General features: G+C 34.4%; 1 long non-coding RNA gene across 1 annotated transcript; it reads left to right on the top strand.

Moving 5' to 3' along the window:
• Positions 1 to 28,929: 28,929 nt before the first annotated feature.
• On the top strand, positions 28,930 to 60,525 carry LOC106673288. The gene is made up of 3 exons (XR_001341384.2): positions 28,930 to 29,123; positions 59,511 to 59,844; positions 59,905 to 60,525. It is a non-coding gene; the product is annotated as an uncharacterized LOC106673288 (long non-coding RNA).
• Positions 60,526 to 60,948: the final 423 nt, after the last annotated feature.

Raw genomic sequence — 60,948 nt, forward strand, 5'->3', positions numbered from 1 at the left:
GTTATAAAATACTATTTTTAAAATGGAATTAGTTGTTATGTTATGAAGGTTAAGATTGTGAATTTATTAACAACGTAAAATCTGCTTCATTGAAACATAAATTGTGAAATTGGTCAGATAAAATTAGTCATATGTTGATTTAATTTGGCTCGCCTTAGCATTACTCTCGGTGCAGGTTTCAATACTGTCGTCAAATTAAGATGATCTGGAGGATCGATCCAACGGGTCTCGCTAATTTTTCGCAAAAGCTAAACATTTATAGCATATTGTTGCTATAAATAGATAACTGACCTTTTGATATTTTTAACCCACTGGCTTTGATGCCAATAGAACGCTGCGATCAATGTAATCAGAAAAATTTGTGAACAATTTTTAACGTCCAGAAGAAAATAAAGCGAGACTTATTAATATAAAGTGTTAATCAACAATTACAACACTCGACAACATTCAGTCGGTTGGAAACATATTTTGATGCAAAAGTGAAATCATAATAACGATAATAATAATATATATTAATCATATATACCGAGAAATAAACCAAGACCAACTCATACTTAGAATACTTACTCATCATAGAATCCATACGAACATAATATATAGGTATGTCAAAAACGTACCAAATTTGAACCACCATGAATCCCCTTAGCATAAGGTAATTGGAACTGAATCTAGAAAAATCAATATCAGCCAACGAAAAATCTGGTAAAATTAACGCAACGCAGATGTCAATAATTAAAGCAAGTAGTGTCAATGTACTCATCTTAAAGGCAATATATGTCCTCCAACCGAGATAGTACACATGCAGGCCGAGTTGGGCTCAAAACTGTTAAGAACAGGATCCAACATATTTGCCACGTACAATTTATATGGCAAAAGTAGAAAAATTCAGAGTCAATATATTTGTAAACAGAAAAGGGAATGTAAAGGCAAATAGGCTTAACGTGTACATTTACAATGCACAGGATGACACATTCAGGTACCAAATGGCTATGTCAACCATCGATTAAATTGGTTCCAAATATTTTGGCAACAAATAAAGAAATGTTGATTTTTTCGACCAATTAGAAAAAATTTCATGTCGAGGAAGTTGGAACGCACATATGCCAACAGAAGAAGGCTTGTCAAATTCAACATTTGTGTCAAATAGGGAATAAATATGAACCCAACATATTTACCTACACAAAGGTTTATTCAAATCCTATATGTTGACAGTGCAAGACTAAATAGTAAAAGTGGTTCGAATCTACATGCATATATATATATATATATATATATGTATATATATACACACGAAAAAAGAATAAAATCCAACATCTATAACCTGACGAAATATTCTTCATCGCTGCAAATGTCTTGTAGAAAAGGTAAATCAAAAATCATGAAATATATGAAAACAACAAAATCACATCGTAACCAACAGATATATGAAAAATGGCATAAAACCCAACATAGTTAAGAATTAAAAGAGCTTTCTGGAATCAACTAAAGTCTGTTACAACTTATTTGACAACGGTCGATGATTTCGACATGCATTATCAAGGCAAAATTGTGTAAGATACAATACATGAAAAATGGGACCAAAACAGACTCGACATATACGTCAACTACGTCAACAAAACGAAGCATATCGGATCCAATTTTTTTCAAGTAATGACTTAAACGACTAATTGGTCAACAGTCGATTAAGTAAAAAAATTGCATATAATTTCCTCCTATTAATTCAAAGCATGTTAAATTCTACGTTTTCGCCACGTAATGGATCAAGACGGACTCAACATATTTGTAAATCAAGCAGAGCGAGAAGACATAACGTATAAATTAAATTAATACATATATGTTTAGTGGTCCAATTAATCTATATATATTAATTATTTCAATTAAATATTGAAAAATGGCAAAAGTGGGAAAATTCGAAAGGTTTCAGGTTTAGATGATAGCTCAAGTGGTTAGAGCAGCGGCGCATTGAGCCGAACGTCGTTGGTTCGAATCATGCCCGTGACACAATTTTTCATCTCGACCAAGATCTTAGATAAAAATAATAATTAACTGATATAAATTACATAAGTCAAACTCAATGTCAAGCAGTAAGGATAATAAGGTTCTATATTNATATATATATATATTAAAGCAAATAAGGTAATCAAATCACGATATATGGTAAACAAGCAAAGCAAATGTGGCTCAAACTGTCACCCGTATTCCAGTGAAGTCTGGGACAACTTATGTGGCAACAGTCAACAGTCGAAGAAGTCCGCCTGTTATTACAGTACAACTGTGCTTTGTATTTTTATTTATTTGAATGTACGAGAGAGAAAAAAAAGTCATTCTTCTTTGAACATTCTTCAATTACCACAGTTATTCCTTTTTTCCCGATCTCTAAGCAATGCCATTGTAGTCAAAAATATGTATTCTAATTGAAAAATTGTAGCGCCGATATTACAGCAATCATCATTGAAATGGAATTGACGGTCATCAGAAATTCCATGTGATGTGAAACAAATATATGTAGATACGTCGATTGTCCCTTCGCGGGTATGAATATTATTACGGCTAATCCGGAAGCATCTACCTGTTGAATATCGGTTGAACAGGACGGGGTGGGGGCTTTGAAAGGTATGCACTTGGTTTTAATAGCAGAATGTGAGGGAGCTTAAGTGAATTTCACCAACAAGAGGAGCACGGTCGACCCTACTTCGTTAGCCTCCTTTCAACCGCAACGAGATTAATTTAATATAATTAAAACGCTCTCAAATAAAACAAGGAGATTGACACTTTCGTTGTTTTATGGTTTTAACCTATCAAAAAATATGACTGACTAATCTTGTCATATGCTTTTGCAATGCATGTCATCCTGCTTTTATTAAATATCTGCCCAAAATACAAGTTATGATTTTTTCCTAAAAAATAAGTGTAAATTTAGTGCACTACTTCATGAAAATGACGACTTGGTAATACTCTAATTGATTCAAACGAATTGACAAAAGTGTTTACAATGAGTCTGTTTTAAATACATAAGTAGAATCCCTATATAATTGATTTCTGTGGGAATTAGTTCGGCTTGAACGCTGAAGACGAAATATGATGTCAAACCAACAAGCCCTACCTTACGACTTTAATTTCTTCATAGGTACAATGTAACAAAATAATTGTCTTTACATCCAAACTAGCAAAGAAATACATAATTATCATAAAACGTGTTCGTTTTGTCGTTAATATGGCAAGGTTTCAATAACTAAGAGTTTAATAATACTGCATAATTGTTTGCAAAATTAAATCATGCGTCAAAGAAGGCGCTATGAAATACTGTCAAAAATCAAAGAGTCATCATAACAAATTAACGAATTAAAATAGAATGAGCGAGTAGATCGAAGTCACGATAGCTCAAGTGGTTAGAGCAACGGCGTATTGAGCCGAAGGTCGTGGGTTCGAATCTCGCTCGTGACACTAACTTTTTAATCTCGACCAAAACCTCATATTAAAAAAATAATTGATTGAAATAATTAATACGGTCCATTAGGCCACTGAACATAAATGGATTAATATAATAAGTAAAAGAAGTAATCACTTCACTAACAGCTCGCCATGGCCATTTTCATACGTCGCTGAGAATCGAATGCTGATTACACGAAATTTCAAAAATGGCAAAAGAGGTAAAATGCGAAAGGTTGTGAGTTGAGATGGGTAGTTGGTGTCCGAGTAGTTCGAAGACACTATAGCTCAATTGGTTAGAGCAGCGGTCGTACAAATTGTGTCTTGATACGTTTCCTGACTTTCTCGTCTTTACATCAGAATTTATTTTGAATGCCAAATATTCCCAGAGCCGAACCACAAGGGGTTGTTTGTTCCGGCTTTGCCCAAAAGTTGTCCACCCTCGCTATTTCGGGCTGATAAGTTTCCTATATAAAATAAAGGTTTAATTGGTAGGGTTAAGCAATTTCTCGGTCGGTAGCAGGTGTTTCCATTGCCCAGGAGCCACCTGAATCTGATAGGCACTGTCTCGACTATCATTCCTCATAAGCCGCCAACCGGGTCTCGCCCAATTATCATGGTACGATTTCAAAAAGAAAAAGCAGAAAATCTGTCGTGAGTGGTTGAAATTTATCCATTTTTATGGCCAACGAGGTCTCGCTTTCAAGCAGAAACCCTGCCATCAAAATGTATGAGTTAAATTATTAATATTAATTGTGACAGATTTTGTGACTACTGAACATGTCTAAACAACTCATAAGAACCAAACTAGTGAACATAGATATAGGAGGATGAACTGAAACAAACACACTACAAATAATAATAATGAAATAAATATGCGTGCATTTTTAGTTCCTGCTTATATATTTATATAATGTTTATATACAATTATTATGATTATTATACATATTTCTAAACAAGAACTAAAAATATATATATATATATTTACAATGTTCTCCAACGATAGAAGGATTTAATTCCATGTTGTATATACTTTTAATTATACATTTCATGATGTGCTCAAAATTGTAAAATAAAGTATTTCTATCTATCTATCAGTAGTATTAGGTAGTTAGCATTAGTAATTTGACAACACATTACTGTTCAGTAAAATTACTTTTCTTTAATAATAAATATTAATAAATGAGCCATTAAATTCCAATATATGTCGTCCAATCAGGCTATTATAGTCAAATATTCATGAAAACTCATGAGTTAGATGTAGAGAAAGAAAGAAGGAAAGAGTGTGAATGAGCGGAGTTAGAGTGGGAAAAGTTTTGCATGAGTGATACGCATATCTCATAAATATACGATTATAGCAATTCAAAAAAATGCATATTTAAGTCCGGTTTAATATTGATGTTGGTTTGAAGAAAGGCTCGTGGTTATTATTCAATGTTATATAAGTCATTATTTAATAACAGTCCGAAATGTTAATTAATTATTTCTGGCCCAACTATTGTCCAAAGGTATAACAAGTTGAAAGTGGGGTGCTATGGCTGTAAGCACGTTGCCCGAGTTTAGCTGTTAATTTTCAGTTATTGCTATGACGTTATTCGAATTAATTTCAACTTGGCAAAAATGTGGAAAAAAATGAACAGATTATTTCCGAGAGGATTATTATTAAAAGCAGGGTTCATCGACTCGATAAACGTCGCGGCAAGTTCGGAAAACAAGGACCCTTCATCCCGGCAATAACTAATTTCTTGACAGTTCCCCTTATAAATAGAAGGGCGGAGAAGTTAGTAGGTCCTGAAATAAACCAAATATATATATTGCGCCTATTTACGGATGGAACTGTCTGTTTAAGCAGAGGTTTCCACCGGGACGCCCGTGGGACACATGTTTCCCAAGGACATGCAACCCAGGCGGTGCACGTGTTTTCCGACACCCTTGTCGCGGGGGTGTGGAACAAACGGGGCTCAGGATCTTTTTTTTTTACAGGCGAAAAATGTTTTACGCGGCGGAAAACAGGCAAAACAGTCTGGCCGACAAGATGGTGATACAACGTCTCTTTGATTCATGGCTTTTCTGGAACCTCTACTAAATAAACACAATGTAGAACTTATATTTATTAGGTTTCGTGGTCCGCTTGACCAAACAAATTCTTTTCAATTAATTAATCTTTAATTAATGTTTTGGTTGAGATAAAAAAGTCAGCGTCACAAGCGGGATTCAACCCGGCTAAATACGCCGCTGCTCTACCACTTGAGCTATCGTGACTTCGATCCACTTGGACACATTTGTCGCCGAGAATCAAATAGATTACACGACGATTTGCTTAGTACATCCCTTTTTACAGTACCTAACCTCTCTTGGTAGAGAGAGAGAGAGAGAGAGAGAGAGAGAGAGAGAGAGAGAGAGANGTGAGAGATAGAAAGTGAGTGAGAGAGAGAGAGAGAAAGAGAGAGAGAGAGAGAGAGAGAGAGAGAGAGAGAGAGAGTGGTGTGTGATTTATCATTAATAATTATAAAATTAATATTACTACAATTAACATGATAGCATAATTGGCATTATTATTAGCATATCAGATGCTACATCGTATACATAAAAGTTGGTGACAAGAATTTTTTGTATATTTATTTCTTCCTGTATCATTTTTATATTTTTCAGTTTAAACCATGAAAGAAACTTTCGAAAATCAAACGTGGACCATTCACAAAGAGAAGGGACTTAAATCTACAGAATCCTCTTTGAAAAAATAAAAATATAACTTACTCCAGAGAGATGAAGTGTCTGGCTTTAACGCAAGTCATAAACTCATCTGGAATAGACATATAGACAAAACAATACAATTTAAAAAAGAAAGCCACGAGGGCAAAAGATTTTGTAACGTGGGGTATAAATTCAAAAATAGCCTAATGGTTGTAACAACGGCCAAACGGCCACATTTGTAGCGCTAGTATGGTGAACAACCGAGAAAGAAATGACCAACACGCTGGATGTATTAACCAGGTGCAAAACAATCAAATCATCTCACCCAAGAAAACAAAAACCTATCTCTCACTCCCTCTCTCTCCCCCTCCACTCTCTCTCCCTCCACTCTCTCTCCCTCCACTCTCTCTCCCTCCACTCTCTCTCCTCTCTCCCTTTCTTTCGCTTTTTCTTTCTTTCTCAACAAGCACGAGTTTAGGAAAATCGTAAGTCTATATGCTGACCTTTGCCCATTCAATTGCCTCTTAAGAAAAATGGGAAAACCGCTCGACAACCTTAAAGATAGCGTACTTTCCGGGGTCTGAAAATAAATATGGGTCAATTCCATAATAATAATATTTTAGGTCGCAGAGAAAGAAAATGAGAGTAAAACACCAGAACAAAATGAAACGTGGACTTCCATAGACAGCATAGCGGCGTTTCAAATCGCTTTCCACCTATGCAAAATTCATAGAGGTTTATATTTAAATTAACGTTTTAGGAATTTTCTAAAATTTGTCACAATCACTAATGCTCTCACTTTCATTGTGTTAAATATATAAAAAACAGTTTTTGTGATTTCAAAATTGCTACTAGATATACCCATAAAATGTCCTGGGACGCTTAAAGTTAGTTAGTACCCTATCTTTACGGCAAGGTATGATTTACTTTCAGGGTAAAGTCATTTGTATCAAATCTTTATTACATGCCACACGATTTTCTTTTACAACTTGATCATTATTCCACTTTAAGTTCACGAAACCAACTAACAGAAAGGACTAATTTTGACGGTGTTAACTTTGAATGGAAAAAGCCTTCCTCATTGAAAGCTTTAATTTAACCGTGTATCGATCCAACAGGCCATTTGGAAAAACACATTTGTAAGTGGTCGCTGGATTCGAACCCGGAACCTTTGGCTTACAGTAACTATGAGCGCCAAACCGTTGCGGTCACCGACACCCGTGACAGTTTTATTGCATAATTCTTAACGGTAGAATAACATATCCATCAAACTGGCCATTTTCACAGCATACCTGCAGGTTCTTTCAAAGGATCATAAATCGCACCGAGGATCGAGCATTATCAGATTGTTGGCACGATCGCTTGGATGTGGTCCCGCTCAACATTTCAACAGTGCAATACGATTTCCCTGCTTTCACAGTTAACGCCTCTCGGAGAAAGTCGGATTATCATTAATTTAACCAAGTTTTTCATTTGTGCAGTTTTCTTCATGAAATTCCCTTTCATGCTCGTTACATTTTATCTAGATTTTCTATTTGAAAAAAGGCCATTTTGTTAATACAGCCGATTTATAAATTACCGATAGATATTATATGCTTTTTAAATGAAGGAACCTTCCACTCTTTCCAAGAATTGTGCTTTTCATCTTCAAGACTGTTACAAAATTGGGTGTTTACTTATCCTCAGTTTATCTAAATTTGTATCCCATTATAGCTTTATTTTTAACCCTCGACCTCTCCCTGTTTCTCCGCGTTTCTGAAATCGTATTCGACCTCTAATAAATATAAGCGCTCACGAGATTAAAAAAATAAGCTATATATGTTTATTGAGAAGAATATTCCCAGGATTCAGAGTAACTTCAGTGGAAGGTGACGGTCTATTAAAATAAGGGATTTTTTAAATTTTCTATTCAAGAATGGCTTACGGCGGCCGAGGACGGACTCGGTGAATTCTTGAATTTGAGCCAGAATGAAAATAAGTATTAGGAGGAAAAACATGTAGGTCCAGTGACCTTTTTGCGTTTGTCATGGGACGAAATTACTGTTCCGTTCGTAAGTTGTTGCGTGATTGGCGGGACGGTTCACAAAAATTAACCGGACATGTTCGAGTTTGTAAAAGATCTTCTGAAGAAGACGTTAAACATTTGCACTTCATTGCCTCTTGTTAATTCACGCCTTTTTTGTACCTGGGAGAACGAAAGGAAAAGTAATTAATTAAATATACCGCACGGGACCCGCTAGCTGTAAAGTAAATCCCTTGTGCTATTGTTCGAAAGCATTATTTTCCAGCCTGAAACCAAAACAGACTTTCATTTTAGAATAACTGTATACAATCAGAAAATATCTGTACTCATTATGATTAATAAAATCGTATAATTTGATAATTAATTGATATACCGTTACAACTATTTGGCTTTATACTGTTATTCCAGTCAGATAGAAAGTGCGTGTAGTGATGTTTCATTTTTTTGTTATACATAATTGTACGATGTAATTTTGTTATCGACAAACATCTTGATACCCTCTGGATTTGAGAATTTATAGTCCAGATCACATACCCAATAAATTCTCAAATCCAAAGTAACAAACCTTCGACGGAGTACAACACACGAGCTGTCGTGGACGCTCAAGTGTATCTTATCAGCTACCTATTTATTACTTTATCCCAATATCATTCCTCGGGATCACGTCCAATTATCCTACAAAGCCTCAATATATTCTATCTCTCAAATTCTACCAGGTCCATAAATGTGTTTACTTTCTTTATACGTCTAACCTACACGCACTCACACACCATAAGACTTTCCTTTACCAATAATACTGCAATCCTTCCCTCCGATGAAGATCCCTTCAGAGCATTCCCATTCAACAGATTCACCTGCATACCCTCGAATTCTGATTCCGACATTGGCGAATCAAAATCAACAAAACAAATCCACAAAAATATTAGTCACACCAAATAATAAAACGCCACCACCCGTACACTTTAACAATGCTCCAAACTATGTGGCTATGTACGATACTACCCTGAATCTACCTGGACAAACGACTGAAGTGGGACCTATAGATAATACTTAATCATACATGCGATTTATAAAAAAAAACGAGGGCTCGGTAGATCTAGTTGTTGCTAATGTTTACATGCAACACTTTTATATTCTCTTTTTTATTTATTCAATCAAATGAATGCAGACGATAGAAAAAAGAAAAATGCATCATCCTTACCATTTACTCATCAAATATTTTTCGCATTGTACAGAAACTTTGATTAAACCTAAAATCTCTACTTTGTGTAAATCATTGAATCATTGCATAATTCGTTTTTAGAACTTACATGTATTTGTATAATGTAATCAATGTTTGTAAATCCCAGGCCCTGAAAATGGTCTAATTAAAGATCGAAATATTGGCACAATAAAAAACTTTTTTCTAAACCTACATCACACAATACCGCATCTCAAGATCTCCAAATAATTATTTAGTATCTTTCGTTCGTAATCTTCAGATGGGCATAATTTCATATAGAGACGCTCAGGAGAAAGGTACGCCAACGCTGTATGATTCCAGGTGGTAATCCATTGTGGGTCATTGATGTTTTGGGGCGGCTTTTCCTTGGGCGGCCGTTCTGAGTATTTGTTCGCATAAGATCTTTAACTTCACACAGGTAATTACATTTATAATTGAAGAACATATAGTGTCGTTTGCCCCGCACATCGGTTATTAATGCAGGATAATGCCAGGAGCATGTATCATGGATATCTACCTGAATGAGGTTGGAATTGAGTAATTGGTGTGGCCAGTTCAATGTCCAGATTTGAACCCAATAGAACACATTTGGAGAGTTGAGAACGGTTTTTCCCATGGATGGAAAAAGATTTTCAGGATTTTATCAGACATCTTTTCCAAGGAGTGCAACGGAAATACTCGGTATTAAAGGGGGCGAAAAAGTTTTTTTTTTTTTTTTTTTTTTTTTTTTTTTTTTTAATCAAAATTGATTTGTTTTTTTAAAATTCAGTAATAAAAATTTTCTTTTTAAGTGTTACCAACGCCCGCGATTTTCCACCCAAATGCGCACTCTGTGATGGTCCAATGTCAAAGGAGAGAGCGAGAATTAGCTAGAGGGGTAAAATTTATTCCTCTGGCTCAACGACACCTTCCACCATCTCCTGTCTACCCACCTCTTCATGAGAAAAACTCCAATCATAGAATCCAGCCGATCAGCCCTCCCACAGCCTCCGCCACAGGATTAAACTCCATCTTCCGAAGGAGTAAAGGCCGTTATACTCCAGCATCAATCACTACACCATCAGACGCTATCCTACGCCGAGGTGACGAGACCAATTGCTCTTCAACTCGACATCACTTCCCTCCTAAATTCCTTTTTTCATAAAATGGAATTCATGTTTACTCCTCTCGTTAACCTTCTGAATAACTTCGTTTTTGAACTTCTTCCCCGTTTATCTCGATAAATTCCTCTCCTTTATGGATACTCCTCTGGAACGCTGATGGGTTGAACTCCCACCGAGACGCATTTGACATGCTATTACATGACAAACGCATCGATATTGCACAAGTGACGAAACACACTTTACAACCTGATCACCCTGTCACATAATTGACTACAGAACGTACACATCCGGTCACCCAGACGACACTACCCATGGTGGACTGGCTATCCTAAACCGTAACTCCCTTAAACATCACCTTCTTTCAACAATGTCTACATATTACATCCAAGCTACAGCTATTTACCTAAGTACCCATCCATTTTCCTTCAGTCTAACAGCGGTATACTTTCCTTCAAACAAGCCAATTTCTTCAAACAAATTCGTTTCGTTTTTACATTCCTTCATTCCTTTGGTCCTGCATTCTTATACGATGGTGACCATAACTCGCAGCATCAACAGTGGGGTTGTCGTGCAACCTACCCCTTTGAACAAAGCTAGGAACGACTTTCATTCCTCAAAGTACAACTACATTTCCACCAATCGACCTACCTACTTGCCACCCTCTCTTTCCAAACTTCCGGACATCCTTGATATTTTCAACTCCTCACATATGGCACATCTCTACTATGGAAACCTTAACCTTATAAACATTTCATCAGATCATACCCCTGTCCTATTGATGTTAGATACAATTCCTTTCCTATCACTTCCAATAGTTACCCTAAATAAAGGCCCAGTTGATTGGAAATCATTTGAGCATTCCCTTAAACAAAACCCTGACTTACTAACGCCACTAAAAACAGCTATTGACATAGATAATACTACTCTAATAATACATAAAGATAGATTATAGATAATACTAATACAATGATTAGAACATTTAACGGTGGTGCGTTTATTTTGTCCATTTGTGAGCATTTGGAACTACATTAACATTTTATCGAAAATAACTTTTGTTAGAGACGGTTTTTCCTTAAAATAATGTTTTTATATAATAATTTCTCGTACTATTATTGATCTTTTCACGCCTGTTTAACTTTTGGACGGCTATATAAATTTTTCTATATAATTTGTACCGTAAATGTAATGTAGTATCCAAATTTAATGTAATAAATATTGTAAACTCTTTTGTACTTAAGATTTATTTTAAAAAATAATTATATCCCCTTTGTTATACATTTAAGCAAAAGAAAATTCTTTCTTTCTTAATTTTAAGCTATGTTATATTTTTACGTTACAGACTATACCATTTCTATGTTAAACTTTTATCTTCAATTATGCTTTATTTAACAAAAACAAAAAAAAAAATCTGCTCAACAGAGAAAAAAACTAAAGCAGTAGTTTGTGGTTTGTTGGAAAAAGTTAACTCCACTTGTTAGCCCTGCCCGTTAATGTGCACCGTGGGATTTGTACAGGGGACAGGTTGAAAAGTTTCCGCTTGATTTTCTTTCTTTCGAACCACTTTGTTGAATCTAGACGTTTCCTCCGAGGTTAACTAAATGTTTGCTTCCAAGTCGTCCAACTAACGAGTTCGGTTCATTGAAATTAGACTCCAAGGAAAAGGTTACGGACATCAATTAGATGCAGACTGATCCTTGCCAGCAGCGACAAACGATGCCCATCAACCTCTAAACATAGCATTCATTACATTTCCTTGAGGTTGTGCTGTAATTAAAATGCTACCAGCCGTCGTATGTTAGCGTTAAAATGAAACATATAACCCCAATGATTTATTTATTAATTGTAGTGACTTCTGAAATTTTGTATGATACGGACGCAAGATGGAAATGATACTAGCAAAAATTACTCAAGAATAGAATTACTCTTAGATTCTTATTTTAATTAATATTTTCGTATCAAATATAACTTAGCTGGAGAAACCATCAAGCAAATATTTTAACATAGTCTAGAAAAAATGCTAGAAACACCCCTTCTACGAAGATTATTGCCCCATAATTAAAAATTCTAATTTTATTCTCGACAAGCAGTTTTGATTCCGCTCATTTCACTCAACTCAACACAACAATTGCATATCGCCTCTTCCTTTGAACAAAAACAGCATTGCTTGGGTGTCTTTCTTGATTTAGAACAGGCCTTCCATCAAGTCTGACACTCGGACTTGCTTTAGAAATTTAAGAATATTCTCCTCGTGCATACTGTCTCGTACTGAGATCATATCTGACGGACCGATTTTGCCGAGTCCGTCAGAGAACTGAAGTTTCACCTTATGTCCACATTAAGGCGGTTTCTATTTTCAACATACAGTGTACATATTACTACACATGTTAACATTTCAACACATGTATATCCGCTGTACAGTAATTCAGACCCGTCAATTAACATTCAACACCTACAATACCTGAGTAAATTAACAGTATGGTCCACAAAGATAAATTTCTGCTTAAAAGTTTCTGTCACCTAGTATGTATAAATTGCCTACCACTGACCTAGTGCGTTAACTTGTAATTTTCCTGGATAAACGACTGACTTGGTATCTCAATGTAAGACTGAAAAATCAGGGAATAAACCGAGGTTATAAATTATTAACAATACAATTTGACTCACAATCAAAATTAGATATTTAAGACAAACTTTTAATTGAGGAGCAAATAATGAGACTTAGACGTGCGGTTGTGAAGTGTGGGTTCAACTAAGGCTCCCATTCTCAACGCCTCCGATCAATTCGGTATAAAATTATTGTCAAATTATAAATGCTCCTTTTATGTTTCAAATCGTACTATCTACATCCCATTTATACATGACCTCATCAAACCCCGCTCTTTCATTAATTTTGTCATTTTTATCAAGTCACGAATTATGCACAGTAATCTACTGGCGACAGTTATCGCTTCCAACCTTTCCAGAAAAATCCTCCAAGACGATTGAAGGAAAAGTGACCGCGAGATCTTCTCAATGAGTGAAGAATGACGAGGTGATGAGAGTTATCACTGGGCAACTTCTACTACAAGTGGCTAAAACGACAAATTCATCATATATAGAAAATATTTAATACAAACAATATTTGCAGTTGTAAATATGAAATAAATTTACAACATATATATTTATATATGCTATGCTTTAATACCTTATGCCAATTTTTTTTTGCTGTCACCACATCTAGCCACGGGAATATGTCAAATTAAATATGTGCTTTAGTTATTCCATAAATCAGTGTTACTACAATAAAAATTATGGATGTTTATACATTTTTTGTATATGTTGATCCAATGTATGGAAATGCATACTATATGTATATGTATCTATTGTTTTGCATGTTCGATATTTACTATTTCGTACTAAATATTATTATTCAGAAATCGCCAAACATAAAACAGCAATATCTCACTGGCACTCTCAACACGACACGCAAGAATGGCACAATTACACAGAAGACAAACACTCTGAGTGAGTAGAAATACTTCGATTGAATATTAAATATATATATATATATATTGCATTGTATAAATTCACTTTTTTCCACATCCTACATATATTTGTTAAATTTAAACAATGTTTGTAAATCCCAGTCCCTGAAGATGATCTCAATAAAGATGGAAACGTTGGCACGATAAAGAAAATGTTTTTCTGAAACCTACATCACACCAGACCGCATCTCACGATTTCTGAATAATTATCGACTAACGGTCACTAATCACCACACATTAAATATTGTATTCGTACCAGGAATCATACATTGAGGTTTATTTATTGAGTAATGTATGTGCCTTAAACGTAAAATTGTGTATGAACTTAGTTTTTATATTTTATGTTATAACTGTTTAACATTGGCCTTTTATATTTCCTTTTGGGGATCTTATAATCTGTTATAATAATCTTTGAATTTTACAACTATTTTTAATGTAATAATATTATATTTTCTCATTGTTAATTATGTTTATTGATTATTTAATTGTATAATAATATATTTAATTTTATTTACTTACTTACATACTTACTGTGGTTATCGTCGTAAATTTTGTTTTTTACATTTCACTTGTAAGTTATATATGTATTGTATCATGATTGATTATAACCACGAAGGTCATTGCGATATTAATTACTCCTCCACAGACATTTCCAAAATCAACACCAATATGTACAAACAATGTCCAAAACAACATTTAATTATGTAAAGAATTTGCGGAAAAAGTATCGGATGTGTGAGTTAGCTGCCTGACTTCTGAAACATATGGAGGAGTAGTACAATACTTAAAAGACAACAAGTGCTGATTTTCACTCCATGCCATACTCGCCGAGAATCGAATCCTGTTTGGCCAAAAAAGGGAAAAATTCCAAAGGTTGTATGTTGAGATGAGTAGTTGGTGTCCGTCTGGATCGATGTCACGATAGCTCAAGGGGTTAGAGCAACGCTGTATTAGACGGAGGTCGTGGGTTCGAATCCCGCCCGTGATCATTACTTTTTCGTCTCAACCAGGACTATAAGTTAAAAGTAAAAATAATTAAATAAATAATAAGGTCAATTATGACTAGTAAATGAATATGTGGAATAATATAAATCATTTGTTTGTTGCATCTCTTGATGCAAGTACAAATTTCGTGCAAATGAAAAATGAAATCGAAAAATATTAGTTACACATGAACTTTATAAACAATATTTTTATAAAACTATTGTTCTTAATTGTTAAAAGAGTAAGAAAATTGTCTGTTCACAGAAATTTGATTAAAACTTTTGGTCTGTTGATGATGCGTTAACCTGAACGCTTCCGACTTTAGACAATTCGATCAAACTGTCAACGATATTCATAACAACCGCATGTTAGCTCGCCGTCAGATTGTAATTTCCTTTTTTATACGAGACAACCGTGAGAAACCACTAATGGATGATTAAAGGGAGGAACAATTAAAGCCAAGAACGTTCGGAATGTATTTCTTATTGCAAATAGCAGTGGGGCACCGTGTGAGATAAATGTTTTCAAACAGGTTTCACTTTAATTGGTGGTGCAGCGAAGCGTTTCGCACCCATACATCCTCCATTTCACTTTGGTCAATTTGTGATAGATTAATTGTCACGATCTGCAGGTACCGGTGAACAATTTTTACCATTCCACAACTTGCAGTTCAATGGCAATTAACATTTAAAAAACTAAGTTATGCGTCTTTCTGACACTTGACAAGATAAAACTGTCCTTTACGGCATACTCATTCATATATTCATATTCAAATATATACGGTCTTGACGCTGTAATAAAATTCTTTATTGTATTGTAAAATTTGTAAAGTAAACACATTTATTAAACACGAATCAGTAAATGTTAACAAGAAGAAACAACATAAACAAATAAAACAGTTAGAATAAAAGTCGTAGTTAAAATAATTTTGTAAAAAAGAGTTACCAATTAACCTACAAAAACAAAGGGTACACATATACAAAAAAATGAAGTACATAGACAAAAATAGATAATTTATCAAGTGAAAAACTGAACAGTAAGAAAGTAGGAAGAACAAGTACTTTAATTATTGCATATTTTACAGTAATAAATGCATATTTTACTAGGAAATATTACAACACAGGGTTTTATTCAATTTTTGCGTTTAATTAAAAAGCCAAAACAAATAAAGTAACATTATAAGAATATTCTTATAAAAATTCACATAGCAAATTTTTCTTTACAGCAAACAAAATTTGTCATATTATTAGAGACTTGGGAGTAGAAAAATTATTTTACTAATGATATACAAAAGAAACGCAGTACCAATATCTTTTCATTTTTTCTAAGTGCTAAACGAATGTTATACAGTTCAACCATAAATAAATAATAATAGAATAAACAATTAAATTATAAACATCTAATTTAGAAGCAACCGATTAAGAATACGCAATACGAGGTTGACACGCCACTTGGACACTTACTTTTAGGCCAAAGCTCGCGTATATGTCCACGGCAAGCAGAGAAATGTTTCACGATGTGTCCCAGTAAAATTAAGGGTGCAACTCCTCGATTCCATTGATCGTAGGAATGCCACCCGATTTGTGAATTATTCTTGAGTATCTGAGCCCCTATTCCGATTCTTAGAAGAAGCAGGATTTTTTATATTGTGTAGTGTAATAAGAGTTTAGTGTCCGTAGCATGTGTTGAAAGTGAATACTTTATTGGTGTGAATGTACAGTATGAGACGACCGATGGCTGAATATTGATCAATTCTTAATTAGATTAAATAATAAGTGTAGAGGGTATTGGAAGAGTGACAAGTGCTCCATTATCCTGCCTGCGTGAATGGTATATAAGTGGGTAAGAATGTATTTTAAGGGTGAGTGAGAGTGGAATGGATTTAGGCCGAATGACTTACATTAGCTGTTGATAGTTCCTGAAGCCCAACTTCGGTGGCTAGACATATAAAACCGAAGTCTGACTGTCAATACACGCGGAGGGTGTTTCTCGAGACCTGCCTGTAATTTATTGTAAATTACAAAAGCCGATACACGCGTATGCGGATTTGAGCTTATATAAATCAGTAATATTTTAGAACCTTTAGTTAGAATGTTAATAAAATTATAATAAAAGGAACAACAAAGTAAAACTTTGAAGCATCATCATGGTCATTGCGTTTGGCATAATACCCGACTATTCCGTCACTACTAGCTTTCTCTGCAATTCAGCATAAAATTCTGCCTTCTAAGACGTCCAGATGTTCGATCCATGATGAAGCCGTTTAATTAAAATTAAATTATTAAAACGTTATGTTTCCGTTTCTTTAGGGTACTTTCCTAATAAGTGGCGTCCATTAATTTAGCAGACGATGAACGAATTATAAAATCAGAAAAATAGAATTTTAAAAACAAGATAATGCTGATTAAATCAAACAAAGTGATACCAATTAAGCCTAAAATTAATTCTGCACAATTATTCAAGTGGTGACATGATTGTCAAAAGGATGAGAATTGGAGATAAAGTACAAGAAGTAAAAATGGCATCCGAATTGTATTAAGGAAGAAAACAACATGTACGATTAAGATAACTGTAGACAAGCCAAAGCATATAAGTAATTGGTACGTAAATGATGTTCACAAAAGCCAATATAGCCTAGCAGGTAATAATAAATAAGAAACACAATTGTAAAAATTATCGCAGGTTAAAGAGAAAGAAAAAACAAACAAAAAGAGTAAGCACACAAAGAGTTTTGTAAGTTATTAAATAGAAAGAGAAAAAAAAGAGCATGCAAAGAGTTTTGAAAGTTATATAATTTACACAATATCGCAAATAAGTACAAAGATATAAAGGAAGAGGAGTAGCACTTTAGAAAAATATATAATTTTGTCGTTATCGATGGTCCTCGCTGTATAGGCCTGTCAGACGCATTTCACCATTTCGCCATGTTCAGTGATGGGCCTGTGTGATTTCTGTGAAGTAAAATTTCTTTAATACGGTATTATTTTTGATTTGTGTCTTTGGAGAATTAAGTCTGTTTTTTTATTGTGCTAGTAGTTCTTTTTGATCGTCGGCCCTTTTTAGTGCATTAAATGGTGTGTGGTGTTTAATGTGTGTGACCATTAATTAATGATTATTTGGAGATAGTGACACCAGTCCGCAGCATTGAATAGTGGTAATTTTGTGTATGAATTGTTGCAGATTGGTATGTTTGTTAATGCCATCACGCGGTAGCTGAGTGGTTAAGGCGTCAGACTCTCGGGTATTAGATTCCTGCGGTTGTGGGTTCGATTCCCACCGTCGCCTCTGGACTGTTTTTCTGTTCTGACGGATAAGGGGCTGCAATTGAAAAAATTGACACGGCATCTTCAATGGGAGGTCTGGGGCGGGATCGTATCTTAGCGACTCTGAGTATGGCCCCAACCCCATTCAAAAACGAGTTTCTTTGATCGAAGAACACTTCAATTCACGGCGTGTTGCGAACTTCCAAAAATGGAGCCAGCAAGGAAGTACAATAAAGCTGAGTAATACAGCTGCAGTGCTCAGGGGGAACTCCTCCAGTTTTTGGTATCCTTTAAAAAAATGTTAATTTGTTAAATAAATTTGTTAGTTTGACGTGAATATATTCCTTTTATACATATACCAGGTTGTATGTTATTTGGTCTGCATTGAATTTTACAAAGGATTTGTGCAAATTTATTATTTGGTAAGGGAGTGACTTGAGTGAAAGATAGGGTAGAGCGAGCATGTTCTTCTTTAAGTGGTCAACGTAATCCTTGAGGAACCCTTCGTCATTGCATCTCCAGGATAATACCTTATTGGCTAATCAACCCCACGTAAAAAGGAACATTGACTATTACTTAATAAAAGAACGCGGGACCTTGACTGTGTTTTTTTTATTCTAAAGGGCTATTAACGTTTAATGACATTCGTCCGGGTAATCATGAACGTTACGCAATCGATTCGATTAAATAATGTTTTGCAAATGTTATTAAAAACTTAATGAAACATTGGGCTGTGATGCTAATCCTAAAGGGCAAAATATAGTTGTAACAAAAAAAAAGGTAATTTAATAATTGCATTTTTTTATAATAAGTGTCACTTATTTGCCTTTTTTATTTAAACACAAATAAATAAGAAAGTTTACGAGATAATCTTTAAGGAAAGTTTCCTGTGGTTTTTGGAAATCTGGGTTGTATGAATCAGCACTAACGTGAGATTAAGCGCACTTCTTTAAATTTCATCAATATTAACCGATTTTTTAATTCAAAAAGACTTATTATCGATTGGATATCGTTTGGAAAATATATTCACCGCTGGTCCGCCTAGTCTCGCTACCACTAGTCTGCTTTGGACAAACTGTAATTAGTATAAAAAATGCTTCGTATCAAATTCATCACTGATTCATTTGATGATTAATTACTATTATTCGAGATACTAAAAAATTGATACTATATACCAAAATGGCCACAAGTGGACATTAATTCTTTATTATCCCACATTCTGAGATACATCCCGATATATGTTTTGAAAATTACAAATGTAGTTGTTCTAGTGAGAAGAACAAAATTAAGAATCTAATTATTATTCGTTTCAACATTTGTCTTTTGTTATTTCCAAGTCAAATTAATCAAAACGAAACTGACCGTCAATCTTCACTGTTTACACACTAAAAAAGCAGTCATAGACTTGGTCGCCTGTTGTTAAACTGTGGTGAGGACAATTTTTTACCTAAGAGGCCTGACCGCATTGTGAATTATGAAGCACCCCTTCAAAAAATGAACCCTCTTCCGTGAAAAGACACGTGAAAGCAAAAAGGAAGTTATTAGTAAGGTGCTTTCACACGGTCTGCCCACCGCCTGTGGCCCGTCTTACCAATTAGTGATCTATGTCTCGCTGTATTAATAATTTGAACATTTTCTTCATTCTCTTTTTGCTTTTCTTTTGAATCCAATGTTTAAACCATTTTGTAAGTACAGTGATGAATTTTAATATTTATTATGAGGCCGAAACATCATCAATATGGGTTAGTTACGTATGCAAAATCTTACTACCAGTCTGTCAGTTAGATAGATAGACAGAGATAGTAGGAGCATAGATAGAGAGATAGAAAAACAGCAGTGAGAATGATAGAATAAGATAGAAAGATAGATAGTTAGACCGATAGATAGATAAAGAGAGAGAGCGAGAGAGAGTGAGAGAGAGAGAGAGGGTGAGAGAGAGAGGGGGGAGAAAGATTTGAAACTACTGCTTGCTTAAAACAATTTTACCAAACTATTTCTCTGGAAATATTTAAATGCCATGACAGTTTTCTGCCACACTACATGGTGAAGCGACCCATAGATTTCACTCCTTTTTTATAAGACCACAATTCATCATGGATTTAGGGTTGGTACATTATGGTTGAGCGTCGAAAACAAAATTAAATTCATTATCAATAATTCAAAACAAATGCATAGAATGGCACTTGGTTTTCTGACAGATATATCAATAGATAATATTTTAGCTAAAGCTAAAGAACTCCCATTAGAATTTAGAGGCCAATTTTTAAGTAACAAATACATACTAAAAAATATGTCCAAGGACAGGAACTTTCTTGTAAAAATAAACATTCTCGCAGAAAAGGTTTTGCTAAACGGCTTTTGGCAAAAAACTAGAATCCCATTGTTAATGAATAGTTTTACAAATCTGGCTCATTTTGCATCTAAAATCAAAGAAACCCCCAAATGTGGTATCAGCGAAATCAATTATAAAATGTACACCCAAAAGATACCTGTAGATGTAGATTAAGACAAAAACATCCTGTTTACATAAATCTTGAATTTAGAGCTTTTCTAACTGAAAATTGCAATGATTTTTATCTCTTATTCACTGATGGTTCAAAAATAAATAAAGCAGTGGGAACAGCACTATATCATTACAACAAAAATAGCAACTTACAAATAAAACTTACAAACAAATTAACGGTACTCTGTGGAAAGCTTAGCTATAATAGAGGCCCTAAAATATGCTAGGAATTTAGATAAAAACCAAATATTAATTTTTACCGACTGCCAAATACATTGAAAAAAAGTTACAATACAGTAATTTTGACAGTAACACTTCTTATTTGTAAAAAGAAATAATTAAGGAATATTTCGATTTAACACATAGCTTAAACAAACAAATCGTAATAGTATGGCTAAAAGGGCATTGTGGCATTCGACAAAATGAGACTCTAGATCAATACGCCAAACAAGCTACAAAAGATGGTACGCCATATCTCAACGTAGTACACGAACTAAGGATTCAACAATTTAAAGAATGGCAAAATCAATATTCAAAATCTAATAAAGAAAATTTTTTCAAAATTATTGTACCTGTGGTAGGGAAAAAGCCATGGTTTACATATACTCCTCGATAAATATATGGCCAATCAGCTCAGGAATGAAAGCCAAAAAAAATGCTATGGAAACAACAAAGAAAATATTCATTTCAGTACGGAGTATTTCTTCCTGTTGGGTTGACCACCGCTTGCATCGAGGCAGCGATATGATGAGAATGTGAATCTATTTCTGTGGAATATTTTCACACTCCTCCAACAGCGTCATTCTTATTCCTGCACATTCTCTGGCATCATTAGGCAACTTTTTACCCTCTTTGACAATTCAAAGAGTTCAATATGGTTTTAGTCGAGACTACATACTGGCCACTCCATAGATTGAAATGAATCCTGTTTCAAGTAGCCACCAACGTTCCTAGCTGTCATGCAAAAAAAACCGTCCCGAACTAGTGGCATATAAGGAACAATTTCTTCTGATAACACATCTTCAATGCATCGCGCAACTGTTAGGGAACCCGCGATGATAATCAAGTTTGTGCGACCTTCCATAGAAATGCGGCCCCAAATCATAACACCACCTCCTCCTTAGCTTCTCCGTAGTGAAAACGTTGCGGGGATACATCGCTCTCCTGTTCTTCTCCAAACTCTCTCTCTGCTGTTAGAAGGCCTCAAACCAAACCTCGACTCATACGATAACAAGATTTTATTTCAATCTAGCTCAGACAAACTGATGTAATTTCTTACGAAACTTAACCGAGCGATTCTGCGCCTTGTCAGGCGTGTTGGACCAGTGGCAGACCTTCTTGCAGTAATACAGCTTCTGAAGGTGGTTCTCTTACAGTGCGTAAACTGACATTAACATTTCTAACTTGGTGAAGTCGTTGTTTGATCTGAACAGCAGAATAATGTCGATTACGGAGTACATTCGAAATAATAAAACAATCATCTCTCCGAGATGTGACACGTCGGCCACCTGGTCGATGCCTTCTTGAGTAACCTCCAGTATCTCGGAAGCAATGGAAGATCCTTCTGTCATTTGTTCTGAGAATGTTAAGCGCCTTGGACCAATATTCTTTAACTTCTTCCGTCATTCAACAATGCTATGTTTCTAGCCCAATCTGAATCAATTAATACACCAGTCAAACAAATTTGAAACGTAAAAATGGTACAACTTAAAAAATCAAACCACCGAAAGTTAGAGCAGAGCTTTACAGAAAAACAGACAAGAAAAAATTGACTGTTCAAAGATTTATTTACAAAGTACAGATACAACGAGCAGATTTTTATCTTTGTTTTATTTATTTTAAAACGGATAAATTGTAAGATAATCAATTGAGGATTATCTAAGAGAAAATTATTGTTAAATAAAATTTTTTTCACATAGTTGTATTCCTTAGTAATGTTGTAAATTAGTTTGCATTAAGTTTAATAGTACAACAATTACCAAATATAAGTACAACTTATGAGGAGAGTGGACTAAAGGTGGACTGAATCAGGTAAGAGGAATGCTACTAACCAGACTAAGAATAAGCAATACTAGGTTTTCATACGGACTTGTTTGCCTAAAATCGTGTATTGTCCGGAATGTAGAGAACGTTTGTTGGATGTGGCTGGAATGGAAGAGTACAATTCCTTGATTCCATAAAGAGGGCCCGTTCGAATACAAGTCCATATATTAATTATGCTTGAACAGCTGCAGCGATTCAAAATCAAAATCTTTCGATGAATTGCATGTTGTGCTGTTTTCCTCTGTTCCATCTGATTGAACTTCATCAACAGGTAAAGGTACTGATATAAGGGAATAGTGGACAAAAAAATACCCCTGAACGACAATCCTTATTGGTACACTGACGGCTCAAAAGCGGATAGTCATGGATGCTGGGATCCTCAGGGTGAATCTGAAGACTTAAACTTATGTAGATACTCTACAATTTTCCAGTTTCAGCCATTGAATGCTTCGCCAGAATAACAAAATGACTAAGAACACATTCCCAGAAGATAATCTCTAACAGATAGGTGGCACATAAAGTCACCTTCGTGCGAGGTAAAGACCAAAAGCGTATAGAATTATATGATATCCCTGGCAGAAGTCAGTAATACCAATGACCTGAGCCTAGCATGGGACCCTGGGCGTCGGGTCGTAGTGACAATGAGGAAGTGTACATGTTAAAAAAAAGGAATGGAAAGGTAACCGCCACAGAGCCCGGATTCCGGTTAAACACCATACAGAACACTGCCGCCAAAGACATGCACCGGATAGGAGTATTGACATAAGAAATGCTGTGCTGATACTGCCAGAAAGAAGAGGAGACCACAGGACACGTTTTATGTTTTTGTGAGCGTCTATGTAAGAGCAGATTCTTACGACTAGAAAAGGAAAAACCACAAGTAAGATCCTAGAATGTGGAGTCGCTGGCAAGTGAGTTTTTAAACAAATAGAAGAACACAACAGATCTACTCAACTCGAGGTGCGGAAGGCCTAGTGACCGCCTCATTTCTGTTTTAACTGTACTTTGTGTGTAAAGCATTTTCCCAAAAACTATAATACTTAAAAAATTTATTTTTGGAGAAATGTGAATAACATTCTACATTATTTTTTCGAATAGTACGTTAATAGTTCCTATTTATAATTAATTTTATCTTTATTTATTATGTATATGTTTATTCTTTTAGTTCCCATTGAGGGTTTGTGGAACACAAGGAGCCACAAGGTTTGTGGTCTCGTGTGTCCTCGGTGACCATCCTTGCTGGACAAACCTTGTACAAGACTTGTACAATTTATATCAAGATTTCCATAATATTTTAGTTTGTGAAACAAAATATATTACTTTTCGTTTAATTCTTTTTACAGTACAATATTGTTTTATCGAAAAATTAAGGCAATGTATTATTACCAAAAAATATTTGTTATATGGTAATATATGAATTGATTTGGCTGTTAAATAGACTCGATGCTGCACCGATGAAAACATTATAACTTCTATGAAGATTTGATTTGGATTTGGATTTTTATAAGCACAAATCGGCACATATATGTACAGGGTTGAGCCTATCAGTTCTCGCAGTCCATGTACCATTCCAGCTTTTGTAATTTACAATAAATTACCGGCAAGCCTCGAGACTCACCAAACTCGGTGTTGGCAGTCCGAGGCTTATCATCCAGCCACCAAGGTAGGGGCTATAGGGTGCTGTCAACAGCTAGGTCAATTCAGCACGCAACGAATGCAGTTCCAAGATAGATTCACTTTCACTCATTCTTAATACATTCTTTCGTTTTTAATTTATTTACATACCATACTCACAGGGTAATGGGGTTTGAAGTATTTGGTGATGTCGAATGTAGAAAAAAAGTTCTTTAAAAAAAATCCTATATTCTTCTAATACAAATGAAGTTCATTTATTAGTAGCAAAATTGGTAAATTGTTTTAATGTGTTTTTCATCAATTTACTGTTTTCCACCAAAAAAAATAATGTTTGACTACTTACTTTTGCTCAAAGTTTGTGATTCACTATTGTTTTGACTATTTTGTATATATGTACATAGTAGTCATAATTAACCTATTAATTATACGCCGTTGTTCTAACTACTTGAGCTATCGGGACTTCGATCCAATCGGATGCGGCGTATTGAGCCGAAGGTCCTGGGTTCGAATCCTGCTCGTGAAACTAATTTTTTCATCTTAACCAACACCTTACATAAAAGGTATAATTAATTTAAATATCAATAATATAGAAATAGAAGAACTTTATGCTTCATTAATAAGAAACGACATGATACTACAATTTATTTTCTTAGTTGATATATTCTTTGCTTTTTCTCTTCTATGTATATATGAGTACATGACTACAAAATTAATTTTGTTCAGCTTCGACGTTTAAACTTCGCTAGAGGATATCAGATGCAAATACCCGATGTGCAATTTTCCTAAATCTTGTAAAAGTTTCCCTGGCCCGAGTAATATGCCCTTTCCGTCGACGCCTCAGTTAAATATAACAGATTATTGGACTGAGTCCACGGGACATTACCATAGTATTGGCAACGCAAATTGAAGTTATTTAAGTTTGATTCGTTGGTCTCTCTCTATATTTGTAGAACGACCCTCACTCCAGAAACCTCCTCCAGAGACAAACTGGCTTGAAAACATTCTCGCCGCTTAATTACTATTTATAAAACCGAGGCTAAACTGCCCTGAATTGCCTTACCGACACTAAATATCTCGGTTTTGTGGACGGTTTATTTATTCGGGCCGATTCCCCTCAGATCCTAAAACCGACTCACGTACATTTTCAGAGCCGGTGTCGCGGCTTTTCAAGAGTTTGAAGACGAACTTGTTGAATATATTTGTTTATAAGTATCATTCATACATGTAAAGTTTGAATCGTTAGGAATGAACTTATAAAATTATTTGTATATTTAGTTTGAAAAGCCCCAACCACGATGGAGAAGCGAAATGAATCCCCTCCCCTATTTACTACGCATATCGCATAAATCTGCATTGAATAATAATTCATAAACTGCGTCCAGTTCCAAACGTGTTGACAAAAAGCAACGGCCGTCTCCTTGGGATTATGAAATTGCGCATTGTTAAAAAAAAAAGATAAACGGAAGTCTACAGCGACTTTAAAGACTATCCTAGCGTAACGACTTGACAATATCTCAAATTTTAGTGAATCTTTACATTTCATCACTTTTCTCTTGTTGCTGAATGATTGAATAATTTATTTTTTAAATCTGACTGTTTTCAAGTAAAACACACTTTTTTCCCAACATTGCAAGACACTACAAAGTGAAGAATGCCTGTTACCACAAGGTCTAAATTAGATTCTTTGATCTTCAACAATTCATTACATAGTAACGCAAATTTAAAATATTGAACTTTAAAATGGAAAGTTCTTTATTTTTATTTTTTTGTTATTGTATGATGAGTACTCGATAGTTCTTCATCATCTTTACACATATTTTATAACTAACCTAATAGAGGTTCGTTGGGGTATTTGAATATCTGTCAAGAGGTATCTGCCATCAACCCTCTTACACTACACATTTGCGCCAATAAATACATTCACTATCAATACATGCTAGGGATACCAAATCATCAATAATATATACAATAAAACAACCCTTTTTGCTCCAAAAATTGAACCTAGATATCTGCTCCAATGCTCAAGCATCCCTAATCACTTTTTTGTTGTTTTATGTAGTTACTAAAATATTATGAGGTCAAGGCAAATGAAAATGAACTCTTGACCAACCTAAACTTCATAATTCAAAAATATTGATTTTTTCATTGATAAAAATTTGAGGAGGAAATAACATTATAATCATTTGAATTGATTTAAAACCAAAATTCATATTTCGTTTAATACGTGCTGAAATGTTCTTTACTTTTTTTCAAAATGTAAAGCCAAGCGTTGGATCCAATAGTTTTTAAATATAGAATTTATATATGGGTACATCGAGAGTCCCTATAAGTATAGATTTTCACACGTTGCCCGGTTCCAAAAAGGAACGGCCATATGTTCTGGTGCCGAGGACAGAAATAGTCCTACACCGAGCCTATCAATCTGTCTGTCTCCTTGTTTCTTCGCTCTGTGGCTTTCTATTCATATTATTTCTTTCTTGTTCAAGAGGGGTGTGGGACTTTTGCTCACGACTTTACGAAAAGTGGGTGTTAACTGGTCCATTTTATTCAAGACGGCAATAAAACGGAACAGAATAAGCAAGACCAGAGGGACAATGGTTCGGTACAATGTAAAGCCGGAGGGCTACCTCCAATCAGCTGTAAGCGATATCCCTTTGCCGGCTCAGTTGAGCAAGTGGTGCAGGGAAGAATTTTTCTATTTCCTAGTTGTAATATGAACAAGAGGAGTTTTTCATTTGATCATTGAAGTTCATTAAATTTGTTTAGAACAGTTAAAACGCATAAGTTTTCCTCAAAACATTTTTTGATTAGGAAGAAAGAATGCGCGTTTAATAAGTTGTTTTTGGTTTGAAATCAAGAGATGAGCAAAAGTATTTTGAATATTGAATAGTATTTCTTTAAAATTGAGCGATCCATTAAAATAAACTTTCAGAATAGTTTGATAATATTAAAAATTATTTATTTTATTATTTTATAAATTAAGATTTGCAAACAACTTTCCTATGTTTTGCTTCCATAGCGAGGAAAGGGTGAAATTATAAGAAGAATAACGCCAAAAATTTCGTCTTTTTTAATGTGATCGGAAACTATAGGGAATCTTCGAGTGCTTATTGTTAATGTATGGTCATACAAGTTTAAAAAAATCGGTACAGGTCAATTTATGTTTCCATTCTACGAACAATCAATCACTTCTTCTATCTACCAGACTTCTATCAAGAGTCTGAATTGAGAAACTGGCTTTAAAAGATAAAGAAAGTAAATCGTGAAGAGTGGTCGACCCAAGACCTAAAGTATATAACTAGTAAATTCTATTAAAATATATTGATGTGAGTAATAAATAAGTTATATAAACTATTACAGTGTTTATACGGAGATAAATAAGATGAATTATTATAAATCTTACCACATCTTCACAATTTATTATAGAAGGTTATTCACTATTTTCGTACGATAAAGTTCCTCGGGTACGTCTACATCTCAAATTCATCAAAAAAAGTCCGAATGAACCATGATCCGATTCTAAACCCTTTCGCATTTTTTACACTATCTACGATTTTCGTCATAAATCTACTAGTAGCTTTTGAACTATTCAGTTTTGGGGTAATTTTTTATTTATTTTATTATTATTTAAGTTTATTTGAAATAAATAATAACAATTAGTTATTTTTTTACACATTACGAATCGTTTCCATTATTCGCTTTGCCGCCTCCTTCGTTCTGGGTTCTGATCCTAATTGTGGTTTTGACATCCATCCAACAGATCGAAGTTCTTTCATTAATGGAATATTTCTGAACGGGGCCAAACCGAGTACACAAAAATAATGTAAACTGTCTGAAAGTTGTTACATTCACTTTTCTTTAGAATTCAATAACCATTTAAAATCAAGTACGAAGCGTAGGGATAATAATAAAAACTGTGATTATCAAAAATCGGAACCGAAACATTTAATATTTAACGCTCACGAATGAGCACGAAATTTATAAAATTAGCATTAAATGTTGACTCCGTGTGTTGTGGGTATGTGTGTGCTTAAACGCGTTATTGCGTCTTGTTGGCAAGCAATGGTGTTGAGAACTTGTGCACTTGTTTAATATATGCTCTTTTTAATAACTATTCATATGATTTGATGTCATTTTTAATAATGTCTAATTAAACGTAAATTGTTAAACGACACACTGGCATTTGTGACATAGCGGTACGGGGTTAGAATCTCAACTTTTTTCTTTGTACTTTGAAATAATATTCCTTTTAATGCAAATATTGAAATTATTAATACTATAGGGTCATACTATTTCATAAATTATTAAAGTATTTAAAAAGCTAATTCTCAAAATTGAACGTAAATATGTTTGCCATAATAGGTCGTAAAGATAGCCCGATAGGAGTTGCCTCATGGTTTATTTGCAGCCTGGAAATCTGTTTACAAAGCGTTGTTCGTTCCACGCCTTATATAAAAGACGATGATTCAGTAGATCCAACAAATATGTTTTATAATATTTAGAGTTTTTAATTGAAAGCAAAATATTGTCCACGTCTGATCAAGTTTGTTCCGCCGAGTGTTATCTCTGAAGGATATGTTCATTTTGTGGGAGAATCGACACCAAATCCGAGACATACGAAGCATACAAAACAGGGATAAGAATCCTACCTTGTGGGACCTTCGATCGAGCTGTTGACGTCAAAAAAGATCTCTCTACAGGTGATTAATTCTTTGATAGTAGAAATAAACAATAGAAGGGAACCGATCTTTTAGAATGTTGGTATTGCAGTATGTGCAAAAGGCATTGTACAGGCTCCCTCATTGTCAAAACAAGGCTACAATATATCTATCATCGGTAAAAGCTAGACATGTATACATATAAGCTGCAGAGCATCAAACATGGAATGGTTTTTTGTGAAAACTGTACTGGCTGCCTGGGGGCTTCTTATTAAGTTCCAACTAGCATTGAAGTATGTTTCAGCATCCTCTCATATGTCTTCAGTACGCATGACAAGACGGGTATGGGGGTTTAACTTCCTTTAATATTAAGATAATCAATTTTTTTCCATTCTTTCGGACCTACCGCGTTTGCCCAGATTTTGTTTAAAAGCTCCAATATCATCTCTTTACAATTCCTTGGCAGAAAACACAACATTATGTAGTGCATTTGTTCCATTCCTGGAGCGCTGTTATTGGTATTTTATAATGCATTCTCTAACTACTTTACCGTAAAAGGAGCTATCAGTGAAGCCTCTGCTTCTGTTTGTTGGTTTGTTCTTTTCATTAAACATATAAACTGAGCCCGGAGGGCAGAGCATACTCATGAATTAGTCGAGCCATTGACCTCCGGGGATGGTGGGTGTGAAAGGCCTTAGGGAATTGATAATATTTTTGAGTTTTTCCCATACCGTTTTGATAGGTGAAGATCTGTTAAGTGATACAAACGTACACGCAACGTACAAAAGGCTTTTCAGAAATATATTTTGGCTGTTTTAATAACCTTTGGGCAATTCGTGTCAGATTGGGATATCTTTTATACGCCTTGCAAGCCTTCCCCCGATTTCGTATGGGGTTACTGCATTTTGAAGTCCACAGGCTTTACCCGACGGTTTTGATTTCTGGTTCTCTCTTACTTGCTGTTACTTTGTTAAAGCTTTCTCGCAGGCTTCTAAAAGGGAGCTTTCCAAATCCTCGTAATTTATTAATGTGATTTCTGTTTTCACACTTTTTCGTTCCCATGCTTCGCAGTAGAGACTCCGGTCTGCTTTATGAATATTCCATATTTTGTCTCTCCTTCGAATCACTTCAATATTTGTTTCGCCCATTGTTAAATTAATTGGGCGATGATCGGAACCCATTGGGTCTTGAAGTGTGACCCAGTTAAACAAAGCCTCAATTTTGGCTGACTCCAAAGTGACGTCTACTGTAGTACCCTCTTTATGACGGTGCTACTCTCGTCGCGGAAACATCGTTGAAGAAAACAATATTATTATTGTTTATGGCTTCTTGGAAATTCCTACCTTTAAGGTCAGACCGTTAGCGTTTCCATGGCGTTTAAAAAAAAAGAAAGGGAGAGAGAGAGAGAGAGAGAGAGAGNTGTGTGTGTGTGTGTGTGTGTGTGTGTGTGTGTGTGTGTGTGTGTGTGTGTGTGTGCGGGCGAAAGGGAGAGAGAGACTGAAGAAAGGGTAATGTTTAAAATGTAGAAAGATGGAGAAAGACATTGAGGTAGAAAAACGTGAATTACTCCATTAAAAGTAAAAATATTATTAGAGTCTAAAAAAAAAAAGAACTGTTCATATCTTAAGAACAAGAAGAAAAACCAACAACATTGTAAAAATTGAACGAAATTTGTATAAAATCATAATATTGCATGATATAAAGTTAAATTATGTTTCATGTAATATTTCCAATTGTCAGACTCATAACTTATTAGTGAAAACCAGTACGATATTCAATCAATATTTGATAAGAAACAGTTGAGAATCATAAAAGTTCAAAAATATAAACAAAAGGACTTAAGAGATCTAACTGTTGAAAGTAGGTCGTCCGGTCATCTGTTTACTGAGATTCAATCGTAATAGAAAAATCTAGCGGAGGAAAGCGTGGGGGCAGGCTTATCGGCTGTTATTTTGCGATAAGCTGCGACGTAGAACGTCGTATGACGGTTCCAAAACAATCCAGGCCGTTTAAAAAATCGCCGGTTCAATTAAGCCGAGCATTTTCAAAACTTTGGCTCACGGATTATGCAAAACCTAAGTTGCCATTAAGTCCTCGCTAGGGCTTATATTAACAATTTCTTTTATCATTTCCAACTCGCATTCCATATAAATTTCCAATGAATAAGGCCAATGGAATTGTCCAGGTTTTTGATTAATTAATTCTCAATGCAAAATTTTTCACATTCTTACATTTCATCTGACGATGTCGGTCGGCCTATCAATAATATATAAAATTTGTAATACATTTAAGATAGATATATACATCCAATTTTTTACGACTTACTTTAGGATTTCTTCAATCATAACTTGGTTTTATTTTTAAAAGCTTTATAATTTGCGAAATGTATATATTTTCTTATGCATAGTTTTCTTGCTGTTTTATTTGATATATCAATTACATCGTTTTTTTTGTAAGAATATAAGTGACGACTCACACGTGGATGAGCGCGCGCGCTACACACACACCGCGCTAGTCTTAGATAAAACCGCAAAAATATCCCATAAAGCACACACAAGTAAAGTTTCTTTAATAAATAGAACTAGAGCTCTGTGAGAACTATACCTACTATTAAAAATTAGAAAATCCAAATTCACAAATTATGTTTTGATATGGTTCATACAGAAAGAGAAAGCTGTGTTGCAGTATTATTTTGCAAGACGTTTTACTTTTATTTATTTTTGTACATATTACTTTTCTGTGTATTACTTTTCTTTGCATTAAATAGCTATTTCTTTATTATTATCAATGGACTTTGATTCTGACTGTAGTCACATCTTTACCATATGCTTTCGGCCATAGGATGTTTTAAACATAAAAACTAAGATCTGATTTTTAAGTAAGTCATTAATATAATAATTTTTTAAAATGTTTTTATTTGTAATCTGTACTTACCTACTTTACACATTTCAAATATGATCAAATTTTTTTTTCAAATGGTCGCAGCACTAACATAAGGCCAGGGTTGCACTTGAAGGATACATGTCATGATAAACCAGCCAGTGTACTCATTGTGTAATGGATTAAGGGACAAGTTGTTCTTAAGGTTATCATTGATTAAGACGACGTTCTCGGGATGGGAATGTGTAGAGAGGGCCCTAGTAGTAATGATAGGGTGGATCGAGAGGTAGCTGTGAAACATTTGGAACGGGATCATATCAATTCGTCGACAAAAGAAATGTTGAAGTTGTTGTGGATAGAGCGAGGTGACGTAGCAAGGAGGTTTGACAACAGAACTTTTCATTGGAAGAATTGGTTGTATTTGGTGTTGGATGATTTGGCAGAACCCCACAGTTTCACTCAATGTGTCCAAAATTCGGAGTAAAGTCATACATAACGTTAGTTACGGTTTAACTGTCAAGCCAGATTTCGTTACAATAAGAATATTTTTCTTTCTAGAGTCTTGTTCTCCACTTTTTTTCAGCAGCCTTCGATAAGCTCAAGGTGTTCGTGGATGACGGAGGTAGCAAGATTAGCATTCGAGTGAGAGGACAAAATTGCAGTATCATCCGCATAGGGGGTGATAGTGGGATGTGAAGGTAAGTCAGCACTGTAAAACATAAAGGGGGGACCAAGAATACATATTATGGGACACCAACTAGTATTGGTCCGATTCTCACTCTGAACTATCGGTCGGTTAGGTAGGATTTCATGATAAGATGATAAGGAATGGGTAGAAAGCGTTTAATGTAATAAAACATGTTCAAAAGCCTGTGCTACATATAATATAATCTTGACACAAAATTTGGCATCATGTAACTGTTCATTTCATGTTTTATCAATATTTATTGTTGAGATTTTATAATTATGCATTCTAAACTATTAAATTTATTTTTTGCAAACAGGAGTCGAAACAAACTCTTGTTATATAAACCATTTAGTATAAACCTATTTACTAAGTTTTTTTTATTTACATTACTATTATTACTTATCAAGTATTGTATCAGTGAGGACAACTCATTTGTTATTTTTAAATTTATCTGAAGACGTCTGATAGCATGAATAGGCTTACAAATAAAAAAATGAGCGTTGCAAAACATTATTTCCTAAAACACATAAATTTAAATTACCTCTCAAACGTGTAGCATCAAGAAATTTTAATATCAATATGAGACAATAACATACATTTTCATTTATAATTAATTAATAACAAAAATTAATACACATCCTCATAATTTTGAAAAACCGATTTTTATTATATATGATATGAACTGTTGTCTCTCAGGGGATAGATGAAAAATCTCAGAATTAGTGGTAGTTAACTCTAGTCGAGTAGGCAAAATTAATAAAATTATTACGATTGAAGTCATTATTTAAATAATTTAAAATTTATGATGAAGCTGATACCCTGAGATGCAAAAAAAGTGGCCACTCTCTTTTTTTAAGTAAATCCTTCCAATCATTATAATCGTTTTTATTGTTTACTGGTTGTTTTTAAAGAAAAAAGTAAAACATAGCTAAATAAAAAAAATAAACTGGGTAAAATAATTTTACCTAAAATGTTCCTATGGAAACAACGAAGATAATATTCAATTCAGTTAGGATTATTTCCTCCTCTTGCAATGATCTCCGCTTGCATTCGACGTGGCTTCTATTTTATGATGTTTTGAATGTAGGGCTGTGGTATATTTTCATACTTCTCAAACAGCGCCAATCTTAATTCCTTCAAATACTCTAGCATGACTACTACTTCTAAACTGTTGATTCGTTGCTTGATCTCAACAATAATCAATAAAATGACGGTTGGCAAAACCTTACTACTAATTACAATTAAGAAAGGTTTTTAGTTGAGATACAAAAGTCAATGGCACGAGCGGGATTCGAACCCACGATCTTCGGCTTGATACACCGCTGCTCTACCACCTGAGCTATCGTGACCTCGATCCACATGGACACCAACTTCCCATCTCAACCGCACCTTTTGAATTTTCCCTCCTTTTTGCCATTTTTCACTACTAATGTGTCTGTTAGTGTTTGAGCGCGCCAAGTAAATAAGCGTATGTAGATAGAAAGCGTTAGATAGACAGACAGAAAGATAGATACATAGATAGAGAGATAGAGAGACAGTGAGAAAGTGAGAATGAGAGAATGAGAGATGGAATTAAAAGATGAGAGAGAGAAAGAGAGATGAAACTACTGCTTGCTTGTGATTATACACTGAGAGGCGAAAAACTTACTCCCTTCTTTTCTTAGTAAATACTAGCAATCGTTTAATTTTTATTTTTGTTATTTACTGGATATTTTCAAAGAAAACTATAAGATTTAATTTTTTAACAAGTTATTTTTAAAGAAAAATGTAAAATATAGCTAAATTTAAAAAATTAAACTGAATAAAACAATTTTCACAAAATTTTGTTGCGTTTTTCCAAACATTTTGCTATCCAAACAATGAAGAAAATGTTCAATTCAGAACGGAGTATTTCTTCCTGTTGCGTTGACCGCCGATTTTATCGAGGCATCAGGTAAAACCATCATTCAAACAAATTGGAAAATTAAAAATATCAAACCACCGGAACTTTGAAAAGAAGCTTTCCAGAAAAACCAAGAATGAAGAGATTGACTATGGAAAGATTTATTTATAAAATTCAATTGTATACTTATTATTTATCTGTGCTTTATTTATCAAATCCTTTAAAACGGCCAAACATTGTTGTAAGGTTATCAAGAGTATTGTCTATATAATAATGAATAGGTATAATGAAAAATATTAAGGATGGCCGCTTATTTTACCCCTCAGTGTATGGGTGTTATTATTCTTATAGTTATTATGTAGTAACAAACAAAGTATACTAAGAAAAGAGGTTGATGCAAGGTAGATAAATGCATCACGTGTTCGAGCATTATCTTAATCTGGAAAAAGATATTTTCGACAATCAATGCACATGTTGATTCTAAAAAAATTTGTTATATTTATATTTTGAAGAAAGAAAATCAAATTGTAATTAATAAGTGTAATAAATAATTGTAAAATTGGGTAAGATTTATCAATCGATCTCACTCTCTTTTTTACGCTTTTGTAATTTAAATTAACTATCAATTATGTACCAGTTAGATGAACGCGGTTGTTGAATTGTCACTTAATCCGTTCCGAAGGCGTAAAAAGATGTACAATTGTGACAATAATTTGTGTGGGCAACAAAAACACCTACACGCTTGCGTGCATTTAATTACCGACTTGCTCTTTCAAACCAATTTGTTTATTTTGAGGGTTAAAACATTATTAATTTTACATTGTCGGCAATTAATTGCAATCGTATAGCTGACAGAAAATTATCCAAAGACAAAGCTGACTAATATTTTATTCGGTATAATTAAAACACTATTTTAATCTCTTCTTCTTTTCATAAAAAATGAAAATAATAAATAAAAAATAAAAATATTTTACTGCACGATCTGATTTAGCTAATTAATATGCTAAGTTTAATAAAGGGAGAGACGGCATACAATTCTTTTACTCGGATATATGTTGACTCCACTTCTGTTTATTATAATATAACTACTGTTTATTTGTTGCTATAACGTAACCAAATCTATCATAAGAAGAAATAGTTAATGGATCTCCTGTTAGTCAGTGCAAATATTATCTGTAGGCTTTTACAACTCACATCAAGATATCCCGTAGAGTGAAATTAATTAATACACCGCAGACGATCTTAGTGCAGAGGATGTCTTTCTAGTTTGTTATAAATATTACGAAATTGTATACGTTGTACATATTAAAAAGTAAAAGCATAAAGAAGTAGTAAATTAAATAATAAATCTGACTGTACAACGTTTATTTTCCTATAAGTTTATTTTGATGATTTTCCTTCCAAGTTATCTAATTGCTGCAGACCTAAGAAGTTCAAAATTTGATTTAGTTTACAGCCGGTGTACGGCAAGGGGAAAATCATGTGCCTTGTTTTATTTCAATTAATAGCATGGGTCATTATTTTTGATGAAAGCTCCTATACTATTTTTCAAATTGTAGGCTAAATTTAAGAAAGATATTGGGTAAATGAGTGGATACGTTGTGTAAATAATTATGGAAGGGGATAAAAAAAGACAATAGTAAAAAAATTGCTGGCAAATAATTTTTTTCGTTTCATATTTTTTGAAATCAAAATTTCTCTAAAAGATATTAACAAAATCTGAGCGTCTTTAAATAAATCGTAACTACTTTATCGGCGGCAATTGGATATATGAGGAAATCCCGACAAATCTCCAAAGTTTGCCCCGTTCTAAGCGCTTACAATGACAGCAGTGGCTACTTATTGCATGGAACAGTCTGACAAAGGATCATTGCCTTTTAACCCATTGTTAAGTTGTTAATTGACATGGCTCAAGTTATGGTCACATTGGTACATATTGCGCATTGTTCATTCGAACGTTCCTATTACAAAATTTTCGATACTCTTTCGATAAAAACTTGTCATTGACCCGCCTATTATCGCTGTAGTTCGGAAAATAAACAAGAATGTTTGTTACAAAATTATGATGACGTCTTGAAAATCACTTCTCATAATATTTAAAATATTATAAAATAAAACAGCTTTAAAATGGGAAAAGTCAATACATTCAATGAGATAAAAAGGATCATAATAACCATTTTTTTATTATTTATTGAAGAAAAAATGCATTGATTGTACGAATAGGTGAAACATAAATGTAATTTCAAAATTTTTCCTGTTTTGAAGAACTTAAGCCTAACTCAAGGCTTCTGATCAATATAATAATTATAAAGATGAAGTAGTAGAATTTGAACATTTGAGCTTTATAGGCTACGTGTCATTCTAATTCGAATTCGTTAATGTGAGATTAGGGGTGTGGTCTGCGGGGTGATGAACCTGTAAATTTGGTCGTTACTTATCGTTTTGACTGTTTATCCTCGTTTGGTTGAATATCTGTCTCAGACATGCAATGAAGGTAGATCCCTAGAGAGGATAGGCACTCGAAAATGGTCGTTAAAGACTAAATTATACAATCTCAATTAATTTACAAAACTAAGAATAATATTAAAGTAATACATTAAGTGTAATACATATTATAATAAAAATTCATATTAATAATAGAATAATAGAATATTAATATTTTCTGTAAATATTTTGATATTTGATAACACACCTTAATTGTTTCTGCAGCTGTTACACTCGATGAAGATCAAGTTTTTACGACCTTCCATAGAAATACCTGCCCAAACCAAACCACCACCACCTCCGTAGCGTTTCCCGATTTAAGGTATTGTGGGAATATATTTTGCTCTACTGTTCTTTTCCAAACTCTCTCTCGTACATTCGAAACAATAAAACGATCATCTCTCTCTCAAATGTGACACTATGGCGACCTGACCTATGCCTTCTTGAGTAACCTCCTTTATCTCGAAGACCGTCGAATACTTGTTCTGAGAATGTTAAACACCCTGGCCACATACGCTTCCATCTTCCTTTTCTCCATCTTTTTAGTTTCCGAGATCACCATTTTCCTCTACATTTATATAAGACCATTTATTTGTTTTTGTAAACACATTTCTCATCCGAATTATACTGAAAAGCAATAATTAATTGAATAACTTTTTACCTTTTGAATTGATGTACTCACTTGCATAATTATTTCTATAAAGTTTTACACTTTTTGTCATTTAAGAAAATCACAGTCAAATTTTAAAAGTTGTACAATTCCTAAAGGAAACAATGTGATGTCATTTAGTATTTTAATACAATAAATAACCCTGTTATTCTCACCCCGTTATCCCTGGGAAGTGTTTTTTTACATTAATTCTATTAGAGTAAAAGTAAAAAGTAAGTTTTGAGGTAATTTTAAATTAAATGGAAATCAATGAAAAAACCGAACCCTATCAGTTTTCTATTATGCTGATAATATATCATAAAAATTTTTCAATTATTGAAATTTTATTTTAATTTATTTACATCATTGTGACAAACAATCTTGTCTAATTTTCACCGTAGATGATATATAAATGTAAGGAAATTATTAAAAATTAATAAAGTACAACCGTTTCTAGAAACAGCATTTTGTAGCTTGGCATAATGTAAGTTCATTGTTGTTTTTTGAAGTGTTCATACTCATTTTGTTAAACAAATTGATGTTCAAATTTTTAAAAATGTGCTATTTTAAATAGTTCAAATATTGTGTATACCCTGCCTAGAAATGTAAATTGAAAACAAGCAAATATTTTGAACTATTCACTGAAGCTTTTATTGCTTCTGACCTAACCAATTCTCTGTCTTAAATCTTATTAGTTATTACAAACGCTTGCAATGAAAAAAAATTAAAATGTTTATTTAAATATATTATTGTTAAATTTTGGTTATTTTTTTGCATACACATTGTTTACATCTCATTCTTGGTATTTTGTTATTTCGGAACCTTTTGCATCATTTCTGTATAATTGAATTTATGCAAATCAACAAATTTAACAATAATGTACGTTATAATAAACAAACTAATAGGCATCTGCCATCCCAGCAGTCAAGCAGAACATCTTGAGGAAGAAAGTGTATCTATAATTTTGTAAATTGTGGTTTGAAAATTTAATGTAATAACATTAAAGCTCCTTTTGGATGGCATTATATACTACTAAATGAATGAAATGATGACATTAATATATTACTATATTATTAAATGAAACAACTATAATCTTTTAGCTTACAATTAATTAAGGTTTTCAGTTGAGATAAAAAGTCAATGGCACGAGCGGGATTCGAACCCACGATCTTCGGCTTGATACATGCCGCTCGTGCCATTGACTTTTTTATCTCAACTGAAAACCTTAATTAATTGTAAGATATTAATTGGTCAAGCGGACCACGAAACTAGTGAATTTAATAAGTTTAAAACGAAGTATACTTCACTAAAGCTCTCCGTGGCCAATTCATTTGTCGCCGAGAATTAAATTGATTACACGACATTTGAAAAATGGCAACAAGGAGGGAAAATTCAAAAGGTGTGGTTGAGGTGGTAGGTTGGTGTCCGAGTGGATCGAGGTCACGATAGCTCAAGTGGTAGAGCCGCGGCGTATCAAGCCGAAGGTCGTGGGTTCGAATCCCGCTCGTGCCATTGACTTTTTCATCTCAACTGAAAACCTTAATTAATTGTAAGATATTAATTGGTCAAGCGGACCACGAAACTAGTGAATTTATAATCTTTTAGGACAAAAGTTCTGAGCATAAGCAATACAAAAATATAAACGTGCATTAAAAAAATCGATTTAGAAGTGACGTTTTCTATTGTTCTCCAAATAAATGCAACAAGGGAAAAATAAATACGTTTGTGTAACAACATTTCAAAACAGTTCCAAATGCTTTCTAAACTCTAAGCTATAATCTTGGACAAACCATCAAATCGTTGGATTCAACCAAACTTTCTACCAAACATAACTTTATTTAGAATGTTATTGTTACAAAAATTGTTTGAGACATTAAACCATTTAAGCTTACTTGGGTTAAATGTATTAAAGTATATCAATTATTTTTTATTCAGGATCCTTGATATTGAAACATTCAAGGTATGCTAATGATTATGTGCTGCCAAACGATGAAAGTTTGATCGTAAATTTTTGTGTTCATTTTGTTTATATTAGTTTAAGGATAAATAATTTGCAATACTTGGTTCAAGGATTATTTGAACATACTTTCCCGATTCTTTCAGTGTTAAATTGGTTTGTGGGAAGGATTGTCTTTTGGTTATCTTTGATAACTTTTGACGTCATACGCCCACGTTAATACCACCCCCGCCCCCGAGACGACATCCACCCAGCACCTGACCTTTAACAACACGATCAGGTTGATGCCTACGCCGAAAAGAGGGATGATAAGCCCTCGCCGCCCACGACAACTGGCGACCCACGTAGGCGTCCGTCTAAATTTAACGCCACGTTCGCCGCCCCCTTTTCACCAACAAATAGTTACAAAGTGTCTCCCAAATGATATATCAGGCAGGTGAGAGTCGTACTATATATAAAAATGTATTCTTGGTGACTTCCATCGGGCCTTATTGATCGGTCTATAGAGCGGTATCATAAAAAACATCAAATCATTTGATCTAGACTTCTCATCAAATGGCGGGCACTCATTTTTTCGCTATTGAAAGCACCTATATAAAAAACCATTTTTGATTCTAACTATTGTCACTACTGATGATTGCAATAGATGACAAGGCTTGAGCAATGAAGTAAGAATAGTTAGAAATATTGCAGCAGAACTAAAAGCATAAACGGGTCAGTTTGTGGAGGAAATGGATGTCAGGAATGGAACCACGTCCATCATGACGTCGAGCCAAGAATCTATCAAGCTGACCACTCGGCTACTGCGGCCCTGTATGGTGATTTAGTGACGTAGTAAGAAACTTTGACAATTCGCCTGAAAACTTTTGATTAAATACCTGAGTATTGCATGACTTGAAGGAACCTCACAATGGCTGTGATATTTTACACTCATAACATCTTTTGGATCTAGAAATCTTTTTATTAATCCAATAATTTTGTTTTCTCAAATGTTTGTGGAAACTTAGAGTTTAGTAGATATTATTTTAAATCTAATTTGCCTCACACTAAAGATGGCGGAAAACCGAATTACTCGCTAGTATACGGATTCAGAATGTGAACTAGTGTCGATTCAACAAGTTTTTTGTATTTGATATGTTTTGATATGAATCGTTAGATGGCTAAATTAAGGGGTTAGGTTGTGAAGATGGTTTCGTTATGTCAGCACTATAAGTAGGAAGTGACCAAAAACATTACAGTATAAACCACCTTACGCTACTCAGAGAATTTGGACAGTGGGATCTTGGTTGCAACAGGATTCGGAGAGCCATGTCAGACAAATGTGCACTCGGGTAATGGATTCTTATGGAAAATTTGACATCAGAGGGCGTGAGATGGGGGTGTATCACATCGCATTGCGTTGCATCAGGTAAGTTTGTTCCCCAGAGGTGCGTTCACTAGTTTTTTGGCCAGCCCTTGCTGGTTGTTGGGAGTACTGCCACTCGACCTTAGGAAAGCTTACCCTCAGTTATGAAGCAGGTTCCATGACCAAGAGAGACCATCCGTAGCGGACATGTTTCATGGATATCCATAGAGGGAAGTTTGCTCCCTATGTTCCGCTTCCGCGAATTTCTCCGGGGGGCTGGAACGCCAGTGGGCTTCGCAGCCAGATGAATGGAATTTTATTGTGCTTTGATCACCTTTATGATTTTTCCTTTTTAATTCTAACTCCTTTCTTCCTTTCAGATTCTTTTGCAAGTGTTTACCAAATAGCACACTTGCGCACTATTTAGTTGATCGCAGTCTGTTCTAGTTTCGAATGTACGTCCTACTTCAAATAGCACATTTTACTTTTAATAAATTTAACATGATTAGCACAATATTCCAGAAGAGACAATTTTGTTTAGTTCTGCGAGATGTTGATCCTGTTATCCCCGAACAACCTGATCTGCCTATCCTCGCTTATTATTTCTCAAACACGATTTGACATTTCGCCATCTTTGCTAGTTGCTCTGTGTGTTATTTTTCTTTGTCCTTTCTTTGAAATGGTTTTAAAGACTTTAAGATAATAAGAATTATCCCGTTTAGATAACCAAAATGAGACAGACATTTTAAATAAATGAGTTAGTATACTGATGTGTCTACTGTTTGATCTCAAAGCTGTGACGAAGTGAAAGTGTTCTAACTTATTTAGCTAAATTAAAAGCGACAAAAAGCCTTCTTTTTCTGTGCGGTTTGCCGAGTCAGGTCGAGTAGGAAGAGAAAAGAAAGCTCGGACACATTCCCCGAACATCAGTTTCTCCTGACAGCTTCTCCGACGATCCACTCTCCAAATGGTAAATCACGGCCGATATTCTCTCATGCACGACTCGGGTTGCTATTGGAGTCTCTTTGCGGATTCTTGCCAATTAGGAGGAAAAGGCGTGGGAGTGACTGGAAAAATGAGTAGCTCGTAGACTATCTTACGGAAGATGAAGATATAATTTTAAAAACCCAGCCAGAACAGAAGTCCCTAAAACATTATATAGAACAAAATCATTTCAATTTTTTTTTGTTCTATACCTTTTTTCAAATAAATTAATAGTGCATGTTTGTCACATAGTTCTACTTCTTGTTACAACACCTTGGCGATTTCCTAATGAAATGTAGTACGTTTAATGTTCTATTTGATTTTTTCTAGTTTTTATGCAGTAATAAAATTAACAATAAGGCAAGATCCCCAAACTATTTTTTGTTATGGCAGTTTTATTATTATTACTATTATTATCATTATCATTTTTTTCTTATTACCATTGTATTTATTTAGATGCTTCAAACAAAATATTATATATAATAAATAAACGGAAATAAACGTAAGTATAACTATAAATACAAGTATAATCAGTATTATATTAATAATAATTTGTAAAAATGGAAGTAATGAGAAAAGAAAAATTGATCTTGTTACTTATTTAAGATGAACTTAAACCAAAGTAAATATATAAAGAGACTAATTATAAAATTAATAGGTTAATATCCTATATAATCATATGACATTTACATTTATTCTTTACTAAATTTATTGATTTAATAAATGTGTTGAAATGTTCATGGTAGTCTTTATCCATGAACTTGTTCTGATCAGGTGGCCACTACTTCCCTTGCCTTGAGCAGATATGTATCCCAAATACTTCGAAGTGGTTCTATTTGAAAATTCTGTTCTATCATATGCAACACATTGCAAAATCCTCTGAATGGCCAAACTTTCTGACTTATTTGAACATGCAGTCTGTATTTTACTCATAAAATTTTATACCTTTCCTTAAGCATATAAAAGCACTGCGAACTCCATATTCTGACTTGCTTCCGTACTTGAAAATTGTTAGATAACCAACATCATTTACTCGATGTTACCACTTTTTATATTGCTGTCCCATGAAGCACTTCAATCCCATTATTCATTAATTCGTGAAATCATTTAAGTTGTGCTACCATTAATCCTATAGGCGTTACATTTGCAATGAATGACCCAAATCGCTTCGTACATATTATGTTATACTTTAATTATTCTTACAGCCATGATTCGCTGAAGTCGCTAGAGTTTGTATAGGGACACACAAACTTTTAATTGCATCTGCCCACACGGGTGAAGCATATGTAATTCTAGGAATTGTAGCACCATCATATATAATTTTAAGAGCTTCAGTCCTCATCTTTGTTTTTTATTAAGTGTTTTTGTTAAGATTTCCTTAATTCAACCAAGCTTTGAAAAGTATTTGTCAATTTTAGTTAATTATTAGTGAAGTGGTTGTTTGAACAATTCTGTTAATACAATTGAGATTAGCGTTTAACATTTATTTAATTTTTTTATTTCTGAAAATGATAAAATAAATAATATAGGAATATTTGGCCTAGGTATATTTTTAATCTGCGAACTTTATTTAAATTTGATTATCATCAGTGATCAGCACTGTTCAATTAGTATGTTGTTTCCATCTCGACGTAGGTCTCGAATGAATGTAAAAACAAGAGCAGCCAATCGGTCGGAGAGAAATTGTTACGAAAATAGTCAAAGTAAGATTAGAACTGGTTAAACGGTCGGATCGATTGGGTTTTGGACAGAAAGATTGGGTGGGAAAGGCGCGAGGTGAGAGAGTGAACCGATCTATTTCTAGCGGGCAAAGCCGCCCATTATAGCGCTATTTACGCTAGAGACAGAGCGTCAAATCTCAGCCGTCTCTTTACCGGCGAGGGCGGCCGGCTGTCACTACCTCCCGACTTGTTAGATCGTTTCAACCGGGCTCTAAACCGCTACAAATTGCCAGGATGGTAATCTCATTAAGTTATGCACCGATGGCCATCTAAAATTTCATTTAAACAATAAATATATTTCTTACATGATTTACAGTCACTGGGATTGGCGGATCAGTAAAAAATGACAGGCGCGCAATAAGATAATACATAGAAAATTAATTATAATCACAAGTTAATATAAAATGGACAAAATTAACGTACCACCCTTAAATTTTAAAGTATTTAGGTTTACTCATATTTTACATACCAAAAATAGCTTTGGTTATTAAAATAAGACAATTAAAAATAATATGTTTATTACGTAATTCTAAAAACGTCACTTAATTACTTAATACCAGCAATAAAGTTATTAAGTGTGTGAAAATATAAGTGCTAATTTCAGGAAAAACCAGTCACAGGCACATATTCCCATCTACTAATTTTTGATGCAAATAGAACCAATGGATATGGAATAGATGACTTGTTAGTCTGATATGAAACTATCTATCAACACTGTGCGATTCAAATCAGTAATACATTGATGAATAAAATTAACCCTTAAGTGTTAAAGTGTTTAGGTTTATTCATACTTCGTAACTCCAAAGATAAGTTTGTTTGTGAAAATAAGACATTTAAAAAGAAATTGTTAATTGTAAAAAAAAGTAGTGAGGGAAGAACAAAAGTATGTATAAAAAAATATTTTTGTCCCCCTTTAATACAGATTTTTAGACCTCTGGTAGGAATTACGTCCGTTAAACGGCTCCATTCCTTGGAAAATATTTGTGATAAAATTCTGAAAAATTCTTTCTCTTTCATCAAGAACCTACTTAGGTTACCAAATCTTCTAGGGTGTTATGACCTGAGATGTGCCGTCGTACCCATCATTTAAGTTGATCCCAAAATGGGTTAAAATCTGGACTTCGAGCTGACCACACCAAGCACTCAATTCTAATCTCATTCAAGTAGTCATCCATAATACGTGCTCCATGGGGCCTGGTATTGTCATAAGTCTCATAAGCAAGAAAGTCTCACCAATGTGGCGGCCAAATGGCTCTACACGTTCTTAGATTATATCTTGTAAGTATCTCTGTGAAGTTAGAGATCTTCCGTGCACAACAACCATTTCGATGGGGGCGTCCAAGGAAATGCCACCTCAGAACATCAGTGACCATCTGTGGAATGCCACCTGAGGAACTATACAGCATGAGGCGTACGTTTTTCCTGAAAGTCTCTATATGAAATTACACCTAACTGAAGATTGAAGGCTAACTCTCACCTCATATGTAAAGAGAACGCGTCCCCAATCGTCCAATGTCCAATTCACATGTCCCTTGCGAATTGAATCCTAGCCATTTTTTGGTGCCGGGCTCTAAAGGTATTTTCATTGAGCCTTCTTCGTACAGACATGGAGGAAATCGAAAGATTTCGGACTTGTTGTATCAGTTTTCTTATCTCATTTCTCTCATTTTCCATAATTCTACGGTTTCGTAGAGCCTGATGACGGATGAATCAGCATCCGTTTCTCTCGTCCGTAGACCTAGGTCCCTCCCCTCCCTATTGTAGTGATTTATACTCAGTCTTCTAGCAACTTCGCGCTGGCTGCATCCCTTCTGTAATAATGTTGTGATCCTCACACTGTCATACTATATATAATCCGTCTACATCTTGCCCCCGCTTCCTTCGAAAAAATGTGTTATTAGTCCATGTATTGTATCCTAATACTTCATCCTATAATATAAGCCATCACTATTACATAAATCAAAAGCAGTTCCGTTCCAAACTACCCTATCATCCTGAAGCCTGTCGTCAAAAACCTGTCATCCACCATGTTACATAATAATCCTCACAGGAATCTTAGTTGGCCCCGCAACAACCACACTACTTGACATCGGTCAACTAGGGTAAAATCCAGCTCATTCATCATATTGATGTAATAACGGCAGCAATCACTGGATGGTTGCTGTTCATGTTTCCATGTTATTGTTTTTTATATATAATACATGTTTTACTTGTTGCATCAAAGAATGTAGTTGAAACAAACAGATGAATAAATAAATTTAAAACGGCCAGCTGTATGAAGCCTTTTCATATCGAATTTAAACGGAACGTTCTTTTTAAGGTTAGTAAAAAATTTTGGGTATAGGATATAGAGAGTGGATAAATAGAAACTAAAACCCCTCTTTTAATCAATATTTAACATTATCTCTAAGCTCTATCTTAGCTACCCAAGAAAATTGGTTGGTATTTTATGCTGTTCAAACGATTTTCCCTTTAAAAGATAATTAAAGCGAGTAAAATCAATTTTTGTCGGATATCAATGAAACTGAAAATATTGGTAAGTAATTATACTTTATAATCTACCCATGCCTTTTAATAATGTTTTTACAACAAATCAAACCCAAAAATTGTTTCTTTAAGTTTGTTTAATTGACAAATGAGTAAATGAAAATGTTTCTTTACAAAACAAAAGTGCATACATTGATAATTCTATTTTGTTAGTGGGGACAAATGCACAGCTTATACTGCTTTTAAGTTGTAAAACCAGAAAAAAAGTTATAATGCAATGCATCAATTATGGATAAAAAAAGTATCATTAAAAAACCACACACACTGAAGTTTACAGTCATGTAAATTAATAGTGTGCACATTAATTGTATTTGAATTTGTTATATTATCTATTATTGGAATAAAAATGCATTATTAAAAGAAATTGGCAGCGTCGGTGGGCTAGATCGGCAGAAAAGCTCTCTTTATCAAGAGCGCTGTCGATTGGTGGTTTTCGGAGGATCTGAATCGTAGAAGAGAAATCATCCTCACCAGATTAAGAATAAGATTATTCGCAGGTCGTAAGATGCGGTCTGGTGTGAGGTAGGTTTTAGAAAAACATTTTCTTTATCGTGCCTATATCTTCAGGGCCTGTAGGATGTAAAAAAGATGAATTTATACAATGCTAGAAAATTTTAGATTAAAATAAAATGAATTTATACAATGCTAGAAAATATTAAATTAAAAAAGTAGTCATGAATTTATATAATGCTAGAAAATATTAGATTAAAAAAAATAGTCATGAATTATAATGATAGAAAATTTTACATTTAAAAGGATGAATTTATATAATCAAAAAAAAATTTAGATTAAAAAAATGAATTTATATAACGATACAAAATTTTAGATTTAAAAAAGAATGAATTTATACAATGCTAGAAAATATTAAATTAAAAAAATAGTCATGAATTTATATAATGCTAGAAAATATTAGATTAAAAAAAATAGTCATGAATTTATATAATGATAGAAAATTTTACATTTAAAAGGATGAATTTATATAATCCAAAAAAATTTTAGATTAAAAAAATGCATTTATATAACGATACAAAATTTTAGATTTAAAAAAGAATGAATTTATACAATGCTAGAAAATTTTAGAATCAACCAAAGTATTTGTACTCACTCAAAGTGTTTGTTTTCCGTGTAAATGTGTCATTCTTGTGTGTCGTGTTGAGAGTGCCAGTGAGATATTGATGTTTTATGTATATATACGTATATAAATAATAGCATTGTATACATTTATTTTTTTAACCTAAAATTTTCTAGTATTGTATAAATTCATCTTTTTTACCTACATGTATTTGTAAATTTAAACAATGTTTATAAATCCCAGGCCCTCAAGACGATCCCAATAAAGATTGAAACGTTGACACGATAAAGAAAATGTTTTTCTAAAACCTACGTCACACCGGACCGCATCTCACGATCTCCGAATAATCATTGACTAGCGGTCACTAAATACCGCATTAAGAATAAGCCATGCGAGGTTGACACACGGACAAAAGTCGTCATAGCCTGCGTATGAGTTCAGCTTGTAGAGAAAGGTTGTTCGGTCTTTCTCATTTAATTGAAGTGTATCTCACCCGATATGTGAACTATGCTTGAGCACGGAGGCGAGTATTTGTGTCCTTGTTGCCGAACTGGGCAGTTTTGTTGCATAGAGTACAGATAAATAACTTGTTTTTTGTTCCTTTCTGGGTATAATATATACAAGTTAAAAGGTAAAATTCTAAGAGACAAGTATAGAATGTGGTTATAATGAGTTAAATATGCTTAGCTAACAGCATACAGGTTACGTTTTTCCTAAAATTATTAAATTATGTTAAAAGCTTTTTTCTTAAGAGGTTTTGACGAAATTCCTTCTCAATTTCATTTAAACTAAACTTGCTCCGAATCGGCCGGTAATTAATGTTTACTTTCTACGTTAGAGCTTCTACAACTATCAGGCCCACAGTATTTGCAAAACTATCTTCAGTAATCAAGAGAGAATCCATAACATCGTGAACAGAGGAGCCTTTGTTTACAAGCTTATAAATACAATTATAACACGAACTACAAATTTCTCAGGAAACTTACCGTTAGCAGTAAAATCCGTTATGCAAAAAAGTCTTCAAATAGCGTCAACATTATTTGAAAAACAATAAATATAACGCCGATCTTGAAATAGCGGAAACGTTATGCAAAATCTCTCTATTGATTATTGTTCGAATTTTCGTTCCATTAACCGCTTTTTAGAATTATTTATTTATCAAATTTCACTTTTGTTATTAATGTATGAATGTTTATTTAATAAAAAAAGAATAAAAACTGGTAACGTGTTTTTTATAATGTAATTAAGGTAAGAAATAACAAACACCTGTCGGAAAAAGCTGGTGGAAAACGATTAAAAATGCAAATCATTGAAACACAGATCTATTTACAAAGTGGGTTATGATTCACAATTAGAGAGGGATATTATCTTAGGTGTTTTTCAAAGTGAGAACCAATTGAGTGAAGTGATTTTTTTTAAAAGAAAGCTATTGTCACCACTAAACACTCAAAGAAGACTAAGAGGATCGAGCAATTGAGACCACTCGCATCCTTTTTTTCGTCGTTTTCCATAGTCCTCTTCCCTAAACCAACGGAATGGCCAATTTAAAAACCAATAAACTTCATTCTTGCACGATTTTCTAAAAATTATTACTTCACTTCAGTTTGGGCCTATTTCGTGAAAAACAAATAAAAAAGAAGAACGTGTTTCATTAAAAAGGATTTTAGAAGTTTATTGATAAACTGTATATAATAATATCATTATATATAATAATAACAATAAAATAAATAATATAATTAATAAATAATATAATAAATTTATTTTATTATAAACAAATATATTTAACAACAATTGGCACTATTTACATTTCTCTATAAAATAGTTTTAATTTTTTGATGAGGGTTCGCAACAGGAGAGATCGTTTCGGGGTATCAATGAATGAATGAAAAAAAGCCCATTTGCATGGCAGCCCAAGTATGTCTGGTTCGAATGCAGCGTTGCTAGACCGATACATTACAGTATGAACGCCATGTCAACGCCTTAACCGATGCAGCCACCGACACCCCCGCCATAGATATTTATTATTATGATTAAATTAAAAATATTATATAATCTTTTATTTCTCTTATTTCGAGAAGTTTAACCGTATTAATTAATTTGATCTAAGCCGTCATAAAAATATCATTTACAGTATTTTATCTGTTTTCCAAGTTCCAAATTGCGTTGTTGAAACGAATTTGTGGCAAATTTCTCGTTTCAAGAACTATTATATAATCTTATGAAGAAGATTGGGAAGTGACTATTTGTCATTGCTGATATTCCACAAATTTTTAACTTACTCATTTATATTTGTATCTTATTGTTTTGTCAAAATGAACTGTTTTAATTGAAATTAGAAATTAATAAACATACTTCTTTTTACAAATGTTTTTTTAATTATTTTTGACAAATCCATCATAATCTTTATCAAAATAACAGAATCAGTAATAAGCTGAAATGTGTCAGGAAAGCATAAAACTTAATACATAATTTTTTTACAATTTACCACATATGGTACACTAAACGCCATATCCCTCGCACTGAGCATAATAAACAGTCAACCGAACAAATCTTTATTATGCACGGACTCGCTCAGTGCAGACCAAAAGCTCAGGAGAAGAGCCTCCTTGGACGCTTTAATAAATAAGATAAAATACAGTTAAAAGGGATCGACGTAGTTGAAAAGAAGGTCTTGCTTGGACAGATTCCCGGCCACATAGGGATTGACGGGATGAAGTAGACAGGACGGCCAAAGAAGACAACGGAAGACCCCACGGCGCTTACCAACCTGTACCAGCAGATTTAGAACTATTACTCTCAAATAGAGTAAAAGGAAAATGGGAAAACCCCTGGGCTCGTAAAAATAGAAATAACCCTGCCAAACTGTAGCAGGTTCAGAAAGACGTCGGTCCCTGGTCACAGCAACTGCGTAGCTGCCCGTTTTACAATAATAAAATATCAGTCGAGCACATTTGCAATTGTAGAAGGCTTGACGTTTATAGGCAATATTTTGATATATCGTCGGACTATAAGCAAGCGTGGTGACCGGTAGAGAGCATATATCGAGGTTCAGCTACCAGCTGTTCAGGTACCTCAGAGCTATAGAGTTTCATAATTGTATATAATGTTTTGTTTGTGTTGTGTGGCTGTGTTGTGTTGATATTAATACATTAGAATAATATAATTTATTAGCGTGAAAGGAAGGGATTGTTAACCTTGCTCTGAGGAATATCGAGTACTCTGGGTTAAGTGCGTGACGTATAGTGAGTAAAAGTAAGTTATCAGCGTGAATGGAGTGGGTTCAACCCCGTCCCGAGAAATATCGAGAACTCTGGGGGGACTGATTGTGGCCAGAATTCTATGTTTATATCGGTTGTATCCAGTCCTTCCCATCAAAAGAACTCAAAAAATCGGTAAAGTTCATTGCTACATCACTAATCTCTCTATCCACACCAACCTCAATATTCCTTTTGTCAACGAACTGGTTCGTTCCCGATTACAAAAGTTTCCCACCAACCTCTCGTTCCATCCTAACCCTACTGCATTTCCCATCCCGAGTACCCGCCACGTCGCCTTAACTCGCTGATGTCCTCGAGACATCCTTGCCCCTCATTCCCTCACATAGCATCGGTGGAAGTGCTGTGACCATGCGAAAAAAAATTCTGTGAACACATTTTTTAATATGTTGGTACATATAAATTTAAAAAAAATATGGGTTGACCAGGCTTAACAAATTGGGATTTTTAGTCCTATTGAAATATTAATATTTACATTAATTGATGTTCACTTTTTTGACTAATATAAAGCTTTTTCATTCGCAATCGTTATTCGCAGGTCCGTCTCGCCTCGGTGGGGTTCTGAAGTGAGGGTCGCAATAACTAGGTGCTCAGCGCCGAAAAATCGGCTTGAAAGAAGAATCGTAAAGGCTCGAAAATCTTTCTTCCTAGCCGTCGCGCGTGGAGGGGAATTTTGAAAAAAGGACGAAGCCTTCGAGGACGTTTTTTTGCCTGGCACACATGAATGGTCGTATCCATTGACGGGCCACCCTCGCTTCCTCGGAACGAAGCAGCCTCTCTTCACAGGCTTTTTTGTCAACCCCTTGGCAATCTTTTCCTCGTCCGCCGGCAGATCTGGACAAATCTTAACCCAGTGTTTAGACAAATCTGTTCCCCGTGAGAGAAATATAAGGATTCTTTCCCAGAGTGGCCCTTTGTGTCGGGGAAAAATGTTTTTTTTTTTATGCCCTCCTGAAAGAGCCGATACAATGAACAGGTGCAAAGCCTTTACGGCATCGCAGTCGACAACCAGTCGATATTAAAGAACCAGAGTTAATTTTCGCTCCAATACCTTTCTGCCATTTTGGAAAATTTAATTTTCAAAGCTACTCTCCCAAGGGCAATTTCTTCTCTTTGAAACTCGTCGATCCGCATAAGCGGTTGTGCTATTTTTATCTGTGAGAAGTGCATTTTAAGAAGAAAGGTTGTTGCGCTAATGCTGTAATCTACCTGCATGGAGACAATCTGATGGAACTGATTCATTAGTTTCGGTGGATGCTCCAGGCCAGATCATTTTCTTTGGCTGAATAAAGACCCACTTCCTCTTGTGAAGTGAAAATTCGAATTAACTGACGTTTCCTTTTGATATTACGGCTAACTGTACTGGTTCTAAAAATGTGCATTCCGTTAGTCCATGATTTCAAATTGTTTTTCCATACGAAAAAGCAGCCTTCCTGAGACGATACATGGGACGATGAACGGGGTAAGGTATATATAAATAGGGTGTCCTTTTTCTATAAGGTCCGGCTAAATTTCTATTGAACCAATGACGTTATGAAAAAAGAAAAAGCTTTTGGAGAAAAATTATACAAGGTACCTCAGGCCCAGTTCAACATAAAAATTTAAAATACGGCCCTTTACATACTGACACATCATTTTGAAAAAATTTTACGCTGAAAACCATGGTTCAAACGGATTTTAAATTGGTCAAAAAATTACAAAGTTATGTCGAATTTGAAATTTTGAAGTTGAACTGGGCCTGAGGTGCCTTGCATAATTTTTCTCCAAAAAAAGGCAAACATTTGAAAGGAGGCTAAAAAATATTAAACAAGTATTTTTTGTAACGTAAACACGTTGTGTTACATATATGCAGGTCACCACCGTATAATACATCGAAGTTGAGGCACATTCACTCTCCCAGAGTATTCGTTATTCTTCCGGGCGGTTTGAACGCACTCCTTTCTTACTAATCACTTAATTTTTACACTCCAAACGTCACACATTCCCCCCCTCGGTATTCCTTGAGGCGGGGTTAAACAAACCCTTACTTTCAAGCTAATAATTACTTTGTTTCAATTAATTAACATAAACACAACAGACGGTACAAACATAAAAGTCTGGTCAAATTCACTCACTCTGAGTACTCGATATTCCGGAAGGCGTGGTCGAACTTGTTATTAAAAGAATATTTTTTGCATTATGAAGTCATGAGAAATCGATAAAGACATTCTGTAGTAATCATAAATGTTTATGAAAGAATTTTTATTTCTTGTGAATTAAATGTAAGAATATTTTAGTAGATTTTAGTTAAGGTGTTAGGTTTATTGGCTAAACATGCCTTTTTTAATTTTAATTGTAAAATATAATTAATCTTTAAGAGATTCGCAAATAATGCTTTACTTGCAAGTACCCGAGAATATACTATGCTCCTAAAACTGCTAATCTATAAAGACAAATTTTCTCTTTCAAATATGTTATCAAGAATCATGTCAGTTATTATTATTGCAATTTTGTACATTCAATAATCATCAAAAATGTAGCAGAAAAGTAGAATAATAATAAAATAGTTAATAATAGTAAAAAAAATGGGGGCGACGGTGGCCGCAAGGTTTAGTCTTTGACACGGCGCTCATCACTGTAAGGTAAAGGTCCCGGGTTCGAATCCAGCGGCCCTGCATTCGAACCCGACATACTTACAAATGGGCTTTTTTTCAAAAACACCGGCACCCTGAGGGTTTATATGACCTCTGCTGTTGCGAACCCTCGTAAAAAAATATTTAAAAAAAAAAAATAGTAAATAAAATAGCTTAGAATTTTGTTGATTTATCCAAAGAGAAGGGGCAACTTCAATACCCTTTGAATTTTGGTTCAGTAAACAAAAATACTACATAATGGTATACAGGAAGGAGAAAATAGTTATACCTGGAATCATGCTCGGAGTGTTGTTAATCGATAAACTTTTCATACTGTCATATTGTTTGATCAAAGTATATTGCATTTTATCCGCCTTTTCACGCCATTGTCCGAAACCAGGTCCGTTTCGCCATGCACAACAATCGTGCATTACCTTTTTTTGAACAAAATTCGTTCTGAGTATGGCAGATATATCAATTTCATGTGTGTGTGCGTGTGTGTGTTTATTTTCGATTTGCTACGCGACTCATTTAATAAATGAGAACTGTCGAACCTAAAACAGATCTGATCAGGCTTCAAATTTCTATTTTGTACTTACAATGTTCAAAGATAACCGACTAGCCACACCTCAATTAGACTAATGAAACCCAGGCGAACGTTATCTCACCTTTCAGGCTGGCCATATCGGACGCGTGATAAGGCTCTCCCTCCCGTACGAGAGAAAACGGGAAGAAATAATGCTAGGAAAATTATTCCCGTTCTTCTATTTTAGTTGTTCAGTTTTGTAAATTAAGTATAGCAAAGGGTCACACTAAAAAGGCCCATTTTATGTCCCGTACGTTCGCTAATTTACTAGAAATGAGACAACGAAACTGCAACCAATCCACACATAAATTTCATTTTAACATTGCGCTATCTCACAACTCTCTCTCTCTCTCTCTCTCTCTCTCTCTCTCTCTCTCTCTCTCTCTTTCTTTCTCTCTCTCTCTCTCTCTCTCTCTCTTTCTCCCTCTCTCTCTCTCTCTTTCTCCCTCTCTCTCTCTCTCTCTCTTTCTCCCTCCCTCCCTCTCTCCTGTTTCTCTCTCTCACTCTCCCTTGGTCGATCTTTTTCCTTTACTATAAATTTTCTTTCCTCCTCTCTGCCTTAAAGCTTTAATTGAAAACATTCCAAGGTGTGTCTCTTTTGTTTAATAAGCACCTAACCTTTCACAGAACCTTTGAGAATTTAATAGACTGCATTTCTCTTTGAGACTTATTTTCAGGGATGAAGCTATAACCTCATCTTTCTACTCCCTCGCTTGAATTATATTATTCAATACATCTGATACATCAGTGACAATGAGTCTTATACGATCGGTTGTTGAACGTGTGAATAATTTTATTATATAAGAAAAATCAGACCCCTGAACAAAGTGGATAAATTTATCCAATCCTTGATACAGGAACTGAGTATTTTCTTTTCTTTCAAATTAGCCGTACTCTAGATTTTGGATATAAAATTATAATATTGAAGATTGATCATATGTAATTTTTATTATTAGTACTTTCTGAGAATAACTAGACAACACCCCGGAAAGATACATACAAGGCATATCTTTCTCTCTGCCAGTCTGTCTGCCTGTCTGTCTGTTCTCTCACTCTCTCTCTCTCTCTCTCTCTCTCTCTCACATACACACATTCTCTCTTTTTATTTATATATCTATTTCTTTCTATATATCCATTTGTCTGTGTCTGTCCGTTTCTCTCTCACTCTCTCTCTCTTTCTCTCTCTCTCTCTCTCTCTCTCTCTCTCTCTCTCTCTCTCTCTCTCTCTCACACACACACACACACACACACGTCCGCGCACGCTCGCACGGACACTCACGCTTTCACACTCTCATTTTTTGTCTACCTGTTTCGTGATTTTTTTAAAATAAAACGACATACATCATATTTCATTCTTTCTCGTTATATCTATACATACACCACTCCTTCTCACTAAGTACCCTCCACTCACACAGCCAAACACTCTTTTCCTCAATATTTTTTCTTAATCTTTCTATATTTTTAACCAATTTTTTTCGCATTTTTTCTTCTCTCTCTCTCTCTCTCTCTCTCTCTCTCTCTCTCTCTCGTCTCTCACTCTAGTTCTAGTTGTAACATTCTCTCAATCCATACAAAAGTTTTTCTTTTTTTTTTTTCGTTGAAAATCACTTTAGAAATGAAGGGTTTTGCAACTTCTTGAGAATGCGCTGACTCCCATTTCCCGTGGCCGGTGCAAGCTCGGTTGTTATCGCTTACAAGTAAACTTTGCACATCCAAATACCATGCACGATCATGGTTAATCCTCTGTATTGTATTACATCTACACGTGTCCTCTTTCCAACAATATTCTGTATTATTTAGAAACGCAAAGTGAACGAAAGAAAATAATTTGTTCGACAAGAAAACAAGCACATGGATACATTTATTATTTACAACATGCTTCGTCTAAAGGCATGATTAATGTTACAGAATAAGGTTTAATCAATTTTTTAATAATTTAGTTAAAGTTAATCCTTGTCTATAGAACTATAGAATACATTCTTATGAGTATAAAGGCAATATTTAAGAGTATAGACTTCTATTGTTAAAACATACTTTTAGAATACTATCCAAAATTTTTAACTTTCCATTTTTGTGATTATAGTCAAATTTCTACAAAGAAGTGTGGTGTTGAGTGACCGTTAGTTAATGATTATTTGGAGATCGTGATCACGCGGTCTAGTGTGCCGTAGGTTTTTGATAACTCTTTATCGTGCCAACGTTTCATCCTTTATTGAGATCATCTTCGGGGCTTAATAGATTAAAGTGTTTGTTTTCTGTGTAGATGTATCATTATACAATACAAACATTTCTACAAATAGTTAAAAAATTATGATTGAATGAAACAAAAATCATTGTATATAATTACAAAATAGCGATATAATTCCCTTCGAATAAGTTTATTTATATTCTTTTCCTAATCGGCGTCATAATCGACTTTTCTTTAAAGTGAAATAATATCTTAAAATTTTGTAAATAGAACTTCCGTTCGTTTTAAACCAAATTCTATGACATGTTAATAAAGCAGAATTTAGAATAATTCCCACTTTATTCATATGCAAGAAAAAATGTGGTACTTGCTGCAGCGTATCTAATCACCAGATTTTTTTTCATAGGATCTGTATGTCAATATTTTCAATTAAGATTAATGTTTATTACTAAATAATTTATACCCAGAGGTCATTCGTAAAAGAACCTGTTGTTTTTTATTGCATGGCGTCGCCCGGTGTCACAAGAGCACTTCCTGTCCAGTGGTCGATCTCAGCATGAGTTGTGAATTTTAATAACCGTGCTTGCACTGAGACTGAGTGAGTGATATATATATTCTAGTATATTAAGTCTTACCTTTTAAATCTTTTCCTTCTTATATTCTTCCTAATCGGCAACCATTAATGCTTCAAAATGAACCAATCTTACCTTCCTACCTCGATCATTTCTGAATCGGAACAATCATAAACCAAAATATGTTCAAATTAGCATTAGATTATGTACATATAATTTTCATCTTTCAAAAACCACAAATTTGTTGAAACAAGCTTCCTACCGACTAAGTTGACAATTTACGCAATTCAATTTTATGAAAATTACAGGATTTTTTATCAAGAACCCAACTACAATAGAATACGTAATCATAAGAAAATTAAACTACGATTAAATTCATTTTTTTATAAAGCATGCATATAAACTTGGTTTTATTTCATGTTAAAACCAATAAATCAAAATAAAATATACATATATTTGGATATTTTTATCATCAGTAAGATCTGCCAACAGACGTTTCCAAAACTGAACTGTTTATTCCCTGAAGTAGGTAAATATCCAGGAATAACGAAAGTGAAAGTTGTTTACAAGACGAATATTTCTGTCAACAAAGTTCCAATTGAAATTGTATATTTTCAGCCCTGAAATATCGCCTTACGTCCAAATTTAATTAACGGAAAATAAGAATCGTCCTATTCTAACAATTCAATTTGAAATATTTTCCCATGATTCGGCTAGGGTCGAGAACCGTCGTTTAAGGAGATGGGGGAAAGAATTGAGCCCGTCAGTGAAAATATGCCGTCTGAGAAGGCGTCTGATGACCAAGAATAGTGATAGATCTGGAACCAGTTTGCCTTGCTGCGATCATCCAAGAACTTAAAGGGGACGTATGTGGGTCGCAATGAAATAAACCACTTTTCCTTCCTGCACAACGATTTCTTGAGGATCCTTCGCATAAAAATTCACACCTTCCATTTGTGCAATAAAGATAAATCCATACTTAGTGTAATCAACATTTAAAATTATAATGAAAAATTATAACTGATCCAGCTTCTTTTTTGCTATTGATTAAACGAATTTCATCTGCAACAAAAATATATGTTGTTATATATTAATATAGTAGTCACAAATATGTACATATATCTATGTAATATAGATTTGATGGCGACAATGCTAATATTATAAACCAATGAGATTAAAATTCATAATGGGTGTTGTTCTGCGAATCGGTGACGTATGCTGAACAGGCACTGAGTCAGTTCTATCCACCCTAGCGGGTTTTTGATGTTACTCAAACACGTTTCGGATTCTCCTTATCTTCAGTGAGGAACTGTCAGACAGGGACTTGCTCAATGAAGACTCGGCTACAGAACTGAGGAGAATATACAGTGCAGAGAAGATAAATAACATCCAAACAGGAAGCGAGATAAAGTGCTGCTGCCCTCATTCAGGCGTTTGCAAAACAAAATTTTGGTCCACAAAAAGTAGAAAGAGAAAGCTTTTAGCCGAACCCAAAGACTTTTTCCGTTTAAAGCAGTTGCAAAAGTAATTGTGTCAGCCGACCTGAGCAGGGAGAAATCAAAATGGCGCCTATAGGAGGATGAGATTTTGTTATTCGGACGACATAGATAAAACATAATTAGTTGCTAGGAGCTAGAGAGAGAGAGAGAGAGATAGAGAGAGAGAGAGAGAGAGAGAGAGAGAAAGTGAGTGCGGGTGTGTGTGAGAGAGAGAGTAAGCAAATAAATTGAAAAGTCATGCACCGAACGGACAGCCTGTCCGATTTTACTTGTAATCTTTGATTTCATTTTGAATATAAACATACATTAAACATTACTGACGACTGACTATTTATTACACAGGTTTGCTAATTCTCTCGTTTTGCACGTTTACTGCGTATTAAAATACAACAGCACTGTTTAACCAAAAGCTATATTAATCAGACTTGCGATAATGAGGGTAAATATAATAAAATCAGGGATTCTTCCTTTAATATTGTAGAGCAGAACCTTTTGAAACTATTACAGCGTAATCCGAAAGCTGCTGTCCTGTTTATTCATTTTGCTATAAAATTGATATTTTTATTTTTCCCCCACCCGTAACTTTTGAACTTAGGGATTCAAATTATTGTTTTATGGCCTAAACTAGACTAACCGAGCGTCCGTGTTTTGCGGTCGTAAGTTGTAAAACTATTTACAACGGCGTTAAAGTGTTGAAGGTAATTAACGTCCCTTTCACGATAAGGTAATAAAGTCATCAACACCTACCTACCGTGGAAGTCTGTCTACAAATGAGTTGCCTCTCGAAATAATTCCCCTCTTTTTGATATGAGAAGCAAGCACATTTCCAATTAACACCGGCATCTAATTCATGCAAGGACGATGTAATTGTTTCAATCCCCTCTCACCACTAACAGCCTTAAATCGATACCTTACGATTAATCTTATTTTTGATGATAATGAAATTCGAAAAAAAAAATTTAAATAAATTGTGATGTTAACCCATATAAGGAATTCGGGCGTTTATGTTTATGATGTTATGGTTTTTTTTATGGCTTTATGTTCTGTGCATATTAACCAATGACAATGTTATTATGCGTATTCGTTTTGGGGGGAAAAGATAGGCCAGAGGCGACGGCGGGGATTGAACCCACGACCGCGGAGTCTACGAGCCGAGAGTCTTACGCTGATGGAAAAATTTAACGCACTACTCAATTTATTTAGTTTCAAATTAAATCCATTATTTATAGGTAATTATTAGCTATCGTAGTCAAAATAAACAGTAAATAATGGATTGTTTACTTCCTTTATTTACGTTTGTACTGATTAAGCCAATCTGCACAAAAAGTAGCATTATGCCTTTCAATTTTGATACGTCTAAAAATCTTGTAAGTTAATTATTTTCCTTCGTTGTTTCATTTGATATTATTCTTATTATTACCTTTTTCAATGTTTCCAGTCAGGCATTTGAGCGAGTATTACAGTGTAAAGATCATAACATTATTACAGGAAGTATACAGCCAGCGCCAAGTTGCCACAAGACTGATTATAAATCACTACAATAGGGAGGGGAGGGACCTAGGTCTACGGACGAGAGAAACAGATACAGATTCATCAGGCTCTACGAAACCGAGGAATTATGGGAAACGAGATAACAAAACTTATAAGACAAGTGCGTCCAGGACTGTAAGAAGAAGGCTCAATGAAAATACCCTTAGGGCCCGGCACCCGCTTCGTGGACTTGTTCTTCCCAAAACTCAAAAACTGGCCAGGATTCAATCCGCGTGGGAACATGTGAATTGGACATTTGAAGATTAGGGGACGAGTGCTCTTTACAGGTGAGGTGAGAGTTAGCTCCAAATCTTCAGTTGGGTGTAATTTCTTATGCTATATATTTCTTCAGGTGACATTCCCCTGTGGATCATTGATGGTCTGAGGTGGCATTTCCTTGGACGCCCGCAGCGAATTGGTTGTTGTGCGCGGAAGATCTCTAACCTCACAGAGGTTCTTACAAGATATAATCTAGGAACATTTGCCCCCCACCACATCGGCGAGAGATTTTTGCTAATGCAAGATAATGGCGAAATAACACGTATTGTGGATGAATACCTGAATGAGGTTGGAATTGAGTGCTTGGTGTGGCATAGACAGCTCTACATTTGAACCCAATCGAACACATTTGGGACCTACTTAAACGATTCGTACGACGGCACATCTCAAGTCCTAACACCCTACAAGATTTGGTAACCGCTGTCCTCGATGAATGGGAAATAATTCTTCAGAATTTTATCACAAATATTTTCCAAGGAATGGAAAGGTTTTTAAAGGACGTGATTCGTGCCAGAGGTGTAAATATTGGTATTGGAGGGGGCAAAAACTTTTTTACATTTTCATTTTATTTTTTTTTTGTTCTTTACTCACTATTTTTTTAAATATATAATACAAATTTTATTACGTATTTAGTCCAAGTAATTAATAAATTTTCTGGTAAAATAGAATGTGAATTATTATAGTGAATTAAGATATAAATGTACAAACATTTTTAAACATAAGTAAAAAAAAACCTGATTGTTTCAATCTTGATGCAATAAACTGAGTTTAAACTTATATTACCCGAACAGAATGCTTTTATTACAGGTAGTTAAATTTAAGCAGCTTTTTTACGATTAACAACGGCGTCGAACAGGAATATTTTCCCGAGAAGATCGTGATGCTTGGACAAACAGAGAAGAAATTCGAAAGTGAATGAACTATAGTAAAAGAAAGAAAAGAACTATTGCTCTTGGTAAAGCTATAAATAACCAGTTATCTCTTCGAAAGGAGAACGAGGTGTGTTACAAAACTAAGCTTGTTAAAAGATATATTATCATCTGGTCGAAATGTGCCAGTAAAACCGTTTCGAAACGCCTTTTCGTCTCGTTCTGCCTTCGCGTAGAGTAAACTAGGA

The sequence above is a fragment of the Cimex lectularius genome, unplaced genomic scaffold (assembly GCF_000648675.2).
Source record: "Cimex lectularius strain Harlan isolate CLEC.00 unplaced genomic scaffold, Clec_2.1 scaffold412, whole genome shotgun sequence".
In the NCBI taxonomy this organism is placed as follows: Eukaryota; Metazoa; Arthropoda; class Insecta; order Hemiptera; family Cimicidae; genus Cimex; species Cimex lectularius.